Here is a 72,089-nt window from a genome sequence, read left to right on the forward strand (position 1 = left end):
TGTCCTTAGGCTTCTGTGATAAGTTGAAGTTGCCTGTTAGGAAGTTAGATGAACCTTTGGGAATAGAAGTAGCTGATGGTAAGAGGGTTCCATGCACATCATCTGTGTCTGGACTTACCATCGAGATTGACGGCCATTCTTTTCCTTTAACCTGTTTGTTGATGCCTATACCTAGCTTTGATGTAGTCATAGGCATGAATTGGTTAAGAGCTAATAGGGCTAATATTAAGTGTGATAAGAAGATGCTTTCTTTCCGTTTGGCCGACGGATCCCGAGTGATAGCTAGGGGAGAGCGCAGTGGATTTAACTTCCCTATGGTTTCCCTAATGAAAGCTCAGAAGGCGATATCGAAAGGGTGTGATACGTTTTTAGCTTATGTGATTGATGTTAAGAAAGAAAAGAAACAGTTGACCGATATTCCCGTTGTGTCAGAATTTCCCGAAGTGTTTCCAGATGATCTACCCGGGTTACCTCCAGTACGTGAAGTAGAGTATAAAATCGATTTGGTTCCAGGTGCTATGCCAGTTGCAAAAGCTCCTTACAGATTAGCTCCGTCAGAAATCCGAGAAATGATGTCTCAGATTCAGGAACTGTTAGATAAGGGGTTTATCCGACCAAGTTCTTCACCATGGGGTGCTCCTGTTCTGTTTGTGAAAAAGAAAGATGGGTCGCTTCGTATGTGTATAGATTACCGCGATTTGAATAAGAGAACGATAAAGAATAAGTATCCGATACCGAGAATAGATGATTTATTTGGTCAGTTACAGGGTGCTTCCTACTTTTCAAAGATTGATCTACGTTCAGGGTATCATCAGGTACGTGTTGCAGAGAACGATATACCGAAAACAGCGTTCAGAACTAGATATGGTCATTATGAGTTTTTAGTTATGCCATTCGGGTTAACAAACGCGCCAGCGGTGTTTATGGATTTAATGAACAGGGTGTGTCGTCAGTATCTTGACAAATTTGTGATTGTCTTCATAGATGATATCTTGATATATTCGAAAACCGAGAAAGATCATGCTACGCATCTGAGGTTAGTATTAGAGCTTTTGAAACAGGAACAATTGTACGCTAAGTTCTCCAAGTGTGAATTTTGGTTACGAGAAGTACAGTTTCTGGGTCATGTGATTTGTGAGCAGGGTATCAAAGTAGATCAGTCAAAAATAGAAGCTGTAATGAATTGGAACTCGCCGAAAACGCCAACAGAAATTAAGAGTTTTCTGGGTTTAGCAGGTTATTACCGCAGATTTATCAAAGACTTTTCTAAAATAGCAGGTCCGTTGACTAAGTTAACTAGAAAAGATGTAGCCTTTCGATGGACTGATGAACAAGAAAAGGCTTTTCAGACTCTCAAACAGTTGTTATGTCAAGCGCCAGTTTTAGCTTTACCAGAAGGAACAGAAGATTTTGTAGTCTATTGCGATGCGTCACGTGCAGGTCTGGGATGTGTTTTGATGCAAAGAAATAAAGTTATAGTGTATGCTTCACGACAGTTAAAGAATCATGAACGAAACTACCCTACTCATGATTTAGAGTTAACTGCAGTTGTGTTTGCTTTGAAGCTTTAGAGACACTATTTGTATGGTACACATTGTGAAATTTATACAGATCATCACAGCCTTCAATATCTCTTTTCGCAGAAGGAAGTCAATATGCGTCAACTACGAGGTTTAGAATTGATTAAAGACTATGATTGTGAGATTAAATACCATCCGGGTAAAGCAAATGTGGTTGCAGATGCTCTGAGTCGCAAGAAAACAGTCGAAAATGTCAGATTTATGAGAATTGAGCTAGTTTCAGACTTGATCGAACGTTTGAAAACCGTTCAGTTAGTAGCGTTAAATGATGAAAACCTAAAGACTGAGCTAATGAAGAAAAGAAAATTTGACCTATGCAATGATTCTAGAGGATTAAAGACCTATAAAGACCGAATTTGGGTGCCTATGCTTGGAGATTTGAGGGATTTAATCCTTACTGAAGCGCATAAATCTCGATTGACCGTTCATCCAGGTAGTACAAAGATGTATAGAGACTTGAAAACGTTGTATTGGTGGCCGACAATGAAGACAGATGTTGCAAGTTTCGTTGAAAAATGTCATATTTGTGCACAAGTTAAAGCAGAACATCAGAAACCGTATGGGTCTTTACGACAGTTAGAAATTCCTCAGTGGAAATGGGATCACATAACGATGGATTTTGTAACCAAGTTACCCCGAACCCAGAAAGGACATGACATGATCTGGGTGATAGTGGATCGTCTGACAAAGAGTGCTCACTTTTTAGCTACTCGTGAAACAGCTTCGTTGAGTGATTTAGCAGAATTGTACTTGAAAGAGATTGTTAGCCGACATGGTGTGCCGTTGTCTATAGTTTCCAACAGAGATACTAGGTTTGTATCGAACTTCTGGAACAGTTTGCAGCAGAATCTGGGTACGCGTGTGAATCTTAGTACAGCTTATCATCCTCAGACAGATGGTCAGAGTGAGCGAACAATTCAGACATTAGAAGACATGTTGAGAGCGTGTGTCTTAGAATATGGTGGTTCTTGGGATTCGCATCTTCCTTTGATAGAGTTTGCTTACAACAATTCATATCACTCGAGTATCGGTATGCCGCCGTATGAAATGTTGTATGGTCGAAAGTGCAGAACTCCTACATGTTGGTTAGAAGCAGGTGAGAAACAATTTGCAGGTCTCGAAATTGTTCAGATAACCGCAGAAAAAGTTGAAATTGCACGTGAGAAGTTAAAAGCAGCTAGGGATAGACAAAAGATGTATGCTGATCCGCACAGGCGTCCGGTAACATTTGTTGTAGGTGATCGTGTTTACTTGAAGGTTTCGCCATGGAAAGGGGTTATCAGATTTGGTAAACGTGGTAAGTTAGCGCCGAGATTTATTGGACCATTTCCAATCAAAGAGATTTTAAATGATCAGACCGTTGTTTTGGATCTTCCTTCAGAGTTAGCAGGGATTCATAACACCTTCAATGTGTGCTATTTGAGAAAATGCAAGGTAGAGGATGAAAGTTTGATTCTTCCGCTGAAGGATTTGAAAGTGGATTTAAGTAAAAAGTTAGTAGAAGAACCGATTAAGATAGTGGACAAGAAAGTCACCAAGTTAAGAAGGAAGCTGATTCCAATGGTGTTAGTAGAGTGGCGACACAGTTTAGGTTCCAACCTAACGTGGGAAACCGAGGAGTTAATGAGGACTCGCTATCCCCAGTTGTTTGACCTTGATCAGATTCCGAGGACGGAATCTTCTTAAGGGGGTAGATTTGTAACATCCTCAAGTGGGCCTAGATGTAAGATTACTAGATTGCCCTTAAGTTGGTGTTGCGTTATTATATGCTTTTATTTTTATTTAATGTTTATTATTAATTAATGATGAGGTTAGGACCAGTTTGTGACAAGGGTCACAGAACAGGTTTGTTTATTTAATTTGGACTTCGTTTGGTTTGCCAAATGATGTACGAAAGATATCAGATAACTGATAAATACCCGTGTGTCACTCAGTGTGGGAATTAAACCCAATTAAGTGACTAAGTGCTGGCTTCCCTTCTCATTTTCTAGAAAACTCCCAAACCCTCCCGTACCTTCATCTCTTTCACATACCAAACCCTAATTTCTAATCTTTGTTCTTGAGCTCAAATCATTTACATTTTCGTGTTCCTTATGATCTACTGATTCTATCAAGGTAAGAATCACAAGTTTTCATGATTTAATCTTCAAGAAAATTGGGTTTTTGTGATAGTTTTTACAAAGTGGGTAATTTGGGTCAAAAGAGTTGAATTTGATGTTGTTTGAGTCCAAATCTTGTGGGTTTATGTTTCTTGATGTATAGTGTCTTAGATTTGGTCAGTTTTGAGGTAAAAATCGAGCTCTAGAGCAAGAATTGGATGAATTTGGGTGAAACCCGTCACTTTGGCTTCAGCTTCTGCAGATGAACACGGTCGGCCGAGTGTCTCGAGACACTCGACCGACTGACTCGACCATCGACCGAGTGAGTGAGACCCACGGCCGAGTGTGTCTGTGAAAGACCATCGACCGAGTGACTTGTCAATCGGCCGAGTGTGTGTAGACAATCGGCCGACTGTCTCTGACAGTCGACCGAGTGTCTTGGGCAGTGGAAATTTTACCAAGTGTTGATTTCTAGCCGTTATGCTGCCCGTTTGTATGCGAGATTTTGATGAAAATTTCAAAAGTGCACAAGTGTTAAACAGAAAAATTTTAGCGGACAGATTTTCTGACAAAATTTCTATATTTGTGTTATTTGGTGTTTATGGACATAAACTAACTCGTGTATATGTATTTCTCAGGAGAAAAGGAGAAAGAGAAGGTTCAGTGATTAGATAGCTGAACACCTTCTCGTTTGCTGGCAATCGGTGAGTGGGACTAACTGGAGAATATAGTATAGAGTAACATGTTATATTATGATTGTCATGCTTGTTAGATATACTTACTATTGTTATTAGTTAGTACGTTGTGATGACTGCATGTTAGTTGATGCTTGTCTGCTGAAGCCCAGTGCGTCCCTATTGTGTGGTAGCCTCGGTAGGAGAGATCAACCTGCGGGTTGGGTTCCTCTGTGGTAGCCTAGACAGCCGTGGTGTATATATATGTGAATGACGCGTCCGTCGCGTGTGGATTATGTATATACATACGGTGGTGGAGGAACTTCTGGTAAGCCCCAGCCCGATCAACTGGTGGTTAATGGTTTGGCCGAGCCGCCAGAGTCTCTGTAGACGGCACTTGGGTGATGTTTGTGTGTTAGCTCTTTGTGACATGATTAGTATAACTGTTCTGTATACTATTGCCTGTGGTTAGTCGTACTCACTTAGCTTCGTGCTAATTCCCCTCCATCTCCTCCCTGCAGGTTATTAGCTTTTGTAGAGATGATGCTTTTGGGGAGAAGACGGGGCATGCTGATGTTATGTTTGACAGGAGCCAACTCTGATGTGTCTTTTCCTATAAAACTAAACTTTTGTTGAAACGTCACGTGACACCATATGTATTAGTTAAATGCTAGCTGTCAACTGTTTTGGTTATGTAATTATGATATGTTTATATTATTATAATGGTTTAATTAACGTTAATGCTTCCGCCACGTATTTTTAAAAAAAAAAAAATCAGCGGTGTCACAAATGTTAAGAGGACCAAATTACTTACTTTTAAGGTAGAAATATCATGAGCAAGAGATCTCTTTGGTCCTAGAAGGAGAGAAAGTTGTGATAGATTAGATTGAACCGATTGTAAGTACCTATAAATATTTGGATCTTCATAGCTTTAAGACTACACAAATGTAAGAAGAACAAGATTGAATGTAAAAAGCCTGAAAAAGAGTAGTTCTTCTTATATTAAAAAGGAAGAGATATAGTACATCAAATGATTGTAGTATGATGTAAGACTTAGTAGACAGTTAAGAAAACTAATTAAGCATGTGGAGTAAAATTTTGCATGAGAATGAGCAATCCAACTATCATGGTACTTAAGAACTGGTTGCGACTAAGTAGTAAGATGTGCATGATGTACGATGTTTAAAATAAAGACTAAGTGTATCTACGAATGTGTATTATCGGTATCTAATGTGAGAGATGAGAAGGTTTTTATGTTATGGTAATGAATTTAGAGAATGGAAGGAGGCGTCTCTGAAAATTCGCATGAGAATAGTCTGAAGAGAATTCATGAAAATAGGCATTGAAATGAGCTCTAAATCATAGATTGTACCTTATGGGTACATATATGAATAATTGATTATCACAATGAAGGTACATACGAGTCCATATTTAAAATGTTGGGCGTAATCAGAAGTGGAGAAGCATGTTAAGGAACATGTTATGAATAGAAAGGAGAAATAATCGATAATAAGTTATCACCTATAAGCAACAGTGATATGGGATGACGATAAGAGGAGTTATGAGTGTCATTAGTCAGAGAACAAGACATAGATGTTTGGTGCGAACTTAAAATTGTAAAGTTAGTTTTGACTACAGAGTGAGAAAAATTAAAGAGTAAGGTTCCCTACCCGTAAAGATGATGAGATATGTATTTAGGGCTACATTTTTGTAGTAGCAATGAGTCTTGCGACACGTTCTGGTTATGTATTGAAAAAGGAGCAGGTTCCGCTATTCATTAGCCAGAGAATATGATGTAGAAATTGATGATGAAAATGAAAATAGCGTACGTTTGATCTATAATTATATTAGATAATATTGAAGGCTTGTTCAAGTAATTAGGAAAATTTTATAAGCAAAAAGAATTTAATGGGTTTTGCATGAGGTATGTCAGATTCCCCGTTTCTAGTTAATGTGGTCAAGAGGAAAAAAAAAGGGGGTTAAGTGAAAATACATGGTTGAAGGGAGCATAATAATGGAAGATTGATCATGGTGATAATATGATCGTTAACTTTATGGAGATAGATGAAGGTTGAAATAATGGTACCTCTATAGACTTTAGTAGAAATATTTTACCAAGAAAGAACCTATGGAAGATTCAAAGGTATGTAAGTTTATATACAAGTGATATGTGGGGAGCAAATGCGGGCTCTTGTATCGATTCGTGAATAGAGACTAAGAGATTATAGAAGATTTTAAATATTTAAGCAAATGAGTCATATAATGTGTGAGTTGATGAAGAGACTTGAAAAATGAATTTTACAAGTGTAAAATTGGTGAAGGGTGTAATTTAATTAAGAAGAGAAAGGTATTTATGAAATGTACTGTACAATTATACGGAAAGCTTACGACATGGAAATAATGGCGAGCATAAAGGGGATAAAGTCTTTTTATTTGTTTAATACTAAACACGATTTAAGATGATGATGCGAATAATCAATGTTGATGGTATGAGTTGTCAACACGAAAAGTACGTAAGGAAGTAAGATCTATGTAAATTGGCAAAAATTAAGAGAAGCTAGTGAAGAATTTAGAGTGATAACATGTTTTAATACTTTGAAAGAAGAAAATTAAGATGCGAGAATATGGTATAACGAGAAATTTTCTGGAAAAGAAATAATGATTTGTCTGGTATTAAGGACTAGTTCTCGAATATGAGGATTTTTATTGGTAAAGATTGTGATATAGAGGCCTAATAATACAGGAAAGGAGATAGAAAGCGGATAAATTGAAATATCTAATGAAAGATACATGAAGAAAGAGTACTTAAGGTATGAAATTTAAGAGATAGGGTGACAGAAAATAGCGAATGTAAGCCTAAAGAACACTTAGTGTGTGATTGATGGAGCAACGTGCACAAAATTCTACAAGAAATTACTAACATTAAGAGGAGATTAAGTAAAAGCTAAATACTTTGGTTAACGAATTTGAAAGAGGTTAGTGAACAAAGTTTCGAAATTATGAGGACAAAGGTATAAATGATAACTAATTAGATGTAAAGCCTTAATAGATTCAGGAACACTTATGATTATTTGAAACTATATACGATAAAATGGGGAATTGGTCCCAACGAGTTATGAAGTATGTGCAAGGGCCGGTGAAGGTTCAAATGTAGTTGATAAGGTTTTTGAATTCAAATATAAAGGAATGTTCGTGAGGACACGAACAACCTAACGGGGGGAGAGTTGTAACATTCCAAAATTTTAAGATAATATTTTATGAGAATTTATTAGTGATTCGTTATGTTTAAGTATTTAACTAGCAAAATAAAATAGACAATTCAAGAATTTGTTAGTTAAATATTGGCAAGGACTAATCATGCAAAGTATGAAATGAGATGGTTAGTTAGTGTTAAGGACCACCTAAACTATGTTTTGGTGGGGAGGGACCTAAGTTGCCAACTAGTGAAAGTTTATAAGTATTAAACTAGTCATGAAGCTTCTAGTTCATTTTGGGGAGAAAGTCCAAGAAAGAAAGAAAGAAAGAACGGGAGAGAAAGAGATGGGAGAAATTAGGGTTTTCAATTAGTGATCTAACCCTATAACAATCAAGTAAGTCTACAATCAAGGATGCTAGTGAAAGGACCCGTTCATATACATTATAAACGATTCACAATAGTTGATTACATTGCGAGGTATTTGACCTCTATATGATACATTTTACAAATATTGCATTTGTTTTTAAAAGACAATCTTTCTTTACATCGAAAATTTACAGGCATGCATACCATTTCATAATATCCACTATCCAACTATAAATTGATTTAATAATAATCTTTGATGAACTCAATGACTCGAATGCAACGTTCTTCGAAATATGCTATGAAAGACTCCAAGTAATATCTTTAAAATGAGCAAATGCACAGCGGAAGATTTCTTTAACACCTGAGAATAAACATGCTTTAAAGTGTCAACCAAAAGGTTGGTGAGTTCATTAGTTTATCATAATCATTTATTTCCATCATTTTAATAGACCACAAGAATTTCATTTCCAGTTCTCATAAATATACGTCCCATGCATAGAGACAAAAATAATCATTCATATGGTGAACACCTGGTAACCGACATTAACAATATGCATATAAGAATATCCCTTATCATTCCGGGATCCTCCTTCGGACATGATATAAATTTCGAAGTACTAAAGCATCCGGTACTTTGGATGGGGTTTGTTAGGCCCGATAGATCTATCTTTAGGATTCGCGTCAATTAGGGTGTCTGTTCCCTAATTCTTAGATTACCAGACTTTAATAAAAAGGGGCATATTCGATTTCGATAATTCAACCATATAATGTAATTTCAATTACTTGTGTCTATTTCGTCAAACATTTATAAAAGCGCATGTATTCTCAGTCCCAAAAATATAAAGGGTAAAAAGGAAATTGAAACTCACGCATATAAATATTGTAAATCAGTTAATAAAGCATTTGCATGTATTCTCAGCCCAAAAATGTAAAGAGTAAAAGGGATCAAATGAAACTCACCATACTGTATTTTGTAGTAAAAATACATATAACATCATTGAACAAGTGTAAGGTTGGCCTTTGATTCACGAACCTAAATATATTTATATACAATTATGTATTTGTTAATATTTGTCTAATACATTAAGTTAAGTCATAGTGTACCACAATCCTAATGCTCGAGTCTAATATGCAAAGGTCGATAAAAATCTAGTTTGACTCAAAATGAATTCCAAATTCAAATAATTATAATTTTTAAATATCGTCGTTTTATATTTTTAAAATATTTTTAAAAGATTTAATAGAGTAGAATATAATTCATTTATAAATACCATTTTATATCAAAGCATACTTTTATATATCTTAATTAATAAAGTTTGTAAAGTGCAATAATATTAAAAAAAAATATTGTGATAGATTCTATTGAGGTATTTATATAATTTGTATTCCATTTTTATTTGATAAACTAGTATTGATAATAATAATAAGTAACAGTCGTGTTATTTTGTAATAATAAATATTATTATTTTATTAATAAAATTAATATTTATTTTTACTAAAAATGATATTATAAAATGGTAATTCTAATTATTGTATCTTTAATTTTCACAATACTTTTTAATATTAACATTAAAGTAATAATAATAATAAATATTATGATAATGAATATACTAATAACTATTTTATGTGATAATAAAAATAATACTAATTATAACTTTAACGATAATGACTATAAAAATAACAATTCTTAATGATAATACTTTTATTGATAATAATAATAATAATAATAATAATAATAATAATAATGATAATGATAATAATAATAATAATAATGATAATGATAATGATAATGATAATAATAATAATTATAATAATAATAATAATAATAATATTAACAATTAGATAAAAATTAGAACAACGATGTTAACGACGATAATAATAATCATTTTTACGAAATTTCAATTGGCTATAACTTCTAATCCGTCCATCGGATCCCTTTGGCATCTAAAGGTAAAGTTATTAATTTTTCACTAGCTTTCCAATGACATGCATATCTTATACCTTATTTCATCCCTAGTATAACAACTTTTAAGATTCAACATAACCTATCTAACGGCAATATCAAATATACAAGCATGCACAATCCTATATTCTCGAGCACTAGTCAGGGATACACTATTAGTAAATAAAAGTTAAGTTATGAGTGCTCACGTATCAATATTGAGGTTCAATATTGTAGGAAAGGTACGTAGACGCAACGGAGATGATAATCACTAGATTTGACTTACGAGCATACCCATGAACCATACCCATCACTTCCATAGCCATAACCCATAATTTCCCTAGCCCTATCCTACTCATAAAACTTGTCTCGAAATGACCCGCTCATGACCTCGTCGTAATATTTTATGTACAAAAATACTAATAATACTAATTCCTAATAATAATAACAATAATAATAATGATAATAATAATAATATAATTATGAATATATACGGAGTAATATTGATGTTTAATGAAAAGTGATTTACAAACACAGTGAAAATCGATTTTATAGGCAAAGTTCACCACCTACCCACTTCCATCACTTTTGGGTCCACACGTTTTTTTTACAACCGTAGACACTCATTCTTAATTTCATGGTTAAGATAAATAATATTAATTAATATATAATATATTAAATCTTTTGAATTAATTAAATATTATATTATATTTACGCTCATGGTAAAAATATAATTTTTACAAAAATGACACGGTCGCGGTCTCACGACTCATGTACCACTTTCGGTTTTTTGGGCGCACTTTCGTACGTTTAGAAAACTAGCCTTTTACGTTACGTGACGTGTACCTTTTACAAAAATTAGACTTACTTAACAATAAATTACCTTTATAAAAATATAACTTATAAAATTGAGTGTTGTGGTCATTTCCTTCTATAAATTAAAGTCTCGTTGTTTGTCAAAATATTTTATTTTAAATTAAACATTTTGTGACACGTACCTTTATTAATAACTAGACCTAAATTAATTAAAAACTAACCCACTCAAAGTGTTACTTAATCTTTTGAGTATTTTGGTCATTTCCTTTTATAACTCATAGTCCCATTATTTATCAAAACACTTTTAATAACATTAGTTTAAATCAAAACGTTTTGTGACTAATTTAAATTAACATTTATAATCTTATACATATTTTTGAAATATTTATCTAATAACATACTAGTTATCCTTTCAAAACTAATTATATAATTTAAGATCCTTTACAAAATCGAAAATTCTATAACGTTTATGCTTTAAAACTTAATTTGATTTCATTCTTTTATGCGTAAACGTTTAGTTTAATTTCCTTAACTTTCTAAATAATATAACTTAATATAACATATCAAATGGGTTTATCTAGTCAACGAATCTTATCCCAATTATTCCTTCTATATGATAAATCGAGTATTATGAAATTCGATTCTCCACTAACTTTTGTCTAACTCTCGATAAGTGACACCTTGTTCTTATTCGAAGATCACTTCACCATTATTTCCGAATACCGTTAAAAGTAAGAGTTCTCTAATTCAAAGTGGACCTCATAACCGAGACTCGTAATCCTAATTCAATGTATTTGATAATTCAATCATTTGATATTATCTTTTAATCTCGTCGATGAACTTACGTTGAACAAATACCTTCATGTAACATATTATTCATTCAATACCTTGATAGCATTTCCAAGTTCATAAGATAGATCTCATAGCTTATATTCATAATAACTAATCCGTTCAATGTTTCATTAATATAACTCAATTTAAAATCAGACATATGTATATGTATATATATATATATATATATATATATATCTATTTACACCTAATTGTTCGTGAATCGTTTGGCATGGTCAAAGGATATTTGATTACAAAAATATAGTTTCAAAACTTTCGAGACTCAACATTACATATTTTTGCTCATCGTGTCAGGAACATATAAAGATTAAAGTTTAAATTTGATCAGAAATTTCCGGGTCATCACAGTACCTACCCGTTAAAAGAAATTTCGTCCCGAAATTTGATAGAGGTCGTCATGGCTAACAGTAAGAATGTTATTATGACGAATGTAAACTGATACATAGAGTTTTATCATCATTGAGTAATATAGATAACCCAATTTGATTATGCGAAGAGTATAAATGAAGCTATCGCAAAAGAGTGAAAAATGAATAAATGTAGGTTTGACTTAACCGGCGGCGTGTTCAAGATTGCTTTCCGGAATTTAAGGAATTTAGAAGAAATCTTTATAATAAGATTTGATTCTTCGGTAATTAAGGAGATTTAGATCTTCTTTGGTTGAACGCGATAATCTGCTTCGATTGTTATGTCGGATATTTCCTTATAAATCCGCCTTCTCCATTTCCTTACGACTCACACCCTCTATTCTTTCTTCCTCAATTCATACTTTAAAACATTCGTTAATATGCTCCATCCCATCCTGATCCTTGATATCCTCTTAACGTTCATATCCGTCATTCTTCTTTTTAATCTGCCACCAGAAGAATCTATTTACTTTTACTATACCCTAGGGTTTATAGTATTTTTAGTTCTCCCGTGTCTTTACGTTGCTATATGCATCGATATATACGGTTTGTAATTTTTCGGGTTGTTGCTAGATTTTTATATCTTCCCTGATATTTCGATGTCCCTGCTTCTGTCTTCTATAATCATCATCATCCATAGTTAATGCTCTCTTCTATTTGCTGCGGTTTATACCCCACATTTCCATTTCGAAGCTTTGTCCTTTCGTTTCTTCTTCTTGCGATTAAATAGCTCTTGTAATGGTCCGGAATTCATATGTATGGATTTAAGAAGGAATATAGTAATTGTTCTAAGAAGGAAAGGGTAATGGTAAATCCTGATTTTTTTAAATTACCAGAATACCCTGAAAAAGACCGAATCATCAAGAAATAGTTCCTTGATATGTTTAGAGATTAAGTAGAATGTAAGAGTCGTGTAAATGGTACATGATGACGGTATGTCCTGTGAATCATCACATCCATTAGAAACTCAGCATGAATTACTTTAATATAATGACGTTGATCAAGTGTCATTATATTATACTAACTCATGCATCAGTTCCCAACACTACTTCAAAACATTCATATTTGAATTTTTCAGAATTTAGAAACTAACACAGTTTCTTTTATGTTGCAGATATTACCGAGAGATAAATGATCTCAGATAAGGATAGTGGTGAAGATATCTCCAGAAATATGAAGAATATGTATAATGGGAGATACGAAGATATCTTATAATATTTAAGATATGATGATGATGAAGAATATCTGTCCGTGAAGGTTTAGAATAAGAAGTAAGGTGTTTGCTAACGAGTTCATTAGGCACTGAATCATTTGGATCCTTTGAAGGCAGAATCAGTCTCTGTGATTTGTCCACGGCTTCCTTCATACTTTGCTCAATTCGTTTTTCAGTACCAAATCCTTTCTTTTTCTGAGCTTTACCAACTCACTATCTTTTATCATCAAACTTTTGACCGTTTAAACCATCTACCATTTTTATGTTTCCTCTGCATTTAATGCTATAATATCTGAATCTCTGGTTATCAATCCGAGGTGGGTTCAGAAGAATCGTGTTTTAGATGATTAAACGCTGGTGGTAATATGGTGGAATATGAAAGGTTCCCCAGTAATAATGACGAAAGGGCAACGTATCTATCGGGGTTATAATAAGACTGGTCCGACTGAAAAATCGAAGTTGACTTGCTGGAGCTGTGACAAAATTGGCTACTTTGAAAAGAAATTGAAATGTTGTTTTTGCTAATAAATGATAAAAAAATTGGATGCGGGTACGTGTAAAACTACGACCTTGGTTTCGAGAGCTTTTCAGGTACAAGGCTTCGGGTAATGTGTGGTTGGATCATCATCTCGATTGTTCAATGTTTGAAGTGTCTTCCGGAATTTCGAATGGTTTTAATTGCAGATTGTCATAGTCAATATCCAAATGATGGAATTGTCCTGACTCCCGAATGATTTTCATATTCATCTGAGTGTTACGATTAAAAGTGACGTTCTATCACAGTTTTGAAGTCAAAGTATAGCTTTGAAAAATATAAGGATCTAAGAGCGATGATTTCGGTTGTATCTCGAGTTGAATTCTGAAATTTCCAAAATCAGAATATGTAATTAGATTCGAATGAGTATGGTTGTTTTGATTTCTATAGAGGAATGCATATTGGTATAGTTGATGATTGTTGAATCAGAATTGAAGAACGTAACATATTAATTGTGATTTTATATATCTCTCGGGTATTACCTACCCGTTAAAAAAAATTTCACAAATAATATTTTGAACCAGAGTGTTCATTACAATCTTTATAAAAATATATGTGGGTATATTTTCTTCAGATGTAATACAGATTCAATGAGTTGATATCATACTAAGCTCATCTGATTTTCGGCTTGAATTAGAAATGAAAAATCTCTAAAACATTAGAGATTACATAATTCTTGCGGAGTATTTCACTAATGTAATCAATACTTCAATATTTATAAGTATTTCCTTAGTGAATCATGCTGATGTTTATAGAACTTTTGTTAACTTCGCAAGATACGAATGTTGTTTTCCAGTAATTTTCGAGTACATCGAAGATGAAAGTGTAAAATCAAACATGTTATTGAATGATACACTTGATTTATTATGAAACCGAATTCATTTAATTGAAATAGAGGTTGTAGTTAACGATGGTTACGTAGCTAATGAAGGATGTACATCATAGCATATTAGTAATATGAATTAACCAGATAGTTAAGTTTCATACATAATAGCTTAGTACAGAAGGATTTATTATGGTTTAAAATTTTTATATATATATATATAGGATATACATATAAATTCTTCGGAGGAACTGAGTTAATACTTCATAACTCATTGATACAATATACTCGTTATTAATTCGTAATGGTTTCCACAGTGATTTGTTTTTTTTTTTTTTTTTTTTTTTTTTTTGAACTGGCAGAGCTTGTGAGGTTAGAGGTGCTGACGATTCTAACGATGTTGACAACACAGACTGTGTTGACGAGGCTATGGGTACCGCTGATGTTGTTTGGTAAAACAAGTCTAGCTTGTAAACGGCGCACCATTCTTGTCAGGGTTTCGATTCTTTTTTTCTATCATCTCTGTCCACTCATCTGGTTTATGGTTAAAGCTGAGATAGATAATCTCTAAAACTTTAGAGATTACATAATCACCACAGAATGTTTCTCCGATGAAATTATGAATCAATACTTCATCGTTTGTTGTTGTTGGTACTCCTTAGTATCTTTGGTGCGTGTGACGTTGATATCCGATATACAAATTGGGATATTGAGGTGTGTGGTGCGGATGTGATTGTTGGTGGTGGTAATGATCCTGTTGATATTAATAATGGTGGTTGCTGTTGATGCCGGTGATGCTGCTGGTGCTTATGATATTGAGGCTTGCGATGTTGATGTTACTGGCGGTACTTGTTATGCTGCTGGTGCTGCTGATGGTGTTTGTAACCTTCGTACCGTATTCTCCAAAGCCACTACCCGAGCGCGAAGCTCGTTGACTTCTTCTATCACACCGAGGTGATTATCGGTTCGGACGAGCGGATAAATATAATCTAGAATTTGGTGTAGTATATAGTCGTGACGAGATGCTCTGGAGATGAGAGAGAAAATGGTTTCTCGAACAGGTTCGCCGGTAAGTGCTTCAGGTTCATCGCCAAGAGGGCAATTTGGTGGATGGAAGGGATCACCTTCTTCTTGTCTCCAATGATTGAGGAGGCTACGAACCCATCCCCATTTCATCCAGAATAGATGATGGCTGATTGGTTGATCCATTCCGGTCACACTGTTTTCAGAGCTCGAATGAAACTCCATATCGGAAAAGCTATCATACTCTGAGGAATTCGAACTGGTTGAGGGATCCATCTCGTATGATCAAGGGAATGAAATTTTTGATATGAAATAGATTATAGGAATTAGATTTAGTATTCTTCAATACATAATTTACATATGTATATATATTACCAAAATCCCATAAATTACGGAGGAATCTTTGAAAAATGTCAGTCAAAGTTCACAGTAACAGATATGCCAGGATAAGATTTCGTCTATACACTATTATGCAATAAATGCAAGAAAACGCGTCTAGACTTAAGAATGATAAGCAGGTAATTTTTCTACAGATGATAAGTAGATGATTTTCGACACGAAATGATAAGCAAAAACTTTTGATATGCAGACACGGTCGAAGTCCAGACTCACTAATGTATCCTAACGACTTATCAGTTAGACACACTAATGCAGACCTGGTTCGCTAAGACCACCGCTCTGATACCAACTGAAAGGACCCGTTCATATACATTATAAACGATTCACAATAGTTGATTACATTGCGAGGTATTTGACCTCTATATGATACATTTTACAAATATTGCATTTGTTTTTAAAAGACAATCTTTCTTTACATCGAAAATTTACAGGCATGCATACCATTTCATAATATCCACTATCCAACTATAAATTGATTTAATAATAATCTTTGATGAACTCAATGACTCGAATGCAACGTTCTTCGAAATATGCTATGAAAGACTCCAAGTAATATCTTTAAAATGAGCAAATGCACAGCGGAAGATTTCTTTAACACCTGAGAATAAACATGCTTTAAAGTGTCAACCAAAAGGTTGGTGAGTTCATTAGTTTATCATAATCATTTATTTCCATCATTTTAATAGACCGCAAGAATTTCATTTCCAGTTCTCATAAATATACGTCCCATGCATAGAGACAAAAATAATCATTCATATGGTGAACACCTGGTAACCGACATTAACAATATGCATATAAGAATATCCCTTATCATTCCGGGATCCTCCTTCGGACATGATATAAATTTCGAAGTACTAAAGTATCCGGTACTTTGGATGGGGTTTGTTAGGCCCGATAGATCTATCTTTAGGATTCGCGTCAATTAGGGTGTCTGTTCCCTAATTCTTAGATTACCAGACTTTAATAAAAAGGGGCATATTCGATTTCGATAATTCAACCATATAATGTAATTTCAATTACTTGTGTCTATTTCGTCAAACATTTATAAAAGCGCATGTATTCTCAGTCCCAAAAATATAAAGGGTAAAAAGGCAAATGAAACTCACGCATATAAATATTGTAAATCAGTTAATAAAGCATTTGCATGTATTCTCAGCCCAAAAACGTAAAGAGTAAAAGGGATCAAATGAAACTCACCATACTGTATTTTGTAGTAAAAATACATATAACATCATTGAACAAGTGTAAGGTTGGCCTTTGATTCACGAACCTAAATATATTTATATACAATTATGTATTTGTTAATATTTGTCTAATACATTAAGTTAAGTCATAGTGTACCACAATCCTAATGCTCGAGTCTAATATGCAAAGGTCGATAAAAATCTAGTTTGACTCAAAATGAATTCCAAATTCAAATAATTATAATTTTTAAATATCGTCGTTTTATATTTTTAAAATATTTTTAAAAGATTTAATAGAGTAGAATATAATTCATTTATAAATACCATTTTATATCAAAGCATACTTTTATATATCTTAATTAATAAAGTTTGTAAAGTGCAATAATATTAAAAAAAAATATTGTGATAGATTCTATTGAGGTATTTATATAATTTGTATTCCATTTTTATTTGATAAACTAGTATTGATAATAATAATAAGTAACAGTCGTGTTATTTTGTAATAATAAATATTATTATTTTATTAATAAAATTAATATTTATTTTTACTAAAAATGATATTATAAAATGGTAATTCTAATTATTGTATCTTTAATTTTCACAATACTTTTTAATATTAACATTAAAGTAATAATAATAATAAATATTATGATAATGAATATACTAATAACTATTTTATGTGATAATAAAAATAATACTAATTATAACTTTAACGATAATGACTATAAAAATAACAATTCTTAATGATAATACTTTTATTGATAATAATAATAATAATAATAATAATAATAATAATGATAATGATAATAATAATAATAATAATAATGATAATGATAATGATAATGATAATAATAATAATTATAATAATAATAATAATAATATTAACAATTAGATAAAAATTAGAACAACGATGTTAACGACGATAATAATAATCATTTTTACGAAATTTCAATTGGCTATAACTTCTAATCCGTCCATCGGATCCCTTTGGCATCTAAAGGTAAAGTTATTAATTTTTCACTAGCTTTCCAATGACATGCATATCTTATACCTTATTTCATCCCTAGTATAACAACTTTTAAGATTCAACATAACCTATCTAACGGCAATATCAAATATACAAGTATGCACAATCCTATATTCTCGAGCACTAGTCAGGGATACACTATTAGTAAATAAAAGTTAAGTTATGAGTGCTCACGTATCAATATTGAGGTTCAATATTGTAGGAAAGGTACGTAGACGCAACGGAGATGATAATCACTAGATTTGACTTACGAGCATACCCATGAACCATACCCATCACTTCCATAGCCATAACCCATAATTTCCCTAGCCCTATCCTACTCATAAAACTTGTCTCGAAATGACCCGCTCATGACCTCGTCGTAATATTTTATGTACAAAAATACTAATAATACTAATTCCTAATAATAATAACAATAATAATAATGATAACAATAATAATATAATTATGAATATATACGGAGTAATATTGATGTTTAATGAAAAGTGATTTACAAACACAGCGAAAATCGATTTTATAGGCAAAGTTCACCACCTACCCACTTCCATCACTTTTGGGTCCACACGTTTTTTTTTACAACCGTAGACACTCATTCTTAATTTCATGGTTAAGATAAATAATATTAATTAATATATAATATATTAAATCTTTTGAATTAATTAAATATTATATTATATTTACGCTCATGGTAAAAATATAATTTTTACAAAAATGACACGGTCGCGGTCTCACGACTCATGTACCACTTTCGGTTTTTCGGGCGCACTTTCGTACGTTTAGAAAACTAGCCTTTTACGTTACGTGACGTGTACCTTTTACAAAAATTAGACTTACTTAACAATAAATTACCTTTATAAAAATATAACTTATAAAATTGAGTGTTGTGGTCATTTCCTTCTATAAATTAAAGTCTCGTTGTTTGTCAAAATATTTTATTTTAAATTAAACATTTTGTGACACGTACCTTTATTAATAACTAGACCTAAATTAATTAAAAACTAACCCACTCAAAGTGTTACTTAATCTTTTGAGTATTTTGGTCATTTCCTTTTATAACTCATAGTCCCATTATTTATCAAAACACTTTTAATAACATTAGTTTAAATCAAAACGTTTTGTGACTAATTTAAATTAACATTTATAATCTTATACATATTTTTGAAATATTTATCTAATAACATACTAGTTATCCTTTCAAAACTAATTATATAATTTAAGATCCTTTACAAAATCGAAAATTCTATAACGTTTATGCTTTAAAACTTAATTTGATTTCATTCTTTTATGCGTAAACGTTTAGTTTAATTTCCTTAACTTTCTAAATAATATAACTTAATATAACATATCAAATGGGTTTATCTAGTCAACGAATCTTATCCCAATTATTCCTTCTATATGATAAATCGAGTATTATGAAATTCGATTCTCCACTAACTTTTGTCTAACTCTCGATAAGTGACACCTTGTTCTTATTCGAAGATCACTTCACCATTATTTCCGAATACCGTTAAAAGTAAGAGTTCTCTAATTCAAAGTGGACCTCATAACCGAGACTCGTAATCCTAATTCAATGTATTTGATAATTCAATCATTTGATATTATCTTTTAATCTCGTCGATGAACTTACGTTGAACAAATACCTTCATGTAACATATTATTCATTCAATACCTTGATAGCATTTCCAAGTTCATAAGATAGATCTCATAGCTTATATTCATAATAACTAATCCGTTCAATGTTTCATTAATATAACTCAATTTAAAATCAGACATATGTATATGTATATATATATATATATATCTATTTACACCTAATTGTTCGTGAATCGTTTGGCATGGTCAAAGGATATTTGATTACAAAAATATAGTTTCAAAACTTTCGAGACTCAACATTACATATTTTTGCTCATCGTGTCAGGAACATATAAAGATTAAAGTTTAAATTTGATCGGAAATTTTCGGGTCATCACAGCTAGTAGCACAAAGAAGTAAGAAGATCATCATCAACATTCTTTTCTTCATGTTTTTCAAGTTTGAATTCTTAAGAAGAAGTTGAGGTAAAACTAGTACACTTGAAATTATTGAAGTTTATGTTTAGTTTATGCTTAGATCATGATGTAATGGATGTTTTATGAGTTGAGTTAGTGAATTTCGGATTTAAGTGCTATGGTGTATGTCTAAATGGGTTTTGTTAATGAAATGAAAGTATAAGAGTAGATTATGATGGGTTTATGTTATGTTTATGTATAAATATTAGTTTTATAGTATTATGATACATGAATATGCATAATACTAGTTAAAAGATTGTGCATGGGGAAGAAGATGATTATATGTGTAATGAAATAGGTAAATATGGTTTTGTGCACATAAGGTGTTTGATAAAATGCTTCAATGAAAGTGAAAATTGTAATTTAACAAGAAATGTTATGGATAAGGAGTTTATGATGAGTAATGAAATAATATAGTAGTTATTAATGGTAAAAAGGAGATTAAGAAGCTTAAAGACTAGTAAGTTATGTTGTGCATGAAATGAGGTTAATTAGTTAAGATTAATCTAGTTATGATTATAAAGATTAAAGGAAAAGTATGATTAATGCGAAATAACAAGATTAGCATTTTGTGTATTAGGTGCTAATCAAGGAAAGGAAGCAAACTTGGATGCAAATCGACAAGTGGCAAAGGTGAGTTAAATGGGGGTAATATGGGCGGGTCAAGGGTGATCATGGAATCCATGATCCTAAGTTATGTAAAAGAGATGTTTATGATTATTCTATGTTTTTGAGTTAATTATAGAAGTGTACTCGTGGTTGTTTTGAATACGAGATATGATGATATGGGTGACTTAATGCTCCCGGATTGCATCCGTGCAAGAGGGTGGCGATTAAGTTCACTAGGTAAAGCTTAGACTTTTCGTCTATGTCAAAGTGCAAAGCTTAGACTTCATGTCTATTATAAGGCGAAAAGCTTAGACTTTGTGTCTATGTCAAGGTGTAAAGCTTAGACTTTATGTCTATGTTCATATCACGTGATAAGCTTGGATTTATATCCATGTTAAGTGTAAGCTTGGACGGGGTCCATGTTAAGAGTAAGCTTGGATTTATATTCATGTTAAGTGTAAGCTTGGACGATGTCCATGTTATGTGTAATCTTGAACACACATCTATGATAAGGTTTTAAGCTTGAACTATGTACATGTCATGTGCTAAGATTAGACGTATGCCTAGGATGCGAGATGATCAAGTCCGAAACACGAAATCAACCTTCGGGTTGGAAGGTTATGGTTACGTTATGATTGTGTTTATACTTTAAGTTTAAGATATTTATTTACCATTAACTCACTAAGCGTATTGCTTATCCCGTTATGTTGTTAATGTTTGTTAGGTTCTTATGCATCGAGAAGGTATGGGACGACAAGGTGTTAGAGGAGCATTCGACACTTAGCAAGTGGTATGCAAGTCTCTTATTTGAATCTAGCTTTATGATAACCGCTTATTAACGCCAAGGGTCAAAAGTGTATTAAGATAAAAGATGTTTAAGTTTGTTTATGTGTTATGATGATTAAAACAGGTTGGAACGGAGTTGTTATGCGTTGATAGTCAAACGGGTCACAAGTGTTAATTTGGTTAAAAACTACCATGTCAGGGCCTGATCCCGGAATGGGATTAAAAGATCCTGGAATGAGATCAAAGGTGATTTTCAAGAAATCTGATCAGAACCTGATCCCATAATGGGATGATGGGATCCCATAGTGGGATCTAAAAAAAAAAAAATGTCATCGTTTAAGGGCGTTAAAGAATTGCAGTCTTAATGTTGTGAACTGTGATTGCAGGATGAAAGTTTCCTGTTGCAGCCATATTGAAGAAATAAACGAAGGCAGAAGATTGTTTAGAATGTTTATGAGAGAAAGAAGAATGGTGATCGTATTGTGGCTGATACCATGTAAAATATGAACCGTGAGTATTCTGTTCTCATTGCCGAATATATATACAAGTTACAATATTGTTCTCCAAGAAAATTAACAACCTCCTCAATTATTTTGGGATGAGGATTACAGGATATTGACTTACTAGATATAAAAGATTTGGTTGTTATACATTTAAACTAAGAGATATATAAAATATGTGTCGTCTATTAGACTCCTATTATTAAACCATCTAAATGAAAATAATCTAATTACATCAAATAATTAAATCTACTAGAAAATGGATAATTAAATACGATGCCGTTCCGGAGTCGCCAAAGAACTCAAGAGAAAGTCATTATAATTTACAATATCCATTATATTAATGTCCAGATGGTAGAGGCGATTGTAGCGAGAAGCTAAAGCCGAACTACCTAACTGTTAAAATACAATGCAAATTTAGAATAATATGAAATTAGTAAATGTATATGGGTAAAATATCTAGATATTAATATGTATATGAAAAATATCTAGATATTAAAATGTAAAGAAAAATCTAGATATTTATATGTGTAAGAAATATCTAGATATTTATATGTATAAAAATATCTAGATATTTATATATATCCATGGAAATATCTAGTCTCTAGAAACTTCCATGGAGTAGTATAAATAGGGGTGAAGATTTCATTTGTGTATAAGTTGTGAAAAAAGTGAGTTGAGAAGTAGAGAAGAAGTAAGAAGTGAGAAGAGTGTGAATAGAGAAGAAAAGCTTGTAAGTAAGTAATATTGTAATTGTATTTTGTATTAATAAAAGTGTTCTTTGTTAAGTTTTCCTGTTAAGCCTTAGTTTGTGTTTAAGTTCTTAGTGCACTTGTGTTGTTCTTATTATATAGCCGACTCTGCCGCCTAAGTGATATATGGTCGGTTATACCGCCTGAATGATATATGGTCGACATTGTCGCCTAAGTATTATTGTGCACTAAGGATTTATAAAATTAAAGGCTAATCAACGTCAAAGTGTTGGTGTAGTTAGTCTAGTATAGTCTAGATCCTCTATAGTGGGTGTGTTGGGCTCGTCAAAGCTTCCAACACTAACCACAAGTCATGCTAAAATCTGATATTATGCCCATTACTATACATGGTAAACCAAACTCAAAGTGCTTAATTTGGGTCTAATGGGTCTTGCATATCGATCAAACGGGTCGAGTTGTAATGTTTTCAGTTTTTGAGATTCGCATCCCTAAAAATTGTTCCAATGAGTTTTTTTTAAAACATATTGGGTCTTAGACAAAAATATAAGAAATGGGTCGATCAGGTTCAAATCCACCAAGTCCAACAAATAGAGACGGGTACAACGTGTCTTGTATATGGGTCTAACAGGTCGAGTAATAAAATTTTGAATTTTTGTTGCACAAAGTAATTTTCAAAATAAAATAAAAAATAATGAAATAATAAACAATAAAAATGATAAAAGGAAATATTTAAAACTGAAATTTTATTGAACTAAATGGTTCTCTACCCGACCCAACCCGTTTGGGTCTCGACCCACTCAGAACCCAACCCAACCCATTTGACCCATTTAAATTCTGACCCGTTTCGACCCATGACCCCTTTCGATCCAAACCCATTTGGGTCACGACCCAACCCCACTCGTTTGTCAGGCATACCCATTACCCACCTCCATATAGATGGAATTTGCAGGGAGTAAATTATTTGAGTAAACTTTAAAACACGTACCGACAATGTTACTCCAAATGCTGTTACCGCCACACGTGTGTTCAAAAATATCACCATGAATCGATTTGACGATTTCGACCCATACATCATCCGGATTGGTTAGGTACCGCCAACGCTATTTAAGAAGTAACGCAAGGTTGAAGGCATTTAAACTCCCTACACAGTGGCGATTTCATAATCGAAACTCAAAGGGGTCCCGATTTTTTTCTAGCACTAATTATATATGAATGCTATTTAAATGGTTATTTATCTTAAAAAAACTACAAATTCGAAATATATATGAGTCTGACTAGTGAAATTTAAGTATCCTATACAGTTTAAAGAAAAAACTATAAATTTAAAACATATATGAGATCTAGTGACAGTGGATTTTAGGGGCTGGGGTGGGCCATGATCCCCCCAAAAACATATGTCCTTGCTATTAATTTTAATAATTATAAGGACTAAATTTGATTATTTCAAATCATGGCCCCACCAATTTATAATTAGAACACGTAGAGACTACGTTATTTTTAATTTTATGGAACCTATTTATATGTAAGAGACTATATGTTTTGATTGAGTTATTTGGCCCATTTATTGTTAGTGTTCAAGTTCTATCACTGATGGAGTCCTATATTAAATTAGTAATGTCCTATACATTTTAAAGGGTATTTTCTACATAGATTTTCAAACTAGTGGTGTCTTGTGACCCCACGAATTAAAGAGTAAACTCACCACTATCCATAAGACCTCCATAAATGTGGGGTGCTAAAATGGATTTCCACTTGACCCATACCATTTTCTTTGTAGCTTCACTACCACCCCAGAAAAAACGAGATCGAATTGACTCGAGTTGTTTAATAACCGTACGTGGATATCTAAAAACCGACATCAAATACATTCCAAGACTTCTCATGATAGAATTTAACATGGTTAAACTGCCTCCCGACGACAATAGACATGCTTTCCAGGAAGAAAACTTCGAAAAAAACTTGTCTATGAGAGGGCTCCAATTCGAAACTCGTTTCATAATTCACACCTACCAGTATGCCAAGATATATTGTAGGAAACGTACCTTGTCTACATCCAGCTTCCAAAGCAAAATTATTAACTTCTACATTTTCATCACCAAATCCAAACACTTTCAAGTGTTTTCATGTTCAAGTTACTCGAGGATCAAGTATTTTTACTCAGAAATATACCGTCTAATCGTCCGTGATCGTTCTCGACCATTTTTCATATGCATTTCAAGAGATGCTGCCACTGAAGTTTAAATTAAATTTTTTCACGAGAATATTGGGACCGAATCAATACGATATTTTGAGATTAACATGGTATTTCGCAAAAGAAAGAAAAAAATGAATTACACATTTACACATTTACACATTTAGATAAAGAAAGTAAAGTAACAAATTTTAGGTATGGGTAACCACCATTTTCAATTGCATGACACAAAGTCTCATATTGCAACGCGCGTTGAATTCCAGCCCATTGCCAGTTAGCCACATAGAATCGTACCTTCTATTCCTCATTCTCTTGCAGCTGCTTGTTACTATTTATTTATTTATTTATTTATTTAGATATTTAATAATAATAATAATTTATATTTATTACATTATAGAGAGTATCATTTAATATGGTAACTACTCATCTAACACGGAGTTCTAGTACTCATTTTGAGATTGCAGCAGTAAAGTCTAGTCATAATAACATTATAATACTAGTATTAATTATTGGCATCATATAATGATTGAGGAACACGAGACCCATGAAACGGAATGAAATGTGGTACGTACCCCCAGATATTAGTGACGTGGTCAAATATAAGGATCAAACCGGATATTTTCAGTATCCGTTCATCGTATTGTTGGGTCGGACAAATCCGTACTCTTTTTATTGATATATTTACTTTTTATAAATAAATAAAAACTTAACATTTTAATGTAAATTGTAAAAATAATCGAGGTTTACATTAAGATGTAAAAGATTAACTAGTGTAATACTCACGTTATGTAGCCTAAAAGTCTAAAACGATGTTTTGATATCAATGATGACTCGGTAACATTTTTGTTAGTTGTTACGGTATTTATTAATTACTAGTGATATGACCCGTGAAATCACGAGTTTGTTTAAATGAAGCAATTTAATGACATGTTTTAGGTATTAAGTGAATGTAAATGTTAAAGTCATTTATTTTAATTACCCGTTTAACTAAGAAATTTGTCGTTGTTTTTACAACTATATAGAGACGTGTATTTTCGCATACATATGTAACGTAATTAATTTCGTAAAAAGAATACATATTTGAATATTAATAATATAATAATTATAATTATAATTATTATATTAAAAGTAAATAATAATAATAATAAAGTTCGATAAAAGTTGAGTATTTATATTTTTAATAATAATAATAATAATTAGTAATAATAAATACTTTTTAAATTTTTTTAGAAAATTAAAATACAATTATTATATAAATGAGAGATTAGTATTTTCTTTTATAAAAGATTTTGTATTATTTTTTTAATTAAATTAATATAAAATTATGACATTATCATTAGAAAAATTAAAGGGTAATTAGCTTAATGATGATATAATCATTTTAGATCTTTATATTACTATATAAATTATGTTGGCTAAATATATATACTTGTAGAGTTGTAGTTTCTCGTATAGTAAAGGGTAAAAATAATATGAAAAACTATTAAATATTGTTATAATGTGAGAAATTGCGATATATAGTAATTAATTAATGTTGAAGTTTTAATCTCAAAAGTTTCTATCTATAAAACAGAGCAATTTGACTAATGACCATTTTTTGGAATTTTACAATCCAAAACGAAAGCCCAGTCATCTGATACGTCGTACGTGTTTCATATATTTGGTTGATTTTGCTTGTAAATTTAAATAAGTTTGTTTAATTTTTTAAAAATAAATTAAATGCATAACGCCGTGCCTTCAAAAACAGTTAACTTTGGTGCATGTTAATGAAATTTTATATTTAAATATAATTAAATGGTTTCATGAGAGTAACAACGTAGATCCGACGGAGTTTCAGGATTTTGCTTTCTTCAATCACGCGGCATTTTCATAATTCCATTCCTTTTCTACTTTAAACATGGGACCGGTTATCATGGAAGACACATTATAATTTTTTTCTAGTCAAAACTATTTATCTTTATTTTGACCGTTAATAATACGTTGTAGTCCATTAATCACATTTGATCACCTTGAATTAAATCATAATAGTTTTTCCTTTCCTAACGATTAATATGTTCACTTGTTTTGGACACGGAATCTTAAGATTTTTTTTTACTAACTAAACATTTCTCCAAACAAATAACATATCTTTTCGAGTAATTAAAATATGAAAAAGCATATTTTAGACAATCTAAATCTAAAATAGTACTCCGTAATAATAGTAATGAACACATGCGAAGAGTACTTTTTTCTCTTACATAAGAGAAACTGGAATAATCAAAACTAATTATTTTTTAACATAAAGTAAATATAAATTACCAACTTATAATTACCGGCCGTATAATTAAATAAGTGAATGTATTCTTTTCGTAAGTGTTTCTATATTCTATATTATATTATGTATAACTTTCTGTGCCATGGAGTGTGGACATCTTCCATGCACTTTTAAGTATAAAATTAAATATATCAGATTATGATATTTATATTACTATATCATTATATAATTTTAAATTTTAATATATAGAGGGTGATGGTGAGTGAAAGAAATTAAAATCAGAAAGAAAGCAAGTTTGGCCAAGTTTAAAGAGAGAAGCCGTGTACAATCGAGTTCACCAAAGGAAGAAAAATCATTACATCAAATGATCATATAATTAAGGTAAAACTAGCTAGTTGATATTATGTTTAGGTTATCGTTTTCAACCACATAATATACTACATATGTTAGTTAATTAGTAGTCAAAGTTAATCAAAGCTAGTGTTATATATTCATTGAAATTTTTTTACTCATAGGATAGTCGGATCATGATATCATTTATGATATTAATATTATTTGTTGGAAAGCACCCGACAAATAGATCCACGATATTCATAATCGCACGTTTAATGTGGTAACCATAGTCGGATGATCAGTCATTTTTTACAAAATAAAGTCATGATGTCGAAAACTGTTAGGTTACTATTTAAAGATATGCCGTTAATTGTAAGATCATAAGTTGTTTTGATTATGAAAGGATGAATTAAAGTTAATTTGAGTTCTGTTTCATTTTATAAAAGTCACTTGCATGTTTTTGAGTACTGAATCACCATGCATACGTTTCTTTCAATGCATGTTATTATGCTATATGAAGTACAATAATCATATATATTAATTAATTATGATTATAATTCAAACGTCATGTTAAACAGGATATAGTTTGTTGATGCATGAGGAAACACATTTATAATAATATAGTTGATAGTTGATGTATATAGAAACTAAATTGTAACTTTTGAATTGTTTTAGCCTGGCTAGAAATAGGATGATGAATACGGGCAGCGGGCAACTGTCAGTTCCTCCTGGGTTCCGATTTCATCCGACAGATGAAGAGTTGCTTTACTATTATCTGCGAAAAAAGGTTTCCTACGAGGCAATTGACCTTGACGTTATTCGAGAAATAGATCTCAACAAACTAGAGCCATGGGATCTCAAAGGTCAGTCAGTCGTCTCTACAATTGTTCTAATAATTTTTGTAATAAATTATCAATACCTAATGCCCATTTATGCATGTTAATTGATATTGTACTTTATTTGTTTACTGCATGCATTCTAGTAGTGTTTTTCTCTCTTTTAACTAATCATAGTTTGGCTAATCCAAATAAATGGATTACATCCACACTAACAGTGTCTTTGTTAATTTACTGCTTAATTGAATGAGATCATTCACTATTGAATGTCAAATCGTTAATGATTCAGTGCCTTTGTTAATGACATTTAAATGACAAATGATGACGAACCGTTCAACAAAATGTGCTATTTGAAATACTCTCTTAACCATTACACATTTACTTTCTTTCATATTCTCCTTAAATTATATTCACAACACATACAAACAATTATATTCTTTTATAGAATTATTTATAAATTATAAATTTAATACATTTGGTCTACATCAATTTATAAAGTTTATTCATAATAATTATCAAACAAGTTTGTTCTACATCAATTCGGGTCATAATCTTTCGGACATGGGCAAAAGAATATGGCAAGCGGTTATATGGTCGAGTGTATATCTAATGTGGAAAAATAGGAATGACAAGATCTTCAAAAACAAATGTTGGAATGTTCCGGTTGCGGTCAATAAAATTCAAGTTAAGAGCTTCGAGTGGATCGCGAGGAGGTGCAAGGCGAAGAAGATAGAGTGGCATAATTAGTTACATAACCCATTGTTTTGTATCGAGTAATTTGTTAAATTCGAGTCGGTTGACTGAGTTGCTATCTTGGCAGCTCACCAACCCGTCGTGTAAACATTTGGTTGTAAAAGTTGTGAGTAAATGAAATAAAATATAAGGTTGCCTTTAAAAAAAAAAAAAAAAAACAAGTTATTTTTACACAAACCTGTAAAAAATTGATAAAAAGTTTAGACTATCCAGAGATAAGTATTTTTATCCTTTAAACACTATATATTGCTTTTAATTAATACTGTTCATAACTGACATGTTATTTAAAAGTCAAATTATACCCTTATTCTTGGCATATTGGTCCAAATCTAATCCGAATTTCCTGCATGACCTTTTTTAAAACTGCTACTCAGCCTACTCATATTACATTATTTTAGACAATAATCCCAAATACACGGTAAAACTTCACATGCAAATTGGCATGAATTCTGAAGGATGTAATGGATTTATCTGAATGCAGAAAAGTGTAGAATTGGATCGGGTCCGCAAAATGAGTGGTACTTCTTTAGCCACAAGGACAAAAAGTATCCAACTGGGACCCGGACTAACCGGGCCACAACTGCCGGATTTTGGAAAGCAACCGGAAGAGACAAGGCCATCCATCTTCATAGCAATTCAAAAAGAATTGGAATGCGAAAGACGTTAGTATTTTACACCGGACGAGCCCCTCACGGCCAGAAAACCGATTGGATCATGCATGAATATCGCCTTGATGACCAGTACTCCAATGCCGCCGCACCATCAGAAGTTCAGGTACCATATAAATTATCAATCATTGAAAATATTTATTCACTTATACGTTGATCTTCTTGCTATTAAAAGTATTAGTATTACTGCATACACTAAAACACAAAGATAATGGTTGGGTCGTATGCTGACATCATCACCTTCTTGCTATTTAACTAAGTAAATTACTCTGACATGCTAAAATTACAAGAAGATGGTTGGGTCGCATGCCACATATACTAAAACACAAAGATAATGAAGAGCTATAGTTGATGACGTCAAGCTGACATCATCATCCTCTATTTTTTGAATTTTTTTTTTTTTTTTTTTTTGTAATAGAAATATTACCCTCGCCGCAACGTGCGAGTTCCCTACCTCATTTTGACTATTTAACTAAGTAAAATACTCTGTCATGCTAAAATTACAGGAAGATGGTTGGGTCGTGTGCCGAGTATTCAAGAAAAAAAACCACACAAGAAGCCCATACCAATCGGACGATCATCATGATCATACTCTTCATGCTGAAGATGATTCCCATCATTTAATCGATCAAGAAATCAACAAGAATAACGATGATATTGCTCAGCTTCAAGGTCTACATAGCTACGAATGCAACATCACTAACAACACGACGTTATTTGATGGCAACTCGATGCATCTTCCTCAATTGTTAACCTCTCCTCATGAACACACACCATATTTTCTAGCACCACGTCATAGCGGCCACATCATCAACGACATGGATTGTTCTAGAAACTTGTTGAGTTTGATGTCAGCAAGTCAGGGCGGTTGTGGTTGCAGTAGTGGAATGCAACACCCACAAGTAGAGAGGTCACTATTAGTGACTAGTAATGTGAACGCTGACTGGTCTTTTTTGGACAAGCTTCTTGCTTCGAACCAGCATCACTCGGGCATTTTTGATCAACAAGGCCCGTGTAATGATCCTTCATCGTCCCAACCCTTTAGTCACTCTGAAGTGGGCCCGGGCCCGTCGTCTCATGTCTTTCCTTTTCATTACCTTGGCCATGAAAACGATATTTTGAAGTTCTCCAAGTAGAGGAGGGTGATATGGCATCCCTTTTAAAGGGCTCTTTATATGAATAATCATTGTGGTTTTATGGAACAATGTTGTTTAGTACTTGATTAATCAGCTCTAGTGATGCAACGTTTTGTAGCCTTGAATTTTTTCAATATTTTTGCATAATCGGTCACACGAATTGAAGCTACAATATGTACAAAGATCTTCAACGAGCTCCTCATGTTATAGTTATGTAATCATGAGTATTATTCTTTTATCATGTTCCATAAGAACAAATGAGTATTTACATAAAAGCAGTCAAACGATTTTTTGACCTATAGGAGCTTCACCATTATACTAATCGATCTCTAGACCAAATTCCTAACTAAACCTATAGTAACAACATAATTACTTACAAATATGTTAAGATTATTGTATCAGATATAAACAAAGTCATCTGTTAGCAGCCGCCATTGCTTCTTCAATGCTTCTGATGACAACACTAAGACTGCCACCACTTTCAAGAGCTTTAACAGCAGCTAAATGAGCTTGCTTATGCCATTTCAAAAGATTATAAGATTGCAGAACAGACCACCTTGCTTGATTCGACATCTATTTCAACACAAAACCATCATTGTTCAATACTTATATATCATTATCATCTAGTAAAAAAAGGTAGAACCAAATCTTTGCAAAATTAAGCAGATGGTTACCTGTGCAACAGAAAATGGTGGTTCCAAAAGCAAACAAATACTTCTAAACAAATTTTCATCGTTCTCTCCGCCCTCGGCCTCTCCATAAACAAGAGCTTCAGCTGCTATACCACCAAATAGCACCATGCAGTATCTGAAACATAATATGCAAAACTTAGCTTCCATAAAGCATTTATAAAGATATGTTAATGTTCAGGCATTAAAAATCAAGCAAAAAAACACCTGTCAAAGGCAACACCGGTGAGTCTGCCTTCAGCAAGCTCGTTTTGTAGATTCTCATCCCAAAACTGTGTTCCTGCCTGCATAATTGAAACCCATATACCATTAAAGCTCTGATCATATACTTGCAGGCAGAGAAATGCACAAGTAATTTTACATGACCATAATTACCTGTCCTTGAATACCCATCTGCATTGCAACAATAGGATCTAAAATTACTCCACGAATGGGGCATCCCATAAGATAAGCTGCAATTTCATAATGTAATACTAATCATTAACAAAGTACAGTTCGCTAACACTATATATATCTGCATCAAAGCAGAAAGACTGACCAACGAGAAGATGTCCTGCTTCATGCACAAGTATACGCCGTTTGTATGGGGGCCAATAACTTGTTATTTGGGCTAAACAAGAACCACCAAGAAATACTGAGTCCACCATAGCCAAACCTAATGTTACTGCTAGATGAGGTCTGAGATCAATTCCATGATCCACCAGATACGAAAATCCAGCGAAAAATGCAACTAAAGCAACACTAGAACTTCCGCTAAGGCCCCACTTCTTTGGTGAAAGTTTGGTAACTGTATCATGTATTTATAATAATATTAAGAGATACTACATTAAACTCAGATAGGCAAGTGCAACACTGATTATGTAATATATAAATACCAGACAATCAGGTTTAATATTGTTTTGATGCACTTCTAATGTTCAACGTTGTAATAATCAGATACTTGGTTGTTTAAATGACTAAAAATTAGTGATTATTTATGAACCTAATAGATATAAATATAACCAAATAATAATATTCATCTTAAGTTGTTAACTAAATTTCTTGCAACAACATCAAACACTATAACCACTTTCACAACACAATCCCAAACTACAATTGATAACTCTAAAATACACCAAAAGTGCAATCATAACGCAGAAAATAGTACTCCCACCTTCTAAACCAGTTGAAGACTTCAAAACAATTGGAGTAACATCTCTTGTTCCCTCCAAAACTACAATTCACAAAACACAATAACCTAGGGTAATAATTTTGTACAATACAGTAGAAGTAAAATTTATTTATATGAACAATTTTACAGAAATTAATAGTTACCGATACTGCGGTACTTTCCGAAATGATATAGAAAACCTTTATCCTTTAAAAAGGAATAAGCAGAAGCAACAAGTCTCATATCATCAGCATTTAAACACGTGTCTAATACTTCCCAATCTCTCTGCAATTCCAACATTTTCAAGGGTTTAATGTCGCTCTGTGACTCGATTGAATAATCGTTAGGCAGTTGAATTTCGACTTGTTGGAGGAAACGAAGGGCTTTACTGAGATCTTTATCTTTAACAGCTTGTTCGTACTCCTTCCATTCTGTTAGTGCTCTGGTTTTGATTCTCTGTGATTGTTGCCTACAATTTAGGGAAAACAAGAGAATTTTTGGGGGTAAGTTGTGCGGAAGAGATGGTAGAAATTGCGACGGTGGAGTACATCGGAGATAAATCATCGTTGGAGCTGTGTGGTGGTTAATTGAACCAAAAAAAGGCAAGAAATTGATAGCTTTTTTATATTTATCTTTAGACAAAATTCCCAATTTCGTCCCTCTGTTTGTTCAGTTTGTTCTTTTCAGGTTTTTAATCCCTCTCAATGAAACTCACTCCCAATTTAGTCCCTAAATGCCATTTTCACTCCCAAATCTGAAAAGGAATAAACACAGGGACGAAATTGGGAATTTTGTATTATCTTTATTTATTACTGAGTATTATTTTTTATTAAGTGGAGAAGTTAGACATGTCATGTGTTGTTGGAGGAAAATCAAATGGGCTTATGAATATATATGGACGAACCCAAAGGTTTTATTACTTGATGATAGGGAAAGCCGATATGAACTGGCCGAAGGGCTTAGGGATAATTTTGCCGTTTGTATACACAGAGTCGAATACTAATGAAAATTATCCCGTAACTAATACACGTAATACCAAATAGGCTTACTCAAAGTTGCAAACTCATTGTTTGAAAAATAATCGGTCGGACTTTTGAATGAGTAACTAGTGAAATGACACGTGGAACCACGAGTTTGTTTAAACGATACAGTTTAATGATATGTTTTAGGTATTAAGTGAACGTAAATGCTAAAGTTTTTTAGTTTAATGACCCGTGAAACCACAAAGTCCGACTAAGGAACTCGTCAGCTGAACATTTCATCAAACACCTAAAATGCATATTAAACAATCTACATTCAATCATAATAGATAATATTGGTTGTCATTTTATCTTAAAAGTGTAAATTAAAATATAAATTTAGAAATGGTCTCCTTCTGCCTAACTTTTATACATTCTCGTACTCAATTCAAAATAAATAATTAAAATAATTCAAAATTATTTAATTTAATAATCACTCTATACCTTAAAAAGAGAGTTATTATTAGATAATAAATTTATCTAAAACCCAATTTCTAATCATTAGATTAAAAAATAACTCTAATATGCCATTTGATCTAATGGTCCATATCTATCCCTTATCGTTATTAGCTAATAAATAAATTATATTTCTCCAAGTTCCGAAAATACCCTCATATCCAAACCAATACCGCTGCATCGGATGAAAGGAAAAATAGGGGTTTTATGATTGATGAAGTATCACTGTTTTCAGAACCCTAGAAATTTTTTCCCAAATCCTCTCAAAGATGAGAAACAAACAATATTGAATCAAATCCATCTCGGTTGTTTCGTGCGACTTCCACCAGGTTGAAAAATAGTTTAAATGGTGTCTCGTGGGTGTAGGGGTGTAGAACTCATTGCCAACTGAACCAATTCGCTTTAAGGGATCATACACAAATGGATTTTTGCAACAAATTTCAGGTTCAGAATTTACTCCACTTTGTTGCATTCATCATTTTAATTATATTTCATGATCATATTTGTTGCTAATATCGAAAAATCTGATAACTTTTAACATTGAAAAATCTCATGTATGACTTAGAAATATAGTAATAGGTAACTGAATCAATGCTTATTATTATTTTTGTTGATTATTGATTATTCAGCAATTTCTGACCTATTAAAGATAATTGGCATTGACGATATTGTTAGAATCGATTTTATGGACCTGCCTTCACCCGAGACTATGATGCGTTCAACTCCTTCCTTCTCTACAAGCTTTGTCTTCGTGGTACAGTTCCTATAATTACATTAAATCTCAAGTTACGTACCTTCAATGGTGTTGAAAATCGTATCATTGTTTTCACCGTCGATGAAAAAATCTGTGTGGATTTTTTAATTGTCCAAAACATCATTAACTAACTCGAACTCGAACTCGGATTACTTGACTTGAAGATCATAAAATATGTAAGTATTTAAGTAAATTTTAGAATAAATTAGAGTTTCTGATATGCGATTCAGGTTGAAGCGGCTGTGTGGTTGTTAAATAGGTGAAACTATTCGAATTAGTGTTTCCCGGTGAGTTCTATGTGTTTTTTTGTATCAATTATATGTCAGATACCGATATTGCATATTTATTCTATGAATCGTTTGTTTTTTAATTCTAAATCAAATAAGTTGTGTTTTTTATGATCGTTGATTGCTGTTAGTTCTTCATTCTTTTGGATGCTGGATTTGGTATGTTTGACTGTAGTAGTCAAATGATATCCTAAAGTGTAGAAACTCATGGGGTAGTTAGCTGATAGGTTTGTTATGATGTTATGTTTAGTTGTGACACTAATCTTAAATGCACATACCTCTAAAGGTATGTGAAAGTTTAATGTGAAATGAATACCTATAAATCTATTGTTATAAATGATTGAGCGTGAATTAAAGTGGGCTATTTTGTTGACCTGATATGCGAATAACCATGTCACATCGGATCACTTATAGTACAAAACTGCAATGGTTAATGTTCTTTAGACCACGATGTTATATACAATAATCCGTTGAGATCACGGGTATACGATAGTTTGATTTTAGTCATTTTTAGTATTATGTTGTTGGTTAGTGATCGTTCTATATACATTGAGATTATGTTCACCTGGATAGCTCGAATATGATGCCTAATATGTAATTCATATGTTGGAGATGCAAAGTCCTCATGCCCATATGATAACAACTTAAGTCTGATATAATGAATATTCTTTAGACCAGAGTTTATGATTTCTAAAATCTAATTTTGATTTAATTTGTGTCATGGTTTGGGATCTAGACAGTGTTGTAAATCTCCTTATTTCTCCCCGAGATCTCATTTTTGGAAGGCGGCCGAGACGAGATGTTAATCTCCCGAGATTTCTCGGTCAACGGGGTCAAACTTGGTCAAAGCTTCGATTTCTCGGATTTTCTCTCTAATTTCTCGAATTTTCTCGTAATTTCTCGAATTTTCTCGCTCATTTTTCATATTTTCATGTAAAATCTCGTAAAAATGTATATAAATATACATATATTTATTTATATATACAAATTTATATTAGAAAACTAAAAAGTCAACATAAGTCAACACCCAAGATCTCCCCGAGATGCCGAGATCTCCCCGAGATGCCGAGATCTCCCAAAAAATGTCCAAACGAGATCTCCTGAGATCCGAGTTCTCCAACCTTGGATCTAGATTAGTGGTGACTTGTGAGTGATCGAGATCCAGTATCCAAGTAAGTATTGAACAAATACTTCCTTTTCGGTCGTTTTTTGTACTCTGTGTATTTCATGATGTTTTGTTGAGTTGCTGAATTAGAAACAGTCACGTATTCGAATTGTTATCTGAAGATAGAAACAATTGATGGCTTAAAACAACGAACAGGTTTGGCACTTTGAACTGGAAGTGTGATATGGGTTGATAGAAAAGTTTGTGTAGAGTACTTTTTCAGAGATTTTTGATGTAATTGTGACATATTTCAAAAGATGGAAAAGTTATAAAAGAGCTTCCACATAAGGGAGGTAAAAATTGGATCCCGTACAAAATATTGTAACTAAAAAGTGTAACAATGGATGCTATCAGGTTCGTGTGTTGTCGGTGCAATTGAATAAGAATGTAAGTCATCATTAAAAGTTTTTTTCCCCATCATTTGTCTTACATTATTTTCAGTGGCCTTGAAACTATTCACTTGCATTTACTTGATATTTGGGTCACTTGTTAGTCCCATGCCCATTGAATTTAAAAGGTTTGCGTACGATCTTTCTAATGGACTTAGATTTATTAACGTCAAGTTAACGTCATGTTATGGTCAAGTTAACGTCATGTTACGTAAAGCTAACGTCATGTTACGTAAAGTTAACGTCATGTTACGTAAAGTTAACGTCAAGTTAAAGTCATGTTACGTAAAGTTAACGTCAATTTAACGTCAAGCTAACGTCAAGTAAACGTCAAGCTCACGTCAAGTTAAAGTCAAGCTAACGTCAAGTTAACGTCAAGCTAACGTCATGTTAACGTCAAGCTAACATCAAGTAAACGTCAAGCTCACGTCAAGTTAACGTCAAATTTACGTCGCGTTAACGTCAAGCTTACGTTAAGCTAACGTCATGTTACATAAATGTTTGACGAGATAGACACAAGAAAAACATTCCTCGAATGAATTATGTGGACGTGATAATTGCCACCATTGAATTATGTGGACGTGATAATTGCCACCAATTGATATGAATATTTTTTCCTGATTATTATTGCTTGGTAACCTAAGAATTAGAATCGGGTATGACCCTAATTCACGCGAATCCTAAAGATAGATCTATGGGCCTTGACAAGCCCCGGTCAGAGAATTTGAACTGCTTTAGTACTTCAAAGTTTATATATTATACAGACGAGAGGTTCTGTTTTGGGGTATTATTTATGCGCATTTTATGTTAAGGTCGGTTACCAAGCCAAGCTATGAAAGCAATGAAAAGTGAATGTTATATATCAAGAGAATGATTTTATACACAGGTTATGTGTATGTTATTTTTGTGCACGAGATATGTGTACGGTTACTAAGATTTATGAAAGATGATTTCGTACATAAGAAAGGTGTACTGTATTAAAAAGATATCGCATGTACATTACAGGTGGGTATAGGATTCGGGCCCAATTATACCATGCAGGATTTAAATCTTGTGGTCTATCAAAATGATGAATTTTATTATTTTATGATAAACCTATGAACTCACCAACCTTTTGGTTGACACTTGAAAGCTTGTTTATTCTCAGATATAAAAGAAATCTTTCGCTGTGCATTTGCTCATTTAGAGATATTACTTGGAGTCATTCATGACATATTTCAAAAGACGTTGCATTCGAGTCATCAAGTTCATCAAGATCGTTATTAAGTCAATTATAGTTGGATGTATTATGAAATGGTATGCATACCGTCAACTTTCAATGAAATGAAAGTTTGTCTTTTAAAAACGAATGCAATGTTTGTAAAATGTATCATTTAGAGGTCAAGTACCTCGCGATGTAACCAACCATTGTGAATCGTTTATAATCGAGATGGACTTCGTCCGGATGAATTAGGACGGGTCGTTTTAGAAAGTTCAAGAAAACTCATCGAAAATCCAAACCGAAACGTCATACCAGAAAGTCAAGTTCGAAGGTTTAAGAAAACTCAATGAAATGTCAAACAGGAAAGTCAGACTAGAAAGTCAATTACAAAGGTTATAGAAAACTCACCGAGAAGTCAAACCGGTAAGCCAGGACAAAAATTGCATTTCAAAGTTTCAAGAAAACTCACCGGAAAGTCAGATCGGAAAGTCAAGTTCAAAAAGTCAAGAAAACTCTTCGGAAAGTGAAACCGAAAATTCAAGTTCGAAGGTTCAAGAAAACTCACCGGAATGTCAAGTTCAAATGTTCCTGAAAACTCGCCGAAAGATCAAATCGAAAAGTCAAATCGAAAACAAGTTTGAAGGTTCAACAAAACTCACCGGATTGTCAAACAGGAAAGTCAATCTGAAAACTTCAAGAAAACTCACTGAAAAGACAAACCGAAATGACGAGTTCGAAGGTTAAAAACTCACCACAAAGTTATACAAGAAAGTTAGATTGGAAAGTTAAGTTTGAAGGTTCAATAAAACTCAATGGAAAGTTAAACTAGAAAGTTAGATCCGAACGGCAAACCGGAAAGATAGATCGGAAAGTCAAGTTCAAATGTTCAAGAAAACTCATCGAAAAGTCAAACCGAAAAGTCAAACCGGAAAGTCAAGTTCGAAGGTTCTAAGAGATCTTACGGAAAGTCAAGTTCAAAGATTCAAAAAAATTCATCGGGAATGTCAAGCCGGAAGGTTAAATTCAAAGGTCCAAGAAAACTCACCGAAAAGACAAAGTAGGTAGCCCCGAAGAAACCAATAAAACCGAAAAAAGAAAATAGGAAAACGGGTTCAACATGTTGATACCTTGAATGGTGGAGAAAAAATATCCTAGCGCAAAAGCGTTAGACAAGACATACACAATTATTTTAAAGATTCATTAGATATATATAATCACAATAAATAAATAAATAAAATGTTGTAATCTATTAAACCCTAAAACAACTTCACGTAAAATATTTTAGGAAATAAGGAAGATAATAAAAAGACATTAAGTTACACACCCCCACCCCCCACCTAGTATTATGTCCTTAGTAGAAACTAAGAAGAGTGTAGCAGATAGGAACGTAGGGTGTCATGGCCATTAATTAATAGTGCAAGTCATATACTTACTGCATATATAAAGTGAAAGGATTCTTAACAAGATAACTGGATCCGAATATGTTAACGGACACATCATCCTGCAAATGGCTATTGAGTTTCTTGATTTCTATAATCCGATTAATCTCCATATGATTTTTGAATTGCCAATATATAGTTAATATTAAAATGCTATAATGATGATGTTATTATTAGGATAATTCCTTTGTTAGGAAAAAATCAAAAAGAAAAAAATCTAAGCATGGTGGGTGATGTCATTAATCTAAATAATTTTGAATTAAAATTAAATCTTATTAATTAATAATTACTAGTTTATAACCTGCGATTTTGCGAGATTATACAATAAACGTTTTTGTATATTTAAAATTAAGCAAATAACTCTGTCAATCCTTGTCATATCAATATGAAATTAGTTTACATGTTCGTGATAGTCCACATTACTTTAATTAATGTTAATGTACATTACAAAATCATGAATTTTGATAGACGTTTAATATTTTGCAAAGACATAATATCATTCGTATATCAAGGTTATGTAAATCTTATAAATGACATGTTATTATTTTGTTAAAGAATAAACAAAGCGATGCCCGTCATCCCAATATCAAGGTTAGGCCTTTTTCAACAAATTTAGAAATCTTTCTTCAAGTTAACGTCATGTTACGTAAAGTTAACGTCAAGCTAACGTCAATCTAACGTCAAGTTAACGTCAAGCTAACGTCAAGCTCACGTCAAGTTAACGTCAAGCTAACAACAAGCTAACGTCAAGTTAACGTCAAACTAACGTCATGTTACGTAAAGTTAACGTCAAGTTAACGTCATGTTAACGTCAAGGTAACGTCAAGCTAACGTCAAGCTAACGTCATGTTACGTAAAGATAACGTCAAGTTAACGTTAAGTTAATGTAAAGTTAACGTGAAGTTAACGTCAAGCTAACGTCAAGCTAACGTCACATTAACGTCAAGCTAACGTCAAGTTAACATCACATTAACGTCAAGCTAGCGTCACATTAACGTCAAGCTAACGTCACGGTAACGTCAAGCTAACGATTGACAAGGATAATCTAAGTTGCAAATTAGAGTGTGCCAAAGAATCATGGAGGATAATTGTGTGATTGGAATGTTTTGTGGCGAGAAAGTGTGACCGATAGGATGCAAGGGTGGCATCAAGGGGGTGTAGAGTTGTGTAAGAACTCGAAAAGTTGAGGAAGGAGTACTTTGATTGTACGCGATGAGGTTTAGATCGCGAGGACGCGATCCAGTTTAAGTGGGGGAGAGTTGTAACACCCCCAATTTTTAATACATCAGAAAGTGTCGCCAGAAAGCGTCAACAAGAAGTGTTGTCATAAAGTGTCAGGAAAAGTCTACCTATACTTATGCATTTTCAGATTTTGCATCAGAATCAGGGTCAGACAACTTCAGTCCCTAAAGTTGGAGATAAAATCTGTTTTCCAGGTCCGAGCCGCGCTGCGGGCCCTTGAGCCGCGTCGCTGCCTAATACATGAACTGATGGTGACTTCCTAATACATGGAGCCGCGCCGCGGCCTATAACTTTAGAAAGTGCTATTCAGCATTTTTAAAAAAGGATTAAATGAGGGTCAGTTTGGTAATTTCACATGGTATTTGGGTTTTGAGCCACAAAACTGATACCAACCTCATCTTATCATCATTTTATACCATATTTTTCCACCCAAACACTCTCAACCTTTTTAGAGTGAGAAAGAGAGTTTAGAGAGAGAGAGAGAGAGCTCTATTTGAGGAAGAAAAAGAGTGAATCGGGTCAAGTCACAAGAGTTAAAGTTGTTCACCTCGTTCACGGCTACGTGGTGATAGTGTTGTTAAGTTCTAACTCCGAATTTCATTGTTTGATTTGATATTAGTTACATCAATTAACGTTAACTAACGTAAAGTAGCGTTAACTAACGTCAAGTAACGTTAACAAACGTCAACTAGGGTCAAGTAACGTTAACTAACGTCAAGTAACGTCAAGCAACGTTAAGTAACATCAAGTAACGTTAAGTTATGTCAAGTAACGTCAAGTAACATTAGGTCAAGTTAAGTAACGTTAAGTAACATCAAGTAACGTTAAGTAACGTTAACTAACGTCAACTAACGTCAAATAACGTCAAGTAACGTTAAGTAACGTTAAGTAACGTCAAGTAACGTGAAGTTACATCAAGTAACGTTAAGTAACGTCAAGTAACGTTAACTAACGTCAAGTAACGTTAACTAGCGTCAAGTAACGTCAAGCAACGTCAAGTAAAGTTAAGTAACATCAAGTAACATCATGTAACATCAAGTAACGTCAAGTAACATTAGGTCACATCAAGTAACGTTAAGTAACATCGAGTAACGTTAAGTAACGTCAAGTAACGTTAACTAACATCAAGTAACGTCAACTAACGTCAAGTAACATTAACGAACGTCAAGTAACGTTAAGTAACGCCAAGTAACGTGAAGTAACGTAAAGTTACATCAAGTAACGTTAAGTAACGTCATGTAACGTTAACTAACGTCAAGTAACGTTCACTAACGTCAATTAATGTCAAGTAACGTTAAGTTACGTTAAGTAACGTCAATTAATGTGAAGTAACGTTAAGTAACGTTAAGTTACGTCAAGTAACGTGAAGTAACGTCAAGTAATGTCAAGTAACGTTAAGTAACATCAAGTAACGTGAAGTAACGTTAAGTAACATTAAGTAACATTAAGTAACATCAAGTAACATCAATTAACATGAAGTTACATCAAGTATCGTTAAGTAACGTCAAGTAAAGTTAACTAACGTCAAGTAACATCAAGTAACGTTAGTTAACGTTACTTGACGTTAGTTGACGTTAGTTAACGTCAAGTTAACGTTATTTGACGTTACTTGATGTAACTTCACGTTATTTATTGTTACTTGACGTTACTTGACGTTACTTGACGTTAGTTAACGTTACTTGACGTTAGTTAACGTAACTTGACGTTACTTAACGTTACTTGACATGACCTAAGGTTACTTGACGTTACTTGATGTTACTTAACGTTACTTGACATAACATAACGTTACTTAATGTTACTTGATGTTACTTAACGTTACTTGACGTTACTTGATGTTACTTTACGTTACTTGACGTAACTAAACATTACTTAACGTTACTTGACGTCACTTGACGTTACTTCACGTCACTTGACGTTACTTGACGTAACTTCACGTAACTTAACGTTACTTGACGTTACTTAACGTTACTTCATGTTACTTGACTTTACCTAATGTTACTTGACTTTACTTGACGTTACTTAACGTTACTTGACGTTAGTTGACGTTAGTTAACGTTACTTGACGTTAGTTAACGTTACTTAACGTTACCTGATGTAACTTCACGTTACTTAACGTTACTTGATGTTACTTAACGTTACTTGACGTTACTTGACGTTAGTTAACGTTACTTGACGTTAGTTAACGTTACTTGACGTTAATTAACGTTAATTAACGTTACTTGACGTTACTTAACATTACTTGACGTGACCCAATGTTACTTGACGTTACTTGATGTTACTTAACGTTACTTGACATAAATTAACGTTAGTTGATGTTACTTGATGTTACTTAACGTTACTTGATGTAACTTCACGTTACTTGATGTTACTTAACGTTACTTCACGTTACTTGACGTAACTTAACATTACTTGACATTACTTAACGTTACTTCAAGTAACTTAACGTTACTTGACATTACTTAACGTTACTTCACGTTAATTGACGTTACTTAACGTTACTTGACGTAACTTAACGTTACTCGACGTTAGTTGACGTTAGTTACCATTACTTTACGTTAGTTAACGTTACATGATGTTACTTAACGTTACTTGATGTAATTTCACGTTACTTAATGTTGCTTGACGTTACTTGACGTTAGTTAACGTTACTTGACGTTAGTTAACGTTACTTGACGTTACTTAACGTTACTTCACGTTACTTGACGTTACTTAACGTTACTTGATGTGACCTAATGTTACTTGACGTTACATGATGTTACTTAACGTTACTTGACATAACTTAACGTTACTTGATGTTACATAACGTAACTTTACGTTACTTGACGTTAGTTGATGTTAGTTGACGTTAGTTGATGTTAGTTGACGTTAGTTAACGTTACTTGACGTTAGTTAACGTTACTTGATGTAACTTCACGTTACTTGATGTTACTTGTCGTTACTTGATGTTACTTGATGTTAATTGATGTTAACGTTAGTTGGCGTTACTTGATGTTACTTGACGTTACTTAACGTTACTTCACGTTACTTCACGTTACTTAACGTTAGTTGGCGTAACTTAACGTTACTTGACGTTACTTAATGTTACTTAACGTTACCTCACGTAATTTAACATTACTTGACGTTACTTAACGTTACTTCACGTTACTTGACGTTACTTAATGTTACTTGACGTAACTTAACATTACTTGACGTTAGTTGACGTTAGTTAACGTTACTTGACGTTAGTTAACGTTACATGACGTTACTTAACGTTAGTTGACGTTAGTTAATGTTACTTGACGTTAGTGAACGTTACACGACGTTACTTAACGTTACTTGATGTAACTTCACGTTACTTAATGTTACTTGACGTAACTTAACGTTACTTGACGTTAGTTAACATTAGTTGATGTTACTTAACGTTACATGACGTTACTTAACGTTACTTGATGTGACGTAATGTTACTTGACGTTACTTAACGTTACTTGACATAACTTAACGTTACTTGACATAACTTAACGTTACTTGACGTTACTTGACGTTACTTGACGTAACTTAACGTTACTTCACGTTACTTAACGTTACTTAACGTTACTTGACGTAACTTAACGTTACTTAACGTTACTTAACATTACTTAACGTTAGTTAACGTTACTTAACGTTAGTTAACGTTACTTGACGTTACTTGACATTAGTTAACATTACTTGACGGTTACTTGATGTTAGTTGACGTTAGTTAACGTTACTTGATGTTACTTGATGTTACTTAAAGTTACTTCAAGTTACTTGACGTTACTTAACGTTACTTCACGTTACTTGACGTTACTTCACGTTACTTCACGTTACTTGACGTTACTTAACGTTACTTAACGTTACTTGACTTTAACGTAACTTAACGTTACTTGACGTTAATTGACGTTACTTAATGTCACTTGACGTTACTTGACGTAACTTCACGTAACTTAACGTTACTTGACGTTACTTGACGTTACTTCACGTTAATTGATGTTACTTAACGTTACGTGACGTCACTTAACGTTACTTGACGTTAGTTGACGTTAGTTAACGTTACACGACGTTAGTTAACGTTACATGACGTTACTTAACGTTACTTGATGTAACTTCACGTTACTTAACGTTACTTGACGTTACTTGACGTTAGTTAACATTACTTGACGTTACTTGACGTTAGTTAACGTTACTTGACGTTAGTTAACGTTACTTGACGTTACTTAACGTTAATTAACGTTACTTGACGTAACTTAACATTACTTGACGTAACTTAACATTACTTGACGTTACTTGACGTTAGTTAACGTTAGTTGACGTTACTTGACGTAACTTAACGTTACTTGACGTTAGTTAACGTTACTTGACGTAACTTAACGTTACTTGACGTTAGTTAACGTTACTTGACGTGACGTCATGTTACTTGATGAAATGCCTCGTTCATATTAATTATAAACGTTTCATATTAATTGGTTTCTTTGCGAGGTTTTGACCTCTATATGAGACGTTTTTCAAATCTTGCATTCGTTTTTAAAAACAACCATAACCTTTATTATTGAATAAAGGTCTTAATGACATAATTTAGATTGTCTATCAAAGACAATCTCATCAAATAAATAAGTTTTTACACAACCCATTACAATATGATCAAATATATTACAACAAATACTCCGAATGCAAGTTTAAACAATATAAACAATTATGCCGACTCCTAATCTTGACCTTGGATTGGCATACGACAGCGGAAGCGTTTTTAATATTCACCTGAGAATAAACATGCTTAAAACGTCAACAAAAATGTTGGTGAGTCATAGGTTTAATTTCTATATAATAATCATAAAATTTAATAAGCCACAAGATTTTATTTAATTAAATGCACAGGATCATTACAACTGCAAAAATCATTCATACGATGAGTCGCCTGATAACCGACCTTAACATAGAGTGCTTAAGATATCTGGCATCATACATTTCACTATTCAAATGTATGACAAGAACCCTTCGAAGTACTAAAGCATTTCCACTATTCGAAAATGGGGGTGGTTGGTGCCCGTAGATCTACCTTTAGGATTCGCGTCAATTAGTGTTTTTCACTAATTCTTAGGTTATCAAACATAATAATAATAAGTACAGATATCCGGTATAACAAAACAGTCGTAGAATGTAGTTTCATGAACTTGTGCTTATTTTGTAAAACATTTATAAATTTGCATGTATTCTCATCCCAAAATAATTTAGATAGTAAAAATAGGACTATAACTCACTTGTGATGATTTCCGAATAGATGGTGATAAGACTTGGCCTTTTGACAAATTCATGAACCTAATAATAATATTCCTGTGTCAAGATATATATATATATATATATATATATATATATATATATATATATATATATATATATATATATATATATATATATATATATATATATATATATATATATATATATATATATATAATCAATATTCCATACTTATGATACTTGTGATAATTTTAATTGTCCATTATTAGTAGTCCAACGTTCGTAGTCCAATAGTCCAATAGTCCAACAGTATAAATATATATATAAATATAAATGCGTATATTGTGTTAGAATTCACTAACACTATAATATATTGTCTTAATATAATAAGACACATAATATGTATATTGTCTGAAGCAATCCGCGACCCATTGTATACATGTCTCAGGCTCGATCACAACTCAAAGTATATAATATTTTGGAATCCACTTCGACCCACAGCTAACTCGAAATTACTGCCAATGGTGTCTTATAGTTCGTTCCAATAATATATATAGAAGGAATCAAAATGATATGTCAAAACGCTGTATACAGATCCACGGTGATCAAGTCATATATATATATATATGGTGTCTTACGATCTTTATTAAGACTATAATATATTGTCGTAGAACTTAATCACGACTATTATAAATTGTATTTCCATAAGTTCGGGAACAAGACATGTATAAATACAGGTAGGATACAAGGTAAGTTAGTTAGGATAAGGATAGCATCCATTTTTATTAATCAAAACCATAACTAAAAACAAGTAAAAATATCCAATTTTGTTTTACCCATAATTTCTTCTTTACAAATCCGTTTTGAGTGATTCGAGTTTCCATGGTTTCGTATCGAACTCAAAATTATTAATTTTAATAGAAAAAGTATAAGTTTATAGTCAAAAATACAGCTTAGGTGTCAAATAAGAGAAGATAGTCATATCCGTCGTAAGAACGACATCTTGATGACCCTTTTGAAAAACATACTTCCACTTAGAGTTTAACCATGGATTTTGGATATTTCATATCCATATAAAATAAGATTTTTCACTAAAGGAAAACTTTTAATTCAAAGTTTAAGATAGGTTTTTAAAATTAAACCCAAAACAGCCCCCGATGATCTATGACAGCGTATGTTCAGTTTTAAGGTGTTCTTCGTGTTTACAAGTTTTATATCCTTATGTTAGATTGACATACTGTCATAATACATGTGTTGAAGTATTTTAAAAGTCAATTTAGAAGGATTAAATTTGTTTGTGAATAAGTTTAGAATTAATCTAAACTATGTTCTTGTTGTCGTAAGTTATAAACTCATAATAAGATAACTATATGGATATGAATCGAAAAAGATTATGAATAAGGTGACTATCTCAAATTAAATGAACAAAGTTGCTGAGAAAATAAAATGATAATCTTGTGATCAAAGATATCCTTGATGGCTTGTAATCCTTGGAGTAGAATCATAGAATGAACAAAAGTTCGAATAAAATTTCTATCTTGAATTAAGATAGTTATAAGTATATGAATTGAACCAAAGCTTATATATGATTCTTACCTTGATAAAGAGGAGTAGATGAGTTAACAAAGTGTTCTTGAAGCTAGTTTATGATCAAAGTGAATGAAGATTTTCTAGTACTTGAAGTATGTGTGTTTAAAGAGTGTTTAAAGAGTAAGAAATGGAGAGAATACTTGGAGTTCTTGTGTGTGAGTATTATGAGAGTGAAGGTAAGTTAAATAGCTGATATGAATGAGTAAAAAGAGTGTTAAAAGTCTTGGTTCATGCATATGGTTAAGAGACTTTATCAAAATTTAGAATATAACATAATAATGCAAACTAGAAGTTAAATGTTGGTTCCCACAAGTCTCCATCATGTTTATCCTTGTCTTGTAACTCATAGGGCTACTAAGGAGGCTATAATTGGTATTTCATATTGGTATATACTCATAGTATTTAAGTACGGAAACTGGGTATGATACGGGTGTAAATACCAAATGAATACGAATAGAATTCTTGATGGAATTGAATGAGATTATGAGTATAGCTATCTTTGTTGAGTATAAGTATGTTAGTATATATGTTTAAGTCCTTTAAAAGTGTATTAATACATATTAATACAATACATATACATACATTTTAATTTAGAAGTTATTACAACGTTAATCGTTATATATATATATATATATATATGTATATAATCTTGAAGTCTTTAAGTTAGTAATCTCATTTTATGTATATAACCAATTGTTATTATATGTAATGAGATACTTAAATATCATTTTATCAAATCATAAGTATATATATATCCATATATACATCATTATATAATTATTTCGAGTTATGACGTTCGTGAATCGTCAGACAACTGGGTGGCCAAACATTTGTATAAAATTCATTTCAAATAACCAAATCTTAATGAGTTTGATTGCTTAACATATTGGAAACATTAATTATGTAAATATTAATCTTCTATATATTAGCGGAAAAATTCGGGTCGTTACATTACACACCCGTTAAGTTAAATTTCGTCCTGAAATTTAGAATTGTACCTAGTTAACGTGCGATATCGGGAAACAAATGTGGGTACTTCAGCTTCATTTGGTATTCTCGTTCCCAAGTAAATTCAGGTCCTCTACGAGCATTCCATCAAACCTTAACGATTGGTATCTTACTTTGTTTGAGTCGTTTGACCTCACGATCCATAATTTTGATGGGTTCTTCGACGAAATTTAGTTTCTCGTCAATCTTAATTTCGTCTAAAGGGATAATGAGATCTTCGGTAGCTAGGCATTTCTTCAGGTTCGAAACATGAAAGGTGTTATGAATCTTTTCTAATTGTGGAGGTAGCTCAAGTCGATAGGCTACCGGCCCAATGCGTTTTTCAATCTTGAATGGCCCAATGTATCTTGGGCTCAATTTCCCCCGCTTTCCAAAACGAATAACACCTTTCCAAGGTGATACCTTAAGCATAACCATATCACCCTCCTCAAACTCTAAAGGTTTTCTCCTAATATCTGCATAGCTCTTTTGTTGACTCCGGGCTGTTTTCAATCGTTGCTGAATCTGAATGATTTTATCGGTGGTTTCTTGGATAATTTCTGGACCTGTAATCTGTTTATCCCCCACATCACTCTAACAAATCGGAGACTTGCACTTCCTACCATAAAGTGCCTCGAATGGTGCCGCCTCAATACTAGAATGGTAGCTGTTGTTGTAGGAAAACTCAGCTAACGGTTGATGTCGATCCCAACTGCTTCCAAAATCAATAACACATGCTCGTAGCATGTCTTCGAGTGTCTGAATCGTCCTTTCACTCTGCCCATCAGTTTGTGGATGATAGGCTGTACTTAAATCTAGATGAGTTCCCAACGCTTCGTGTAATGCCTGCCAGAATCTGGAAGTAAATCTGCTATCACGATCAGAGATAATAGAGATTGGTATACCATGTCTAGAAACAACTTCTTTCAGGTATAATCTTGCTAATTTCTCTATACCATCCTCTTCTTTTATTGGCAGAAAGTGTGCTGACTTAGTAAGACGATCGACTATTACCCAAATCATATCATAACCACCTGCGGTTCTCGGTAACTTAGCAATGAAATCCATGGTAATGTTTTTCCATTTCCATTCTGGGATTTCAGGTTGTTGGAGTAGACCCGATGGTTTCTGATGTTCAGCTTTGACTTTAGAACAAGTCAAACATGCTCCTACATATGTGGCTATATCGGCCTTCATTCCTGGCCACCAAAAGTTTCTCTTGAGGTCTTGGTACATTTTTCTCGCTCTGGGATGTATTGAATATATGGTTTTATGTGCTTCATCTAGTACCACTTTCCGCAAATCCCCATTCTTTGGTACCCAAATTCTTTCAGCTAAATACCTGATTCCGTCTTCTCAAATATTAAGCTGTTTTTCTAATCCTTTGGGTATTTTCTTTCCAAAAATTCCTTCCTTCAAAACCTCATGTTGTGCCTCTTTTATTCGAGTAGTAAGATTAGTATGAATAATCATGTTCATAGCTTTTACTCGAATAGGTTCTCTTTCCTTTCGACTCAAGGCAGCGGATACCACATTCGCTTTCCCCGGGTGGTAACGGATTTCACAATTATAATCATTTAACAGCTCAACCCACCTACGCTGCCTCATATTTAGTTGCTTTTGATTTAAAATATGTTGGAGACTTTTGTGGTCGGTGTATACAATAAACTTAACCCCATATAGATAATGTATCCACATCTTTAATGCAAAAACAATGGCGCCCAATTCCAGATCATGTGTGGTGTAGTTTTATTCATGAATTTTGAGTTGTCGAGAAGCATATGCAATCACCTTCTTTCGTTGCATAAGAACACACCCAAAACCCATTCTTGATGCGTCGCAGTAGATAACAAAATCTTCCATTCCGTCAGGTAACGATAAAATAGGTCCCGTAGTCAACTTCTTTTTCAACAATTGGAAGGGACCCTCTTGTTCGGAAGTCCATTCATACTTTTTCCCCTTGTGTGTCAAGGCAGTTAAAGGTTTGGCTACTCGGGAGAAATCTTGAATAAATCTCCTATAATAACCGGCTAAACCCAAAAATTGACGTATTTGCGTTGGAGTTTTCGGGGTTTCCCAATTTTTGATGGCTTCGATCTTGGTGGGATCAACTTTGATTCCATTACTACTGACTACGTGGCCAAGAAATTGTACTTCATTTAACCAAAAAGCGCACTTAGAGAATTTTGCATAAAGTTGTTCTTTTCTTAACAACTCTAATACAAGTCTCAATTGTTGTTCGTGTTCTTGGTTATTCTTCGAATAGATAAGAATGTCATCAATAAAGACAATAACAAACTTATCTAAATATGGACTACATACTCGGTGCATGAGATCCATGAAAACTGCGGGTGCATTGGTTAGACCGAATGGCATAACCATAAATTCGTAATGGCCATAACGAGTTCTGATGGCTATTTTTGGTATATCGGCTTCTTTAACCCTCAGTTGATGATAACCCTATCTTAAGTCGATTTTGGAGTATACGCTCGAACCTTGGAGTTGATCAAATAGGTCGTCGATTCGGGGTAAAGGGTATCGGTTTTTGATGGTTACTTTGTTCAGCTCACGGTAATCGATACACATGCGAAAAGACCCATCTTTCTTTTTAATGAACAAAATTGGAGCTCCCCATGGTGACGTACTCGGTTGAATAAAACCACGTTCTAATAATTCTTGTAGCTGACTTTGTAATTCTTTCATTTCGGTGGGCGCAAGTCTATATGGAGCACGAGCTATTGGTGCGGCTCCTGGTATAAGATCTATTTAAAATTCAACGGATCGGTGTGGAGGTAGTCCCGGTAATTCGTCCGGAAACACCTCAGGAAATTCTCTTGCAACAGGAACGTCATCGATTTTCTTTTCTTATTTTTCAACCTTCTCGACGTGTGCTAGTATGACATAGCAAACTTTTTTTATTAGTTTGCACGCCTTCAAACTACTAATAAGATTTAATTTGGCATTACCCTTTTCTCCGTACACCATTAAGGGTAACCAGTTTTCTCTCGGAATGCGAATCGCCTTCTCATGACAAACAACTCCGGCTTTCACCTTGGACATCCAGTCCATTCCAATAATTACGTTGAAGCTTCCCAATTCCACCGGTATTAAATCAATTGCAAATGTTTCGCTAACTAAACTAATTTTTCGATTTTGGAAAATTTTATCAATCTTAATTAGTTTACCGTTTGCTACTTCAACTATACACTTTTTATCCAAAGGCATTAACGGGCAATTTAATTTGGCACAAAATTCTCTACTCATATAACTTCTATCGGCACCCGAATCAAATAAAACATAAGCAGGTGTATTGTTGATAAGAAACGTACCCATAACAAGCTCCGGGTCTTCCTGTGCTTTCTCTCCATTAATGTTGAAGGCTCTCCCACGGCCTTTCCTATTTCCATTCCTGCACTGGTTTATGGTATGGCCCGGTTTTCCACATCCATAGCAAACAATGCCGTTATTATTTGTTCCGGCATTATTTACTCCTTTGTTTCTATTTGGTCCGTAGACTTCACACTTTTCCGCAATATGGCCATTCCTATTACACTTGGTACATAATTCTCTACAAAACCATTCCGGATGAAACGTATCACACCTGGGGCATATAGTTCTTTGCCTTTTGTTGTCGTCGTCGTCGTCGTCGTTGTTGTTGTTGTTGTTGTTGTTGTTGTTAGGGTTATTGTTGTTGTTATTGTTGTGATTGGGATTGTTGTGGTTGTTATTATTATTGGGATGGTTGTTGCGGTTATTATTGCGGTTGTTGTTGCGATTATTGTTGTTGTTGGGGTGGTTGTGATTGTTGTTGTAGTTGTTGTTTTGATTGTTTGTTGTTGTACTGGTGACCCTGATCACTGCTTTCCTCCCACTTTCTTTTTCCCTGTTTCATTATGGCCTCCTCGGCCGCTTGTTTCTTTATCCTTCCTGTAATTTGGCCTATCAATTTGTGGGCTATACGGCTCGCTTTCTGCATTGTTGCAGGGTCGTTAGCATCTACATGCTCTTGGATTCGTTCCGGCAACCCTTTTATGAATGCTTCAATTTTTGCTTCTTTGTCCTCAAATGCTCTAGGACACATTAAAGCCAGTTCATTGAAACGTCGCTCGTAGGTAGTGACATCTAACCCTTGGGTTGTCAGTGCTTTAAGCTCTGCCTTGAGCTTGTTGATTTCAGTTCTGGGACGGTACTCTTCCGTCATCATGTGCTTGAAAGTGGACCATGGAAGTGCGTAGGCGGTATTCTGTCCTACGTAATCCATGTAGGTATTCCACCATGTCAAAGCAGTACCCCTGAAAGTATGTGTGGCATACTTAACTTTATCCTCTTCTGCGCAGTTGCTGATTGTGAACACGGCTTCAACCTTCTCTGTCCACCGCTTTAGTCCAACGGGTCCTTCAGTTCCTTCAAACTCATTGGGTTTGCAGGCCATAAAAGCTTTGTAGGAACATCCTACCCGGTTTCCATTGTTTCCTCCACGGCTGGAACCCGATTGGTTATTGTTGTTCATTGCATTCACCACTGCAGCCAAATTTGTGTAGCGACCCGACCAAATCATGTTTGACGGCGCCGTCTACTTAGGTCCCGTTACGTGGTCATAAGTCTTTAAGACAAAGTTTGACCAAAATATGTCGCCTTCATTTCAAAATAAAGATTGTTCCCAAAGTTTACAAGAATTGTTCAACCAATAGTTAAGTTACAACGTTATAATACGAATGAAATCTAGGCGACACGGTTTAAAGTAAAGTCAAAAGACGCTCCATGAAATGCACATATACTCGACATCCAATGCAAGTATCAAATAATGAGCGGAAGCATGTATCATGTATCGTTCAAGGACCTGAGAAAAACATAGAAATCTGTCAACGAAAACGTTGGTGAAATCATAGGTTTAAGTAAGTAAGTACAAGTGAACCACAAGATTTGCATCAATGAAATAATAGTAATACATTCCAAAAGTTTGTTTCACGAGCACCCAATTATCAAAGCTTAACATTCCTTCCATTGTATACCCCATCACTTAGTGCTAGAACAAACACTGATTCTCGAAAATATATTTCATCCGTAGACGGTAGCGAACCGTCAAGGATGAGGGTTGTCAACCCATATGGCCATATAACATAAGTTCTCGCTTACACCCGGCAAGTGTAACTAATGATAATCGAATTGAGGATTTTGTTCTAAACTCGTATGTAGAATGTTTGTTTTCCCGTTCTTGTGTTCACTTAGTTCAAAAGAATCGTTTATGTTTTCTCATCCCAATATAAGTTCAAAAAGAGTAAAAGTGGGACTATGATCTCACCTTGAGTGCACGAGTAGTAAAGTACTTCACAAAATAACGTGTGCGAAGGATAGTGCTAGTCTTGACCTAAACAAATAGGTCGTATCAATAACGGTAAACACGATAGGTCAAAGATGTTCAATTAGTCCTATGGCTCGTTACGACTCGATTATTTAGCATGTGAAATCAAATTTCCAAGTTTCATGCAAGATACAAGTATATAAACAAGTTAGGAAGGTTGCATAATCATTTGGTTAAGTTTGACAAAAAGTCAAACTTTGGTCGGTCAAAGTCAACGAAAGTCAACACGTTCGGGTCGGGTCCCGAACTATTTTTCTGAGGTTTTTATTCATATATAAGCATGTTAGAACAAGTCTCATGTGAATCGGAGGTCTAGAACATGGCAAACATTTTTGATAAAATGGAAAAGTTGGACAGAATCTGGACAAGGCAAATGTCGCGCCGCGGCAAGGGGTGTCGCGCCGCGACATAACACATGGTCTGGTGTCAGGTCGTTTTCAAGGTTCAAGTCTTGGTCAAAACTTCAAACAAACGCAAAACGCAAACCGCAAACAATTAGAAGACGTATCTTATACCGTTGGAAAGCTCTTTTGACAAGGAACACAACTAAACACAAATCCTCAAACAAAAACATCATTTACAACAATCGAATTCTCGTCATGTGATCAATAAACGCTCATTTCAAAGCCTCAAGTTCATCAATATGCATTTTAAGTTCCGGGAATCCAATTTACACATATGATATGCCGTTTTGAAGGTAATGAAGCATACATTACAACTAATCACTAACAATTAACATTCCATGGCATTCAAGCATCCAAAAATTCATTTCAAGAACTAGCAAACCCTAGTCAAGCAACACCAAAATCAATAATCACGTTTTTGAAGTTTCTTTGATCAATCTATATATCAACATGAAGCTAATGATGCTAGTAACACTTTTAAAACATCAACTTTCAACATCTAACAACATATGATCATCCAAAATTCAAGAACAACACACCAAAATTCAAGTTCATGCTAGTTACACTAAAACAACGAGATCGAGCATATAAATCATATATTCATGTTAGACTTGAGCCATAGACACTAATTAACACTTTTATAAGTTAAAAACATCAAGAACACAAAATCTAGTGATTTTAGAAAGTTACCCAAATGAGATGAAGTTGGTACCAAAATGAAGATGATGAAGAGAGGGTCACGAATATGTAATTTATTTGGTTGCTAGCTCCCTAATCCGGATTTAGATGATGAATGAATGAGAAAGGAAATTGGGTGTGTGTTGTCATAACCCGTCCTTAACCATAAGAACGTGTTAGATAACGTATGATTTCATTGCGAGGTATTGACCTCTATATGCGACATTTTTAAAAAGGAAAACTGCATATATTATACATTACAAACCAAACCATTATTTTTGTTACAAGCTTTAGACAATAAAAAGATGATTATCGTTTAACGATAATCTTCGACTTACAAACTTTACAAATGATAATAACAACACGATTTCTAGCATATTCTACAACACACGTCCTCGGATATGCAGTTTTATTTTTGACACAAATATGAGTACGCATGATCCTGCTTAGATTCAACATAATGCAGCGGAAGCTTTAATTATCACCTGAGAATAAACATGTTTAAAAACGTCAACATAAAGTTGGTGAGATATAGGTTTAATGCGCAGCAATATATATATATAGACCACAAGATTTCGTATATAAACATTTCAATAAAAATATTCTAAGTGGTTGAGCACTTGGTAACCATACTTAACAATTAATCACGTCGCATATTCCCTTTAATATGAAATCTTACTACACTGTACCAAGTGTAGTCACGAAACGAAGTACTGTGCAACCGTTGAATACTGGTCGTCCAGTCCGGTTGGGGTTGTCAGGCCCGATAGATCTATCAACAGGATTCGCGTTTACAATACCGCTGTAAATATTAGTTACCAAGCTACAGGGAAGTATGCCAGTGGTACAACTCAACGTAGAATATATTTTTCAGTTACTTGTGTCCATAACGTAAAACATAAAATACATGTATTCTCATCCCGAAATATTTAGAGTTTAAAAGTGGGACTATATACTCACACTTGTCTTGATGATATATATATTTTGACTCGGTCTTCCGGTTGATATCACGAACCTATCCATATATAATATATCAATATGTTTTCATTTTTAAACAAACGTTATAAATATATACTTGTTATACTTTTAATACTTTGAATAATTCCTTAGTCCGTAGTTAGCAGTCCGATGTTAGTAATTCAATTTTAATGGTTCATTTTTAGATGTTTAATATACCCGCAATGAAATAAATAAAACCCCCAACAAAATAAATAAAACCCCATCGTATATGTATTGGTCGAGATTAATCTTGACCCATGGTACCGGTGTTGTCAAATGACGTGTTGCGTACATAAAGTACCGGTGTTGTCAAATGACGTGTTGCGTACAATCATGGGATCTTATGATTAATCTTCTCGTGTTGCTTACGGGTGATCCTGAACCATATAAAATTGAATTATAAGTACATATATATAAAATATCATGTTATCTTAGAAATATGTGATTTATATCATTTTTTTCCAATTGATCCCGTAGTTGAAATGATCTAGGATAACCAATTTTGTTTCGGTCATAGTTTCTTCGTTACAAATCCGTTTTCGTTGATTCAAATTGCCATCTTCTTGGATCGAGTTCTTCTTTAAGACTATGAACTGTAAATACCTTGGTTTGTATTCAAAATCATACGGCATAAGTGAAACATTAGTGAAACATATGAAGTTAAACATTTTTGTTACAACAAAATCATTTAATGACCATTTTTCTAAAAATACTTATACTTTGAAAAACCAAGTTTTACCTTGTTAAATTAGCATATACATAAGTTATATTACAGGTCTTGAAGTATTTTAAAAGTTAAGTTAGAAGGATCTATTTAGTTTGCAAACAAGTTTGAAAACATTCAAACTATGTTCTTGTTGTTAAACTTTTGTACCACAAAATAAGATAGCTATATATATATGAATCAAATAAGGTTATGAACATAGACTCTACCTCAAGTTCCTTGGATAAGTTTGCTGTAAAAGAGAAGTAAGAAGCTAGAATCAAAAGGGTACTAGAGGTGAATGAAAGATTGGAAGTAAGTTGGTGTTCTTGGAGGGTTTTCTTGAAGTGTTTTTGTATGGTTTTCTTATGGTGTTTTAGTATGGTTTTTGAAGCTAGATCTTTATGGAACTTTGCTGGATTGTTATGGAGTTTAGAGAGTAAGAAAGAGTGTGTGTTTTTAGTTAAGAGATTGAAGTAAAAATGAATCAAAAATGATGATACATATATACTCCTAAAAATGTGATCTTTAAGGATAACATGACAAAATTTTAGTTTGTATTTTTGTAATTAGTCTTGCAATGATTCAAAAGTAATTACCTTATACATAAGGCATGAATAAGGGCTGGTTAGGTGGTGATTTGATGTGTATATACCAATAGTAAATACGTATAGAAGCTTGGTATGATACGAGTACAAATACTCTAGGTATACGTATAGAAATTTTGTGAAAAATGGAATGAGGATTCAAATATAGCTATCTTTTGTGAATACACTTATATGGTTTTATGTATTTAAGTCTTTAAAAGTGATTAAATACATTACTTATACAATATATGTATAAACATTATATGTCTTAAGTATTTATGTCAAATAACGTTACGTATAGTTATCGTTTTGAAAACTTAAGTTAGTAGTTTCAAAATACACATATAACTTGTTGTTATTAATACAAAATGAGATATTAAAACATTTATTAATCATGTTAAATATGTATATATACATATATATATACACAAACGTATAATTATCATATATTGTATAGTTCGTGATATCATCGGTCAAACTAGACGGTCAAACGTTGTGTAAAACTCTTTTCGGAAATATAAATCTCGACAATTTGGATTGCTTATCATGTTGGCAAGGTTTAATTTATGTAAATATTAATCTTATAAGTATAGAATGATCGAAAAAGTACGGGTCGTTACATTACCTCCCCGTTAAATAAATTTCGTCCCGAAATTTTAAAATTGTACCTATTTTGCGTTATCGAGAAACAAGTGTGGATACTTTTGTTTCATTTGATCCTCTCGTTCCCACGTAAACTCGGGACCTCTTCTAGCATTCCAACGAACCTTAACAATCGGTATATTGCTCTGTTTGAGCTGTTTAACTTCACGGTCCATGATTTCGATTGGTTCTTCGACGAATTGTAGTTTCTCGTCGACATGGATTTCTTCGAGAGGAATGGTGAGGTCTTCCTTTGCAAGACACTTCTTAAGGTTTGAGACGTGAAAGGTATTATGTACTCCGGCGAGTTGTTGCGGTAACTCGAGTCGATAAGCTACCGGTCCAATGCGTTCGATGATCTTAAACGGGCCTACATACCTTGGGTTCAGTTTACCCCTTTTGCCGAAACGTATTACACCTTTCCAAGGCGACACCTTTAGCATAACCATGTCCCCGACCTGAAACTCTAATGGTTTCCTTCGGACATCGGCGTAGCTCTTTTGGCGACTGCGGGCTGTTTTTAATCTCTCCTTGATTTGCACTATCTTCTCAGTCGTTTCATGTATGATCTCGGGACCAGTTAATTGTCGATCTCCTACTTCATTCCAACAGATAGGAGATCTACACTTCCTTCCATACAATGCTTCGAATGGCGCAGCTCCAATGCTCGCATGATAACTATTATTATACGAGAATTCTGCTAACGGTAGATATTTATCCCATCCGTTTCCAAAATCGATCACACATGCCCTGAGCATGTCTTCAAGAGTCTGAATTGTTCTTTCACTCTGCCCGTCGGTCTGCGGATGATATGCGGTACTCATATCCAAACGAGTTCCTAGTGCCTCCTGTAGTGATTGCCAAAACTTTGAGGTAAATCTACTATCACGATCGGATATAATGGAAATAGGTATTCCATGCCTTGAAACAACTTCCTTTATATACAATCGTAATAGTTTCTCCATTCTATCTGTTTCCTTTATAGGCAAGAAATGTGCAGACTTGGTGAGACGATCAACAATCACCCAAATGGTGTCGTATCCCCAGGCAGTCTTTGGTAACTTCGTGATGAAATCCATGGTAATACCATTCCATTTCCATTCTGGGATTTCTGGTTGTTGAAGTAACCCTGACGGCTTTTGATGTTCTGCTTTGACTTTGGAACAAGTCAAACATTCCCCAACATATGTTGCAACGTCGGTCTTTAAGTTAGGCCACCAATAACGTGTCTTAAGATCTTGATACATCTTTCCAACTCCAGGATGTATCGAGTATCTTGTCTTATGTGCCTCGTTCAATATCAACTTCCTTAATCCACCCAACTTCGGTACCCAAATACGATTTGCAAAATATCGAATTCCATCTTCCCGCATAACGAGTTGCTTCTCATACTTCTTCATTATTTCATTTCCTATATTTTCTTTAGTAAGTGCTTCTCGTTGAACTTCTTTGATTTGTGAGTTGAGATTCATGCGAATTTTTATATTCATCGCTCGTACTCGAATTGGTTCTCGTTCCTTTCTGCTTAGAGCGTCGGCCACCACGTTCGCTTTCCCGGGATGATAACGAATTTCACAATCATAGTCATTTATTAACTCAACCCACCTACGTTGCCTCATGTTCAGCTGTTTTTGATCGAAAATATGTTGAAGGCTTTTGTGATCAGTAAACACAGTGAATTTAACCCCATACAAGTAATGTCTCCACATCTTCAATGCAAACACGACTGCTCCCAGTTCTAGATCATGCGTCGTATAATTCCGCTCGTGAATCTTCAATTGTCGGGATGCAAATGCAATTACTTTCTTTCGTTGCATAAGAACACAACCAAAACCTTGTCGCGAAGCGTCACAATATATTTCAAAATCATCGTTCCCTTCAGGTAACGATAAAATAGGCGTCGTAGTTAACTTCTTCTTCAATAATTGAAATGCGTTCTCCTGCTCCGAGGTCCATTCGTATTTCTTCCCTTTTTGCGTTAATGCTGTCAACGGCTTAGCTATTCGAGAAAAATCTTGAATAAACCTTCTATAATAACCGGCTAAACCCAAAAATTGGCGTATCTGCGTTGGTGTCTTAGGAGTCTCCCATTTTTCAATAGCTTCAGTTTTTGCTGGATCAACCTGAATTCCTTTGCTATTAACAACGTGACCAAGAAATTGCACTTCTTTCAACCAAAAAGCACACTTAGAAAATTTAGCATATAGCTGTTCTTTTCTCAACAACTCCAATATCAACCTTAAATGCTCTTCATGCTCTTGCTCACTCTTGGAATAGATAAGAATATCATCAATGAAAACGATAACAAACTTATCTAAATACGGACTACAAACTCGATTCATGAGGTCCATGAATACAGCTGGCGCATTTGTCAATCCAAACGGCATAACCAAAAATTCATAATGACCATAACGTGTCCGAAAAGCAGTTTTCGGAATGTCCTCTTCTTTGACGCGTAGTTGATGATAGCCCGATCTTAAGTCGATTTTCGAATAAACACATGATCCTTGCAATTGATCAAATAAGTCATCAATTCTCGGTAGTGGATACCGATTCTTGATAGTTAACTTATTTAATTCACGATAGTCTATACACATCCTAAAAGATCCATCTTTCTTCTTAACAAACAAAATTGGAGCTCCCCACGGTGAAGTACTCGGTCGTATGAATCCACGGTCCAGTAATTCTTTTAACTGACTTTGAAGTTCTTTTAACTCGAACGGTGCAAGTCTATATGGAGCACGAGCCACTGGTGCAGCTCCTGGTACTAAATCTATTTGAAATTCTACCGATCTAAATGGAGGTAATCCCGGCAATTCTTCCGGAAAAACTTCAGGAAAATCTCTTACCACAGGCACGTCGTTGATGTACTTTTCTTTCTTTTCGACCTTATTAACATGTGCTAAAATAGCGTAACATCCCTTTTCTAAACACTTCTTGGCTTTCAAACAGCTAATGAGTTTTAGCTTTGAATTACCCTTCTCTCCATAAATCATCACTGGCATTTTATCCTTACCAGGAATACGAATTGCCTTCTTGGCACAAACAACTTCCGCTCCTATTTTGGACATCCAGTCCATGCCGACTATTACATCAAAACTTCCTAATTCTACGGGTATTAAGTCGATTTTAAACGTTTCTCCAGCTAGATTTATTTCACAATCACGACAAATTTTATCGGCTTTAATTAGCTTACCATTAGCTAACTCAATCAAGTACTTAGCATCTAGAGGTAATGATGAACAATTCAATTTAGTGTAAAAATTTATACACACGTAACTTCTATCGGCGCCAGTATCAAATAAAATAGATGCTGATAAGTTATTAATGGTAAACGTACCCGTAACAAGCTCCGGGTCTTCTCGTGCCTCTCTAGCATTAATAACAAACGCTCTTCCACGTGCAGGTCCGCCATTCTTTTCTGGATTCGGGCACTGACTCTTATAATGACCTTGTTTTCCACACCCAAAACAAGTAACGTTAGCCAAAGCAGTTCTATTTGCGTTGGTGGCAGGAGTCTTGTTACCATTTGCATTTGTAACGAGAGCCTTACAATCTTCAGCAAGATGTCCCTGTCTATTGCATTTAGTGCACAACACACTACAGTAACCAAAATGATGTTTGTGACAACGGTTGCATAAAGGACTTTGTCCTTTGTAAGCAAAGCCTGAACCACTACCCGCACCTTTCGTGGTTTCTTGTTTCTTATAAGGTTGTTGTTGGTTACCTCGATCATAACCTCCATTCCACTTCTTCTTGTTCCCCAATACCTTCACCTCAGTATTGAATGCTTTCTTGTCCAAAATGACCTGATCCATTAGCTCGTTCGCCATGGTTATAGCTTCATGAATTGTTTTAGGTTTCGATGCTGTAACGTTTGCCTTGACCTTTTTGGGCAAACCACCTTTGTACATTTCAATCTTCCGTGCTTCGGTTGGAACCAATTCAGGACATAGTAAAACCAATTCCATGAATCGCTGATTGTAGTTGGTGATTTCAGTACCAACCACCTTCAAACTTCGTAACTCATCTTCTAACTTAATAACCTCATTCCTTGGACAATACTCGGTGATTATCATCGCTTTGAATTCTTCCCATGGAGTATCATAAGCTACATCTCCTCCTACCGCCTTCACATAATTCTTCCACCATGTGAGTGCACTATCTTGTAAAGTGCACGATGCAAACTTGGTCATGTCTTTTTCATCACAACCGCTGATTTTGAACACCGTCTCCATCTTTTCTATCCATCGGGTTAAACCGATAGGTCCTTCCGTTCCACTGAATGATGATGGCTTGCAAGCTTGGAACGTCTTGTAGGAGCATCCTACACGAGGATTTGGATTAACTGCAGCAGCTCTTGCAGCCTCAACCCATAACATTCTGTCGTTCACTCGCTGGTTGATGAGTTCCTCGAGTTCTTGTTCCGTCATTCGATTCAATCGCGCCATTTCCTAATGAAAGAAAATAATTATTCACATGGATTATTATAGATGTAGTGTGTATTTATAGTACATTATAGCTTATTAATAATATGAACTAGGTATTATTATAAAAGCCTTTTCTTCTTATTAGCGTTTTATAATTATATCTTGGGTAGTACCTACCCGTTAATGTTCATACTTAATAGCTTAGTACAGAATCAATTACTACAATCTAAATAATACTTAACCATGGAAAATTATTGCATTTCATACTTCAATATTTTACATATGCTTATCTTACATCGAACATTAAGCAAACCACACTATTAATATTATACAAAACATTATTCGGTTCCATGGTTTGACACAGCAGCGCATCGTTTGATCTATTTTCTAGGACGTTTAGACACAAAGATTTGCTTAACGCTTATCCTAACTGTCTGCCTATATTTTGGCTGTGGGACTGAAGAACTGGATGCCGGGACAGAACGAATAGGAATAGCGGGGATAGGGGTGGTAGTGTTGAGTGGAATTGGTGCCACATCATTCTCATTAAACTCGGGATTTGGATTTTCTAATTCATTAGCCTTTCGTTTCTTTCCTAGTTCAAACTCGTCTTTTGTAATTTCCTGTATTTCTTCCTCGGGTTCACTTTCCTCCTCGGGTTCACTTTCCTCCTCGGGTTCACTTTCCTCCTCGGGTTCACTTTCCGATATTTCTATAGTTGGTTCATCCGGAAATTGTGAGTCTTCCCCAAGGATATCATTTTCGTCATCGGACAGGTTAATGACTGGAACGCCATCTGAAGATTCTGATTCGGAGTCGTTGATTGTGATAACAATTTTTGAGCTCGACATCTATCACACAACAACTAACCCATTAGTACTTATATAATATTTACATATAAATTTTAACCAACAGTGATAAGCAATGGTTTTTTTTTTTTAAATCAGACCCGGTCAAAGTCCAGACTTACTAATGTATCCTAACGGCTTCTCGGTTAGACACACTAATGCAGACCTGGTTCGCTAAGACCAACGCTCTGATACCACATGTCATAACCCGTCCTTAACCATAAGAACGTGTTAGATAACGTATGATTTCATTGCGAGGTATTGACCTCTATATGCGACATTTTTAAAAAGGAAAACTGCATATATTATACATTACAAACCAAACCATTATTTTTGTTACAAGCTTTAGACAATAAAAAGATGATTATCGTTTAACGATAATCTTCGACTTACAAACTTTACAAATGATAATAACAACACGATTTCTAGCATATTCTACAACACACGTCCTCGGATATGCAGTTTTATTTTTGACACAAATATGAGTACGCATGATCCTGCTTAGATTCAACATAATGCAGCGGAAGCTTTAATTATCACCTGAGAATAAACATGTTTAAAAACGTCAACATAAAGTTGGTGAGATATAGGTTTAATGCGCAGCAATATATATATATAGACCACAAGATTTCGTATATAAACATTTCAATAAAAATATTCTAAGTGGTTGAGCACTTGGTAACCATACTTAACAATTAATCACGTCGCATATTCCCTTTAATATGAAATCTTACTACACTGTACCAAGTGTAGTCACGAAACGAAGTACTGTGCAACCGTTGAATACTGGTCGTCCAGTCCGGTTGGGGTTGTCAGGCCCGATAGATCTATCAACAGGATTCGCGTTTACAATACCGCTGTAAATATTAGTTACCAAGCTACAGGGAAGTATGCCAGTGGTACAACTCAACGTAGAATATATTTTTCAGTTACTTGTGTCCATAACGTAAAACATAAAATACATGTATTCTCATCCCGAAATATTTAGAGTTTAAAAGTGGGACTATATACTCACACTTGTCTTGATGATATATATATTTTGACTCGGTCTTCCGGTTGATATCACGAACCTATCCATATATAATATATCAATATGTTTTCATTTTTAAACAAACGTTATAAATATATACTTGTTATACTTTTAATACTTTGAATAATTCCTTAGTCCGTAGTTAGCAGTCCGATGTTAGTAATTCAATTTTAATGGTTCATTTTTAGATGTTTAATATACCCGCAATGAAATAAATAAAACCCCCAACAAAATAAATAAAACCCCATCGTATATGTATTGGTCGAGATTAATCTTGACCCATGGTACCGGTGTTGTCAAATGACGTGTTGCGTACATAAAGTACCGGTGTTGTCAAATGACGTGTTGCATACAATCATGGGATCTTATGATTAATCTTCTCGTGTTGCTTACGGGTGATCCTGAACCATATAAAATTGAATTATAAGTACATATATATAAAATATCATGTTATCTTAGAAATATGTGATTTATATCATTTTTTTCCAATTGATCCCGTAGTTGAAATGATCTAGGATAACCAATTTTGTTTCGGTCATAGTTTCTTCGTTACAAATCCGTTTTCGTTGATTCAAATTGCCATCTTCTTGGATCGAGTTCTTCTTTAAGACTATGAACTGTAAATACCTTGGTTTGTATTCAAAATCATACGGCATAAGTGAAACATTAGTGAAACATATGAAGTTAAACATTTTTGTTACAACAAAATCATTTAATGACCATTTTTCTAAAAATACTTATACTTTGAAAAACCAAGTTTTACCTTGTTAAATTAGCATATACATAAGTTATATTACAGGTCTTGAAGTATTTTAAAAGTTAAGTTAGAAGGATCTATTTAGTTTGCAAACAAGTTTGAAAACATTCAAACTATGTTCTTGTTGTTAAACTTTTGTACCACAAAATAAGATAGCTATATATATATGAATCAAATAAGGTTATGAACATAGACTCTACCTCAAGTTCCTTGGATAAGTTTGCTGTAAAAGAGAAGTAAGAAGCTAGAATCAAAAGGGTACTAGAGGTGAATGAAAGATTGGAAGTAAGTTGGTGTTCTTGGAGGGTTTTCTTGAAGTGTTTTTGTATGGTTTTCTTATGGTGTTTTAGTATGGTTTTTGAAGCTAGATCTTTATGGAACTTTGCTGGATTGTTATGGAGTTTAGAGAGTAAGAAAGAGTGTGTGTTTTTAGTTAAGAGATTGAAGTAAAAATGAATCAAAAATGATGATACATATATACTCCTAAAAATGTGATCTTTAAGGATAACATGACAAAATTTTAGTTTGTATTTTTGTAATTAGTCTTGCAATGATTCAAAAGTAATTACCTTATACATAAGGCATGAATAAGGGCTGGTTAGGTGGTGATTTGATGTGTATATACCAATAGTAAATACGTATAGAAGCTTGGTATGATACGAGTACAAATACTCTAGGTATACGTATAGAAATTTTGTGAAAAATGGAATGAGGATTCAAATATAGCTATCTTTTGTGAATACACTTATATGGTTTTATGTATTTAAGTCTTTAAAAGTGATTAAATACATTACTTATACAATATATGTATAAACATTATATGTCTTAAGTATTTATGTCAAATAACGTTACGTATAGTTATCGTTTTGAAAACTTAAGTTAGTAGTTTCAAAATACACATATAACTTGTTGTTATTAATACAAAATGAGATATTAAAACATTTATTAATCATGTTAAATATGTATATATACATATATATATACACAAACGTATAATTATCATATATTGTATAGTTCGTGATATCATCGGTCAAACTAGACGGTCAAACGTTGTGTAAAACTCTTTTCGGAAATATAAATCTCGACAATTTGGATTGCTTATCATGTTGGCAAGGTTTAATTTATGTAAATATTAATCTTATAAGTATAGAATGATCGAAAAAGTACGGGTCGTTACATGTGTGTTCTTGCTAGAGAGAAAGAGAGAGAGATGAAGATGAAATGAATGGGTGAAAGGGGTTTGACCCTTTGACCTAGTCAAGGGTTTGATCCCTTGTCAAGTTTAGTCCCTCAACTTTCGCTCGGGTGCGGGAATTACCTAAACGAGATAATTTAAAACGCGTATCAACGGGAGATGTTATAAACATATAACGGATTTTATATTAGTATAACGGAAAAATAAATGGAAAAAGGCGGGATGTTACATTACCTACTCCTTAAAAGAAATTTCGTCCCGAAATTTAAGTAGGCGTAGTAGTCGTTGTTTCTTCCTCGAGATCTCGCGTTTCCGAATTCACGAATAGGTGAGGATACTTCCTTTGCATTTGATCTTGTCTTTCCCAAGTGAACTCGGGTCCTCTTTTGGCATTCCAACGAACCTTGACAATCGGAATTCGGCTTTGTTTCAATGTCTTGACGGAGGTGTCCACAATTTCAACCGGTTCCTCCACAAAATGAAGCTTGTCATCAATAGTAAGTTCCTCAAGAGGGATGACGATATCGGGTTCGGCAAGACACTTTTTCAAGTTAGATACATGGAAGGTAGGATGAACGGAGTTCAATTGAGGCGGAAGATTTAAACGATAAGCAACGGTTCCAATACGCTCCAAGATTTCGAAAGGACCAATATACCGCGGATTTAGCTTCCCGCGTTTCCCAAAACGGATTACACCTTTCCAAGGCGCGACTTTTAACATTACTCGGTCACCGACTTGAAATTCAAGATCGTTGCGTCGTTTGTCGGTATAGCTCTTTTGACGACTTCGGGCCGTCCTAAGCCTATCTCGGATTTGAACGATTTTCTCGGTGGTTTCGTGAATGAGTTCGGGTCCGGTGATTTGCACGTCGCCTACCTCGGCCCAACAAAGAGGTGAACGACATTTGCGGCCATATAGCGCTTCAAAGGGTGCGGCTTTAATACTCGCGTGATAACTATTGTTGTAAGAGAACTCGGCGAGAGGTAAGTGCTTGTCCCAAGCTTTTCCGAAATCAACCACGCAAGCTCGTAACATGTCCTCTAAGGTTTGAATTGTTCGTTCGCTCTGTCCATCGGTTTGAGGATGATATGCGGTGCTCATGTCTAAACGCGTTCCCAACGCTTCTTGCAATGTACGCCAAAATCTAGAAACGAAACGGCCATCTCGGTCGGAGATAATCGATAAAGGTACACCGTGTCGGGCTACGACCTCCTTAATGTAAAGTTGCGCAAGTTTCTCCATTTTGTCCGTTTCTTTCATGGCAAGGAAGTGTGCGGATTTGGTGAGACGGTCAACAATAACCCAAATGGTATCATAACCGCCCGTCGTTTTTGGTAGCTTGGTGATAAAATCCATCGTTATCCTTTCCCACTTCCATTGCGGAATCTCGGGTTGTCGAAGTAGTCCGGACGGTCTTTGGTGTTCGGCTTTGACTTTGGAACATGTCAAACACTTGGAAACATAAATAGCTACGTCCCTTTTGATGTTCGGCCACCAATATAGCTGTTTAAGGTCGTGGTACATCTTATTGGCACCGGGGTGAATCGAGTATCGTGACTTATGGGCTTCATCTAAAATAAGGCTTCGTAGGTCCCCATAACTAGGCACCCAAATTCTTCCGGCGAAATATCGGAGTCCGGTTTCTTTAACTTCGAATCGAGAGGTGAGGACGTTCAAGTGTTCGAGAGAGATGTTTTCATCCTTGAGAGCCTCATCTTGGGCTACCCGAATTTGGCTATTAAGGTTGGTGTGAATGGTGATGTTTAAAGCTCGGACACGGAGAGGCACCGCTCTTTCTTTTCGACTTAAGGCATCGGCTACTACATTTGCCTTCCCGGGATGGTAACGAAGCTCGCAATCGTAATCGTTCAAAGTTTCAATCCACCGTCGTTGTCTCATGTTTAGTTGCTTTTGATCGAAAATGTGTTGAAGGCTTTTGTGATCGGTGAAGATAGTACTCTTGGTTCCATAAAGATAGTGTCTCCACATTTTAAGTGCAAAGACAACGGCTCCGAGTTCGAGATCATGTGTCGTATAGTTTCGTTCATGAATTTTGAGTTGTCGAGAAGCATAAGCAATGACTTTCGCTCGTTGCATCAATACACACCCAAAACCATGTTTTGAGGCATCGCAATATACAACGAAGTCATCATTGCCTTCGGGAAGTGACAAGATAGGAGCGGTGGTTAGCTTCGTTTTCAAGATTTGGAATGCGGATTCATGTTCGGTCGCCCAAATGAATTTCTTTCCCTTGTGAGTCAATGCGGTTAGAGGACGTGCAACCAAAGAGAAATTTTCGATGAATCTACGATAGTACCCGGCGAGACCTAAAAATTGACGAATGTGAGTAGGAGTAGTAGGAGTCTCCCATTTACTAATGGCTTCGATCTTTGTGGGATCGACTTTAATACCTTGGTCACTTACAACATGACCAAGAAATTGAACTTCCTTTAACCAAAATTCACACTTGGAGAATTTGGCATAGAGTTGTTCTTGTCTTAGAAGTTCAAGCACAAGTCGGAGATGATGTTCGTGCTTTTCTTCATTTTTAGAATAGATCAATATGTCATCGATGAACACAATAACGAATTTATCGAGATACGGTTTGCACACGCGGTTCATAAGATCCATGAACACCGCCGGTGCGTTAGTGAGACCAAATGGCATGACAAGGAATTCATAACTACCATAACGAGTTCGGAAAGCGGTTTTGGAGACATCTTCCCCCTTAACCCTCAATTGATGATAACCCGAGCGGAGATCGATTTTCGAATATACACAAGACCCTTGTAGTTGATCAAAGAGGTCATCGATGCGAGGAAGAGGATATCGGTTCTTAACCGTCAATTTATTTAGTTCACGATAATCAATGCACATTCGTAGGGATCCGTCTTTCTTTTTAACAAATAAAATCGGAGCGCCCCAAGGTGAATGGCTAGGTTGGATAAAACCTCGATCAAGTAGTTCTTGGATTTGACTTTGCAATTCTTGCATTTCAGATGGAGCGAGTCTATATGGTGCACGTGCTACGGGTGCGGCTCCCGGAATAAGATCGATTTGGAATTCAACCGGTCGATGAGGCGGAAGACCCGGCAATTCGTCGGGAAATACATCGGAATAGTCACTAACAATTGGCACATCATCGATGTGCTTCTCATCGGACTCGACTTTCTTAACGTGGGCAAGGATCGCAAAACAACCCTTACGGAGTAGTTTTCTAACTTTAAGGCACGAAACGAGGTTGAGTCTGGTGCAACTCTTATCGCCATAAACAATCAAAGGATCACCATTCTCGATAGGAATTCGGATTGCGTTAAGATCACAAAGAATGTGAGATTTCGTTTTGACTAACCAATTCATACCGATTATTACATCAAAGCTTCCTAGTTCCATGGGTATCAAGTCAATTTCAAATTCCCTACCCAAAATGTTTAACGTACACCCCCGGTAATATGTGTCGGCACTTAATAGTTTTCCGTTAGCCACTTCAATGGTATAAGTGGTATCTAATGGAAGAGGTGGAGTGCTAAAAGAATGAGTCAAAGTCTTGGATACAAAGCATTTATCGGCACCCGAATCGAATAAGCAAGAGACATAAGAATTGTTGAGAAGAAACGTACCCGTGACTAGTTCAGTGTCATCCCGGGCTTCCTCGGTGTTTATGTTGAAAGCTCGACCGCGCGTATTGGGGTTATCTTTCCTCTTCGGGCATGCATTTCTATAATGGACCGTTTGGCCACATTCATAACAAGTGCCCGTCTTTGGTGCATTGGGCCATTTTCGAGCGACGGGAGTGGCACTTTTACAATCGTTGGCCTTATGACCAATTCCTTGGCACCGGTGGAAAATTAACTTACTACATTCGCCAAAGTGATGTTTGTTGCATTTGTTGCAAAGAGGTAGGTTCCCGGCATAACCTTTCTTGCCGTCGGAGGTGTAAGGCTTCTTAGCAAAGTTGTTGTTGCTTGATTGGGAGGGTTCCCACTTTCTTTTGTTGCCGCCCGATTTATCCTCGGCCTTAGGTGCCGAAACTACGATTTCGTCAACCGTTTCAATTAGTTGGAGAGCCATGTTCATAGCGGCTTGATGAGTAGTGGGTTTGGATGACATCACCCCTTGTTTGATGCTTTTTGGAAGACCGAGCATGTAGAGCTCAATCCTTTGAGATTCGGGGTTAACAAGATTAGGACACATCAAGGATAGTTCGGCGAAGCGTTGATTATAAGCTTTAAGATCGTTTCCGACTGCTTTCAAAGCTCTTAGTTCTTCCTCAAGCTTTCGGGTTTCTTCGCGCGGAAAATATTCAACAATCATCTTTTCCTTTAGATCGGCCCAAGAGAGGGCATGAGCCTCATCGGTACCCACCGATTGAACATAGGTGTTCCACCATGTTAGAGCAATTCCGGAGAAAGTGTGAGTGGAGTATTTGACCCTGTCTTGGTCCCGACAACCGCTTATGCTAAAGACGGCTTCCGTTTGCTCAAACCATCGGGTGAGCACGACCGGTCCCCCGGTTCCATCAAAAGTGTGAGGTTTGCACCCCATGAAAGCTTTATAGGAGCATCCCTCGTTTGAGTTTCCGGCTCCATTGTTGTTGTTGTTGTTGTTGTTGTGGTTGTTATTATTATTGTTGTTGGATGAGTGACCGGCCATGGCCGCATCTACGGCGGTAGCTATCATCCGTTCGAGAGCTTGTTCGGGAGTTTCATTTCGGCGTACACGACGAGGAGCCATTGTTCCTTCAAGACACAAGAATATCATTGATTAGTATTCTCAATAATACTAACCGTGATATAGAATAAAGATAAAGAGAAGGGTTTTTTTTTTTTTTTTTTTTTTTTTTTTTTTTTTTCCGACTCGCCTTAAATTCTTTATGTCATAATGTCGGAACGTTCATACGAGTCACCGTAATATAATCTCGGAAATTATATTACCCTGATTCATATGTGCATTCGACATCATTTCATATAGTCAAGGTGGCGTGTCAATCAAATTAAACAACGTGAGATTAAGATGAACTAGGAGTAGATATGAGTAGAAACGTTCGAGTATAAATGCACAAGTAGTCAAGTAATTCCTACTTCAAGTCTATATGCCGGTTGTAGTCTAGACTCACCAATGTACCCTATGACTCGGGGTTGACACTAATGAACTCTAAATCCCTACAACCAACGCTCTGATACCATCTGTAGCGACCCGACCAAATCATGTTTGACGGCGCCGTCTACTTAGGTCCCGTTACGTGGTCATAAGTCTTTAAGACAAAGTTTGACCAAAATATGTCGCCTTCATTTCAAAATAAAGATTGTTCCCAAAGTTTACAAGAATTGTTCAACCAATAGTTAAGTTACAACGTTATAATACGAATGAAATCTAGGCGACACGGTTTAAAGTAAAGTCAAAAGACGCTCCATGAAATGCACATATACTCGACATCCAATGCAAGTATCAAATAATGAGTGGAAGCATGTATCATGTATCGTTCAAGGACCTGAGAAAAACATAGAAATCTGTCAACGAAAACGTTGGTGAAATCATAGGTTTAAGTAAGTAAGTACAAGTGAACCACAAGATTTGCATCAATGAAATAATAGTAATACATTCCAAAAGTTTGTTTCACGAGCACCCAATTATCAAAGCTTAACATTCCTTCCATTGTATACCCCATCACTTAGTGCTAGAACAAACACTGATTCTCGAAAATATATTTCATCCGTAGACGGTAGCGAACCGTCAAGGATGAGGGTTGTCAACCCATATGGCCATATAACATAAGTTCTCGCTTACACCCGGCAAGTGTAACTAATGATAATCGAATTGAGGATTTTGTTCTAAACTCGTATGTAGAATGTTTGTTTTCCCGTTCTTGTGTTCACTTAGTTCAAAAGA

General features: G+C 34.4%; 2 protein-coding genes across 2 annotated transcripts; one reads left to right on the forward strand and one right to left on the reverse strand.

Annotated features, from left to right (window-relative positions):
- The first annotated feature begins 28,261 nt into the window (after positions 1 to 28,261).
- Positions 28,262 to 30,963, forward strand: LOC139858755 (protein SOMBRERO). Its single transcript, XM_071847591.1, has 3 exons — positions 28,262 to 28,433; positions 29,641 to 29,933; positions 30,334 to 30,963. The coding sequence occupies exons 1-3, from the start codon at positions 28,262 to 28,264 to the stop codon at positions 30,961 to 30,963; spliced, it is 1,095 nt and encodes a 364-aa protein (XP_071703692.1).
- Positions 30,964 to 31,191: 228 nt separating this feature from the next.
- On the reverse strand, positions 31,192 to 33,585 carry LOC139858190 (uncharacterized). The gene is made up of 7 exons (XM_071847044.1): positions 32,967 to 33,585; positions 32,806 to 32,865; positions 32,191 to 32,439; positions 32,028 to 32,104; positions 31,860 to 31,936; positions 31,638 to 31,770; positions 31,192 to 31,536 (listed from the first exon to the last, which is right to left on the reverse strand). Exons 1-7 carry the CDS (start codon positions 33,364 to 33,366, stop codon positions 31,378 to 31,380), a joined length of 1,155 nt encoding a protein of 384 aa, XP_071703145.1. The 5' UTR covers positions 33,367 to 33,585; the 3' UTR covers positions 31,192 to 31,377.
- Positions 33,586 to 72,089: the final 38,504 nt, after the last annotated feature.

Source organism: Rutidosis leptorrhynchoides, chromosome 7 (genome assembly GCF_046630445.1).
Source record: "Rutidosis leptorrhynchoides isolate AG116_Rl617_1_P2 chromosome 7, CSIRO_AGI_Rlap_v1, whole genome shotgun sequence".
In the NCBI taxonomy this organism is placed as follows: domain Eukaryota; kingdom Viridiplantae; phylum Streptophyta; class Magnoliopsida; order Asterales; family Asteraceae; genus Rutidosis; species Rutidosis leptorrhynchoides.

Excerpts from the sequence above, each read along its gene's own strand:
- LOC139858755 (XM_071847591.1), top strand. The coding sequence starts at position 28,262 with ATGATGAATACGGGCAGCGGGCAACTGTCAGTTCCTCCTGGGTTCCGA. Across the intron at positions 28,434-29,640 it reads AGAGCCATGGGATCTCAAAG|AAAAGTGTAGAATTGGATCG; the intron begins GTCAGTCAGTCG and ends ATCTGAATGCAG. Across the intron at positions 29,934-30,333 it reads CCGCACCATCAGAAGTTCAG|GAAGATGGTTGGGTCGTGTG; the intron begins GTACCATATAAA and ends CTAAAATTACAG.
- LOC139858190 (XM_071847044.1), bottom strand. The coding sequence starts at position 33,366 with ATGATTTATCTCCGATGTACTCCACCGTCGCAATTTCTACCATCTCTT. Across the intron at positions 31,771-31,859 it reads ACCGGTGTTGCCTTTGACAG|ATACTGCATGGTGCTATTTG; the intron begins GTGTTTTTTTGC and ends ATTATGTTTCAG. Across the intron at positions 31,537-31,637 it reads CACCATTTTCTGTTGCACAG|ATGTCGAATCAAGCAAGGTG; the intron begins GTAACCATCTGC and ends GTGTTGAAATAG.